Here is a 60948-nt window from a genome sequence, read left to right on the forward strand (position 1 = left end):
CCTTACCAGGAGCGTTTTCTTTGGGAAACACTTATGACAATCGTCAAGATTGCGTGATGCTTTGGTGACATAGAGGCTGGTCTTGGGGATGGAGATCTAAGATCCTGCAAGCTGGGGCACTGGGTGCTCTTCATAGTGAACTTGCTGAAGGAGTGAAGTCGGCTGGACAGCGTCCCCCCACATCATGTCCACCCAGAATGTGGTATGGGAGGCAGGGACCCTGTAGGTCTAATGGAGGATGTGCTGGATTAGGGTGGCCCTAAGTCCAAGGCTGGTGTCCTACAAAGGAGAGGGCATCCACTGGGGGACAGCCACACACGACAGGCAGAATGGAGTGCTGCAGCCTTGGATGGCCAGCGAGCTCCAAGCCCCTAGAGGGGGAAGGCCCTCCCCAGACACCGTGAGCTTGGGCTTCCGGTCTCCACGTTGTGAGAGAATGCACTCCGGTGGTCCTAGCCAGTCGAGGTTACAGCAGCCCGAGAAGCAAACACAGGAGCAGTGGAGACAGTGAGCTCCTAGGCCAGCAGCCTCCTCCGCAGCCCCGCCTGCTGCCAGCCCCGCCCTGCTGGGTCTTGCTTTCTAAGCAGCAGATGCTACCCCCGTCCCCAACACCAAGCCCTTGCTCTGTCCCTGTGCTCTGACAGCTCCCTGCCTTCCAAGAAGACCCCCCCGTCACCCTGAGAGGCCAGCCCTGCCTGCCCTGCTGGACCCTGCCCCGTCCTCTGGTCCTCTGGTCCCTGGCACTACGGTCACGGTCACACCACTTGTATGATGGTGTCAAAGAGGCCATCATCAGTGTCTGTGTCTGCCCCTCCTGCTGGTCCAGCTCCTGGAGGAGCCCAGGGCCAGGGCTGAGTCCACCCTGAGGGAGTTGCCATGCAGGACCTTTCAGCAGAGCCAGGCTCCATGAGCACGGAAAGGAGAGCCGGGCTTTGTTGGCAGGAATGTGAGAAGCGACGGTTCAGGCCTCAGGTCCTGCCAGAACTTCTCTACACCCTTACTGCCGGGGTGGGTTGTCTCTCCCTCCCCAGCCCAGCCAGTGGGGAGATGATATGGCCCTGCTTGATGGCCCAGTGTGTCAGTAGGTGGTCCTGCCAGAGGGTTGGGACAGCCCCCTAGTGTCACCCCCAGCTTTGGCCACACCCCTGCCCTCTCAGACCACATCCAGCCTACACCAGAGGGATGAGAAGGCCCTAGCGGTTTTCCTCTCTGGGGTGCCGGGGATCCAGCTCACTCTGCTGACGAGACAGCTGCTGCACACCTGCTCATGCCGACACTTTCTAAAATTCTGACATAAAACTCGATTTACCCAAACTTGAGTGATTGTATACTTCTGAAGCAACGCTGCCCAGCTGTTGAACAAGATGGCAACACTGCACTTAAAGTCTGTCGCACTGCTCCCTCTTCCCAGAGGTCCTGAGTGGCTCCTGCGTGGGCAGCATCAGGGCTGGCAGTCCTGGGAGCCTGGGCAGACATGGGGTGCAGAGCTGAGCAGGCAGGACAGGACCAGAGCTGGGAGACTCCCGAAGGTGTGGGGTGAGCAGGCCTTGTTCCCAGGGCTCACTACCCACACCTGATGTGGCTCATCCCTCTGCCTCCTCCAAACCCAGCCCAGCCAGTGGCCCCTCCTGCGGGGGGTGCCAGCTATGGGGGCAGGCTTCCTCAGGGCCCCTCCTCCGGGGGTGCCAGCTATGGGGGCAGGCTTCCTCAGGGCCCCTCCTCCGGGGGTGCCAGCTATGGGGACAGGCTTCCTCAGGCCCCTCCAACCTTAGAGTGTTTCCTTCACCCTCTCTGGCTGCCTCTGCCTCTGCCCATCTCCTGCAAAGTCCTGAAGTGATCTTACCCCAGATCCACCTAGGTCTCCTGATGAGGTCAGCAGGTGTTTGTGAAGAACAGAGGTAAGAGGTGGCTGGAGGCGCCCCTTCTCTCACATCCATCACGTGACATTACAGAATGTCTTCTAAAATATTCCGACAATGCCAATCGGAGACAACATGTCAGATCAGGCTCCTGACACCCCCTTCACGCCTGTTAACAGGGCCGTTCAACACAATCCACAGGACTCATGAGGGCACTGTGCTCACCTCTCCTGCTGGACAAGGCCACAAGGTCTCTAGCCCGTCTTTCTCCAGGGCCTGGACACACTGGATGGGCCTTGGGCAAATGGCCTCCTGGAAGCCCAGTTCCATCCTCTGTAAATAAAACCGTCACCCCTGCCTCATGGGTGCAGGAGGGCCAGAGACAGGGAGGGAGACCCCCAGGGCTGTCAGGCACAGTTCCCTTGTTCCAGCTGAGTGCAAGGTGAGTCTCTCTGCAGGCTTTGTGCAAGTCTGTGGCCAAATCACACCAAGATTCATGCCAGCCGAGAGTGCCAGCAAGCCTTCTAGAGGGGTCTCGCCCTCGCTCCAAGTCCTAGGTCGGAGCTTGACCCCCAGTGTGGGGCTAATGGGTCCATAGGGTGGGCCCTGATCCAATAGGTGTCCTTATAGAACGAGGAAGAGGCACAGGGACGCGTGTGCACAGAGGAAAGGAGGAGAGGTGGGGGTGGCCATCTGGGCCAGGAGGAGTCCTCTCTAGCAACCAGCCCGGCCAGCACCTGTGTCTCAGACTCCCAGGCCCCTGCATGGCGAGGCCAGGAGAGGCTGTCATCTAGGCCGCACAGCCGTGGCATTTGTTAGGTCAACTTGAGCAGGACTAGTACAGCCAGCCTCCGGGGCCTGTTCATTTGTCCTGGAAACTCTATGTGTTGACTGTTTCGTTGATGGGGCCCTGCCATTTCCCAAGATGGACGTGAACATTTTAAAATCTGTGTTTGCAGTTAAATGACCGTTGGCAGGCAGCACGTGAGCGCTATAGTACACGTGGTGTCTGTCGGTGTCGTCAGCCCTCACCTGCCTGAACCACACAAGACAGAGGGCTCTAGTCTCCAGGCTCTTCAAATCCTCCCTCCAGAACTTGGGACAATCCACGTGCCCCTCCAGAGTGTTCTCTGCCAGGGATTTCAAGGGATATTCACGGAGAGTAATTTTTTTCTCTCTCTTTGAAATGTGTTTGGGAATGGCTGTGCTGGTGGGGCTGGGGATTGCAAGTGCTCCCAGTTACCCGGATGTTCTCCCTGATCTGAAATGTCTCTCCTCCAGCCCCTATTTGCACTCTATGCAAACGATCCCAGTGCTCAGCTTTGGACGAGAGCTCCAGCTCTGGCTGGTGCGGGGAGAGGAAGAGCAGGTGATTTGGGCAACACATTGAGGTGATGGAAGCCTCTCTGTGCACATCGGCACACATGAAGGAGCAGGGCCTGGGCGAGCAGCGGCACAGGGCTATTTGCTCGTGGGCTGCAGCGAGAAACAGGTCTGATGGTCGGCTGGATGATCCATGGGCCAGGGCTGACCTGCACCAGCAAGTGACCCCATGAGCCAAGACTGGGCCAGCCCCTGGCCCAAAAAACCTCCCACAAAAGTGGGAGGCTTCCTGTGTCTGGGGCTCCTTGCCATAAAGAAGGACCACCAGCTAGGGACAAGTGCCCGGGGCAGGACCCTGTGCCCAGCTGCCATGGGAGTCCCACCTCCTGTGTGGAGGCAGGGGACTGATGTAGTGAGACACCTGTTGACCGCCTGGGCCACAGGTGTTGCCCCAGCAAGGCAAGGGCTCCCTGCCCAGAGGAGGACCGAGCGAGGGCACTGCCACCACGCCAACAGGCCGCAGGCTGCTCTGGGTGAGGAGAGGCGCCCACCTCTCTGCTCGCTACACACCTGTTTGCACCGGGTTGGACAGGCTCCTGGCTGGAGAGACGCACCAGTGCCCTGCAGCCTGCAGCCTGCCGCCCGGGCCTGCCCTGGCGGCTCAAGTCCTCACATTTCCTTTCCCCTGTCCCACTTCTGTCTGCAGACAGCCCACATTTGTGGGCCTGACATGGGGCAGAGGAACCCTCCCCCCACACCATGTGCCTGCCCACTCCCCACCCCCACCCCTGTGTCGCACTCTAGGGCTGAGGCCTGGCCAGTGGGGGGACAGGGCCAACCCTCTGCTGCTGAGGCCGCTGGGACACGGAAGGAATGCTACATTCCCACCCGTGGGCCTGTTCCTTTCAGGATAAAGGTAGAGGGTTAGAGCCAGAGTTAGCGGTGGGGTTAAAGTTGGTGATGGCTAGAGCTGAGTCTCTAGTAGGTTCCATTTCAGGTCTGGATGATGCTGCTCTAGACGCATCCTGAGTCCCTCATGCCCTCCCCCAGTCCTGGACAGAGCTGCCCCCTGACCTGTGGTTTGTATTTGTAGCTATTTGGAGTAACCAGAACATCCCTCAAAGGCCTAGAGGATACTCTGGGTTCCTCAGGGCATTTCCCACACCCTGGGTGTCCTGTGGATGTCACACACAGATTAACCTGCATTTCCCTCCCCAGACTCATCTTGGCAGAAGGCCCTGGCAAGGGTGTTGCTGGACACAGGGTTCCAGGACCTCTCTCCAGCTGCCTGTCCTGTTGAAGGGATGGCCCCCAGGGAGGCCTGAGTCCTGGACCACGGTGTCTTCACGGTAAGGGCCTCTGCCTCCTGAGGCCTTGTGTAGGCCTGGCTCCACTCCAGTGTGTTGTCCCCAGAAACCGCCGACCAGGACTTCCCCTTCAGTCCTGCGCTTCACTTTGCCTCCCGGGCAACAGTGCCAGGACCCGCCTTCCTGGGTGAGCCTGGCCAGCAGGGTGCACACTAGCACCTTCCACCCTCCCAGGCGTACCCGGTCAGGACGAGAGGGGGCTTCTGGGCCTCCCCACTAGTGGGCCAACCAGAGCAGGGGTCTCCTTAGGCAATAATGTACAGTGAATGTGCAGCTCTCTCTGGCCTGGCAGGGAACCAAAGAGAAAGGGCAGACACTGCCTGTGGATGGCAGACCCAGGGCACAGGCCCAGAGTTCATGTCCCCCTGTCCGCGGACCCAGGTGACTTGGAGGTATAAGATCTGATGTGGCCCTGATCATGATGGCATTCATTCTCACAGGTAAGTTGCTCTAGCTCCTGGTTCTTGGGGCTACCAGCACGCAGGGAGAGAATGGGGCTGGAGGCTGGGCCAGCTCCTGGGCTGAGGATGGAGCGAATCCAGAGAAGCACAAGGAGGAAGCAGGTGTGAGTCCAGGACCCGGCTTCTGCCAGCTGGCTCTGGCTCAGCTTTCCCTGGAATCCTTGGGCACCTGCTTCTGGCTGTAATAATTCAAGCCCAACACTCTGGGCATATCAGTTTCCTGTGACTTAACACCCTGTGAATGTATTCCTTCACAGTTCTGGAGACCTGATGTCTAAAATCAAGGGGTCACAGGGCTGGTTCTTTGGGAGCCTCTGGGGAAGCATCCATCTCACAGCTCTCTCCCAGTTTCTGGTGCTACCGGCCATCCCTATATGTTCCCTGGCATGTGGCCATGACACTCCAATCCACATTCATCGTCACATTCCCTCTCTGTGTCTCATGACACACTCTCATTGGATTTAGAGTCCACCCTAGTCCATTATGGTCTCATCTAGATCCTTGGATTGCATCTGCAAATCCACATAAAGTCCTGTCCTGAGGTTGAGTGGACATGAAGTTTTGGATAGACCCTCCACAACCCATGGCACTGGGTTTCAGGGCTGCTTGTCCAGCTAATTGTGAAAAGTGAAGATTGCTGTCCAAGGCCCATCCAGGGTCAGCGTGGGATGCACGGCAGGAAACAAGGCTCTCTCCTGCCAGTCGGACACACCGTCAGTTGCCTGTCTCCTCAAGTTTTATTTTTAGATTAGTCTAATTGTTGAAACAACCCCAGTGAACTGAAACTGGGGGTTGCTTAAATTCTCTATTGATGCTGTAATAAATTACACAATGTTTTAAAGCAACCCCAAATTTATTATTTTGCAGTTCTGTTACATTAGAGGTCTGAGCCGGGTCTCCCTGGTAGCTCTGGGGGAGATCCTACTCATTGCCCTCTCCGGCTGCTGGAAGCGGCTGTGCTCCTTGGCTTGTGGCCCCTTCCCAGTCCCCAAGGTCAGAGCTGGCCCCTGGAGAACTTTTCAACCACAGCTCTCAGCCTCCTCTCTTCCCTTGGCCTCATCACCACTCCTCCCCCTGATAATCCAAGATAATATTCCATCTTACAGTCAGCTGATTAGCAGCTTTAATTCTATCCACAATCTTTATTCCCCTTTGCCATATCAGGCAACATATTCACAGGTTCCGGGGATTAGGATATGGATCTCTTGGTGGGGGGGGCCTCATTCTGTCTACCACAGGGGTTTTCCTGGATACCTTATTGTTATTGATTGCGAAGTTAATTCCGTTTTTATTAGAGTACACTTTCTGCATTATTTCAATCCTTTACATTCATTACGGCTTGCTGCCTGGCCCAGCACACGGCGGCCTACCTTGCAGAACACACGGTGAGCTCTAGGAGTGGGCACTCTGAAGTTGCAGGGTCAAGGTAACAGATGTTTTCATATCCCCGTGTTTTAACTGAATTTCTCTCCATTGGTTCTATCAATGGCTGAGAAATGGCTGTTAAAACCTCTAAGATTGCAGAACTGTCTATTTCTTTTTTTACTAGATGCACGTATATTTATGATTGTTATGTCTTCCTGATAAATTGACTCCTGTCATTATGAAGTATCTCTCCCTAACACTTTTAATGCCTCTGTCTTAAACTCTATTTTTGATAATATTAATATACCCACTACAGCTTTCTTGTGCAAGGTATATCTGTTTCCAAGTATTTATGTTCAATGTATTGAAAGTAATAGACAAAATAATTATAACAGCTACATCTTGCTTTTTTAAAAAATTAATTGTGGCAGAATACACAAAACATAAAACTTACCATCTCAGACATTTTAAATGCACAGTTCAGCAGTTTCAGCTGAATTTACATGATTGTGCAACCAATCTCTAGAAGTTTTTCATCTTGAAAAACTGAAATTCTCCCCCAATTAGAATGCCCCCTTTCTCTTTTCCCTCCCTGACAACCACCAACTGTCTCCGTGAGTGTGGCTGCTCCTGTGACTGAAGTCTTGCGTTGGTCTCTGTGACTGGCTTACTTCACTCATGCAGTGTCCTCAGGGTTACCAACCTGGAGCATGTGTCGTGACCTCCTTCCTCACTGAGGCTGATTATTCCACTGCACACACACCGCGCTGGATTCACCCTCTTGTCCGTCACTGGACACATGTGTTGCTTCTGCCTTTGGTGATGGCGAATAATGCTGTTATTACCATGGGTACAACTATCTTTGTGACCCGGCTTCAAGGTCGTGGGATACTCGCCCAGGAGCAGAACTTCTGGATCATACATTCTATTTCCCATAGTGATTGCACCATTCTACATTTCCACCAACCGTGTGCAAAGGCTTCCAAGTTCTCCGCATCCTCCCTGAGCCTGTTACTTAACTCCCTGTTTTCCTCTCTCCCTTTTTCTTCCCTTCCCTTCTTCCTTCCAAGAGTAGCCATCCTAATGACTGTGAAGTGTAGGTCTTTTTAAAAAATAGATAAAGACAAACTGCCTTTTGGTTACCGTGACCTGACCACTAACATTTAACATAATTATTGATATGGCTGAAGTTACTAATTGCTATGGTATGAAGTTACTAATTTATTATTTGTTTTGTTTCTTCCATGCTTTGTGCTCCTTACTTTCTGCCCTTTAAAAAATTCCATTCTATTTAGTTGTTTTAGTCAGCTTTCTCACTGCTGTGACTAATAGGACGCAACCAGAGCAACTGTATAGGAGGAAAAGTTTATGTGAAGGCTCGCAGTTTCAGAGGTCTTAGTCCACAGAAGGCCCGCTCCACTCCTTGGGGTTCCAGGTGAGGCTGAACATCATGGTGGGAGAGTGTGGTGGAGGGAAGCAGCTCACATCACCATCAGGAAGCAAAAAGAGACTCCACTCAGCCAGATATATACCCCAAAGCCACACCCACAGGGACCCTCCTCCTCCAGCCACACCCTACCTGCCTTCAGTTACCACCGGATGATTGATTCACTGATTGGGTTGAGCTCTCCTAACCCAATCATTTCTTCTCTGAACTTTTTGAATTCTTACACGTGAGCTTTTGGGGGACACCACATCTAAACCATAACATTAGTCCACTGTGTTTTAAAATATTTCTTTATACTATGCTATCATAGTATTAAAATATACATAGTATATATCCTTAACTTTTCAGCTTAATGAACCACTTTATATAGAGCACAGAAACCTGAGAATGTCTTTTGCCCGTCTATTCCTTGTCATAGTTGTCATTATGTATTCTATCCGTGTACATAATAAACCCCACAAGGCAACATGGTGAGGTGTTTTCTCTTTCTTTCTTTCTTTTCCTTTAAAGAGTTTTGGTATTTCAAGAAATTAAGATATTAAAAGTCTTCTATAACTGCCCACATCCTCCCAGTTTAGACACTATCCATTACTTCCTTAAATTTGGATTCCAACTGGTATCTTTCCCCCCCGCAAACACCTCTTTCAGCATGTCTCATAAATAGTGACAAATTCTCTAAGCTTGCTCTCATCTGAATCCCACCTTCACTCTGGAAGGATACTTTCCCTGGTTACAGAATGTAGTCAGCAGCTTCTTTAAGAACCTTGATTGTTGAGAGCCACAGCCGAAGGGGCCCCAGCAAACTTTCAGACTGCCAGCTGATGAGCTGAAGGGGCCCCAGCAAACTTTCAGACTGCCAGCTGATGATTGGCTCACAGTGGCCCCAGCAACATCTAGCTGATTGGCTCCTCTGCGGTGATGCTCATTGGGCTGTTTCCCTGCCCTTTCAGGCCACGGAGCTGCTCATTGGGGGACTTTTTTGGTTCCGCCCATGCGACCCAGCCAATCGGCCTCAAGAGCAGGAGGATTGGGGAGGAAGAGGTTGTTGGGGTGTGTGGCTTGTGGGAAGCCGATGGTGGCAGTTGGGCTCTGAGGGTTTTTTCCTGAGGAGCTGTTTTGTTTATCTTGTGTGGTTCTAAAAATAAAGTTAGTTTCTTTTGACAAGTGGCTCCTGAATTGTGCCCAGCCAGACTGCAGCACTTGATAAACAGTTCCATGGCCTCTGGCCTCCATAGTTTCAATAAGAAGTCTGCAGTCACTCAGTCAGATTCCTCCATGGATAGCAAAAAGGTCTAGTTTTTTTTTTCCTTTCAATGTGCTTAAGGACATCCTCCTTATTTTTTAGTAGTTTGATTAAGATGCTTAGGCATCTAATTTGTCTCATTTGGGATTTGCTGAACTTTTTGAATCTCAAATTTATATGTTTCACCAAATTTGGGGAAATTTTTGGCTACTATGTCTTCAACTACCTTTTCTGCTCATTTTGTTTCCTCTACACCTGGAATTCAAATTGCATATATGCTATACTCTTTGATGTTGTCCTCCAGGATCCAAAGCCTCTCTTATTTTCCAGCTGTTTTTCCTTCTCTGCCTCAGAATGGACATTTATTTGTATTCAAATTCACTGACTCTTCCATCCATTGAAATGGAGATTCTGCCAGTAAACCAATCCAAAGAGCCTTTAGTTTTACATGTTTTTCAGTTCTAGTATTGCTATAGCTTCTGTTTGGTTCTTTATTTTTAGTTTCTATTACTTGGCTGAAGTTTTAAAATCTTTTTTCATATCATGTTTATTATAATAATATTATATATAATTATATGTATTATAACGTATTTTCTAAAATCCTTGTCTTCTCATTCCAATCTCTTTGTATCTCAGAATAATCCTTGAAACCAGGGTACATGTCCCTGGTTCTTCATCTGGCAGGTAGTTTTAGATTCTACTCTGAATATTGGACATGTTATGAAGACACATCGGTTGGGATATATTGCATTATGCTGCAGAGAATCTGTTCTAATTCTCCAGAGCATATTAAATTTTTCATTTTCTACAGATAGTTAACATGTTGGACATAACTACAAGTTTTATTTCTTAATTATTAACTTGAATCACAGTTCAGGTTTCTCATGCTTAGCTAAACTGCTCAAAGCATGTGTGGTTCAATGGTCAGCCAGAGCCATAAGTAGAGCTTATTTTTCTGTTTTTTGTCCAGAATTTATAGTTTTTATTTGCAAGAGGGGCAGGTCCAGTAAGAGTTACTTGGCCATGCCTATATGTATTTTGTTACCTGACACAAAGGTGGAGACCTGTGAGAAGGTGATTTAGTGATGGAGAAGGGCGCTTTCAGAGAAGGTGAAGGAAAATAGAGGCAGCTTTAGACTGAGGGCAGAGGCAGCTATGGGCAAACCAGCCTGTGCAAGTTTGCTGAGGCTGCCGTAACAAAGTGCTGCAGACTGTGGGGATTAACCAAGAGTCACTTATTTTCTCCCAGTTATGGAGGTTGAGAGTCCAAGATCAGGGTGCCAGCATGACTAGATTTTGGTGAGAACTCCCCTCCCTGGCTTGCAGACACCATCTTCTCATTGTGTTCTCACCTGATGGAGAGAGAGGGTGAGTGAGCACTCTGGTGTTTCTTCTTATAAGAATATTAGCACAGGCTGGGGATGTGGCTCAAGCAGTAGTGCGCTCGCCTGGCATGTGCAGGGTGCTGGGTTCGATCCTCAGCACCACATAAAAATAAAATAAAGATGTTGTGTCCACTGAAAACTAAAAAAAATAAATATTAAAAAAATTCTCTCTCTCTTTAAAAAAAATATTAACACTATCATATCGGGGTCCCACCCTATGGCTTCATCCAACTCTAATTATCTCCTTGCAGGCTCTTCCCCATGTGTGGTCCCACTAGGGATTAAGGCTTCATCACATAAATTTGGGAGACACAATTCCATTTATAGCAGCTCCCATGTCTCTGCTGAGTTGAAGGCATAGAACCATTGACTGGCACAGCTGGGTACCCCTTTCCCACCCCAACCATTTTGCCAGGGATTTTGAGCTCTGTCTTCTAAGCTGGCCAAGGACTCCAGGATCTCCTGAAGTCAAGGTCCACATATCATAGGACTATAATAAGGGAAGTCTCCATGATGGCTGGTCAGAGGGGCAGACAGTTCTCTGGTTCATCTGAGGCTCAGCATCAACTCCTATAGCTCCAGAAGCCCAACCTGGAGGCAGGCAGCTCTGCCCAGATCCCAGGCACCAGGGCCCTGTGACACTTTACAGTCCCTAACAGGGACAGTCCTACCCCCACTCACTGCTGCTTGGCTGCCTGGCTCCAGAGCACCCAGGACCTGCAGGTCTGTGCTCAACAACCAGAGGGAGAGGCCCGTGTGGCCCCATGGTAGCTGTGATCCTTGTACAACAAGCCAGGTGCATAGCCCACCTGTACACACACAGCCCACCACTCCCAGGGACTCTTAAGTGGTCTTATCAGGGTCTTCAGAGTGTGGTCTGACTCACCCTGGGGCTCTAGTGTCCCACTGGGGCCACACTGGAAATGAAAGCCTATGCAGAGTTATGGCCCATGTGGAGTGGGGCTGGTGCTTCTGGGATACACATGGACATAGCAGCAGATGGAATGAAAAGAATTGGACTGTTTGGGAAAGTTTGGCCTTAGTGTCACAGCAGAGTGTAGGTGAAATGGAAGAATGTTCTTGATCCACCAAAAAGCCTGGGTGGAGACTGGGGCCAGGCAATGCCCTCTGCACATGGAGGGAGTGGGTGGGCAGAAAGCCTTCTTGAAGTTAAAGTTCCCCAGCACCCAGCTGCTGGGCTGTAGCGTGTACATGGACTGTAGCGTGTAACTTGGCACTGCCACTTTCCCCTGTTGAATCCAGCCACTATTTGACCCGGTCACACTAGATAACAGCTCATAACCCATTAACTTCCTGAAGAAGTATTTGATAAGCAGACAAATTTAGAGAAGGATCACTCACCACTCTGCACCTCAGCTTCCTGTGTTGTGAGGGGCCCAGGGGCCCAGCTAGAGGGACAGGTGGTTGGCTGTCCTTGGTCCTGCCATCCCACAAAGGGAGATGCAAGCTGTGCATACCCTGGGAAAAAATGAGGGTGGGTGTACCTCTTGACATCGGGTAACTATAGCTCACACGCAGCCAAGGGTAAAGTCGCAACAGCAAGATGTGCAATTACAGGGACAAAAATACCCCAAGGAAATCAACACGGGACTTATTAATATTGGACCCATAGGTGACAACTGTCAGACAATCGGTCAACAAGGGGCCTTGTGTCTGTGTGATCCCGCTAACCCGTTATGATCTTTATGAAGTGTCCTTCTGGGGGGTCCAGATCTTCAAATGCGAGGGGAGACCCTTCCCTTTTATTAGCAGCTAAGCTCTTCATACTTTTACTATATTGCGGCAGGTTAGAAGTCTAAGCTTTATTGTCTTATGTTATTGAAAATCCAGATTCCGGCAGGCTTCTCCCTCAGGTCAAGCTTTGTCTGAGAATACATTCTCATTTTCCATGTACAGAGACCGTCTGGAGAGGGGCAGAAAAGATTATGACTGTAATATACTTAAATCCAATTTATTTGCCTGGCCAGAAACTTCCACCCTCCACAATTGCTTCCTACCCAAGATGTTGTCTTTAATTCTTTGATGACAGGGAGAACATGCATCCCTGGGCTTCCAGCTGATACAGGCTCAGAGAGAGACCTGGGTCCCATAGTAGCTGGGCCAGCGGTGACAGGTGGGCCAAGAGAGGGGTCCAGCCACTGGCCCAAGTTTCTGGTTCAGAACTTCCCATTTGTTTACGAGGAATGGATCTTCAGCCACACGCTGCTGCCTGGAAACACTGGAGTGTTGCAGGTCACTGGCCAGGAAACCATCCCCAGCCTGGGGTCACTGCTGGGCCTGTGTGGGTGGCCTGCTCAGTCCTCCCTCTGCCTGGGTCAGGGCTGTCCCGCCTCAAGCTGCAGTCTTTATCAGCCTGTGGACGTTTCCCTCCAGTCCTGGTCTCAGAGGGAGGTTGTTTGGGTCTGTTTTCTTAATTATTCCTGGTCCATTTGAAAGATGGGATACAAAGGCACCACCAGGACAGATGGAGGAGTGTAGGTAGGGCTTCCAGGAGGGTGCCCTCTTGCTGCCAAGCTCTCTCCTGACCTCCACCCTGACCAGGTGGAGGGATGCCTGGTGCTGGCCTTGGCCTCGGCCTGCCCAGCTTATGAACTGGGGACTGTGGTGCCCTCTTGATAATTATCTGTGGGCCCTGCCAACAGCCGCCTCAGTGGGTCACAGGGCCCACCATTCAGCCCTGACTGTGTGTGCTCCTTCCTGCTGGGCTGGAGAGGCGGAGGCTGAGACACCTGGGGCTCCTGCCTGGGTGTGCCCCCAGCCTACCTCTTGGCTTGGGCATGCACCAGGATTGGGGCTGGAAGAAGCGAGCAGAGGCTGACTGCACTCCAGAGAGACTCCCTGTGGCTGGCCTGAGTGGACCCACGGGGGCATCTGGAGAAGAGTGTGGGTGGGCTGGGCCTCAGGCCCACACGGCAGACCTGGCCATCTTGGTAATGGGAGTCCTAGAAATTCTATTTTTCAGTGGGTTATGGCCGGCATTTGGGAAGAGTTTTAGAATTGACATGTTTGTATCTAACCAACTGCCTTCTAGTTAGTTTTAATATTTTAACAATTAATTATCTTAGATTTCCTAAGGATACCGAAGTTTTTAAATGTTGATAATCTATTTTAAATTTGTAAACTCCTTAATTTCCTCATTTTTAAAAGTGTCACTGTTGGCAGGTGCTTTAAAACCTTCCGTTTGTACGTTTGCTCTGCGCTCACAAGCAGAGACCAGGAGGTGAGCCCTGTCTGCTGCACCAGCCACCACGCCGCTCTCCCGGCCTAGGAGCCCCTTCCTGCGTGCAGGAGAACCCACGCATTGCTTCAGTTCATCCTGAGGGGTGTCAGCCTGCGTCCTTAACAGGTACGGAGGTCGCAGCTGCCCTACGCGTCAGCACACCCACCAAGACTGGCAGCCGCTCCTGGTGTGAGACACACCAGTTGGCACCCACTCTCCTCCAGGTGCTGTGGTCGCCCTCTTTCCTGAAGCTTCCTTCCCTGCTCCTGGTCTGTTTCCTGCCTTCCTGCATTGCTGCACCCGGCATTGGGAAGTTTTGGTTGGAATGCCGGAACAGTGTGGCCTTGAGCAGCTACGGGCCTGAGCACCACAAACAGTGAGAACAGGTCTGCGACGTCCTCAGCCCTCGGCACAGCAGAGGATGATGTTGAGGGACCACGGAGGGCCGCAATGTGGATCCTCCCATTGAAGGGGCTGGGCTTGGGGGCCTGGGGCCCAGAGGGCCAAGGCTCCAGCTCAGACACATGGGCCCCTAATTGTCTTAATTGTTTCTTTCTGCTAGAACACAGGGGGTGTAATCAGTTTCTTCCGAAAAAGTGAGCCAAAGGAACTTATTTATCCATCTACAAACTCTTCTAAGAATGTTAACATAATCGAATTAGCAGAGCTTTTATTTTCTAATATTTTTCCTTGGGTAATTTAGCTTCTTCCAAACTGTTCTAAAGTGGCTAATGTTTGCAAAACGATCTAGATCTTCCGTCTGCATGGCAACTCAAGTGCTGGCCCAGCTCTGAGATCCAGGAAGCCACAGCCTCTCTCACAGGGGCTGGTACAGTGAGAGAATTCCCACTTCATGCCACCACCTAGCACAGGGGTGTGTATGTGTGAGTGTGTGTGAACACGAGTTAAAGTGCATGTATGTATAGATGTGTGTGCACATGGGTGTATATGGGTATGTTTCTGAGTGTATGATTATGTGGCATGTGTATGTACACGTTTAAGTGTGTGCACAAGCACACGTGTATGTATGTGTGCATATACCCTATTAAAATTATAAAATTATAAAATTTATAAAATTATAAACTAAAGCTGGGCACAGTGGTGCATGCCTACAATCCCAGTGTTCTGGGAGGCTGAGGCAGAAGGATCACAGGTTCAAAGCCAGCCTCAGCAACTTAGCAAGCCCCCAAGCAGCTTAGCGAGACCCTCTCTCAAAATAAAATATTTTTTAAAAAGCTCTGTTATTAACTGCCCCTGGGTTCAATCCCTGGTACCAAAAAAAAAAAATTATAAACTAAGTTTTGCAAATTAGTACCACCAAAAAAAAAAAAAAAAAAGTCAAAACAGAGCCAAGAAGGTGTTAGGCATCCGCTACAAGGCCAGTCATGACCACACTATTGGCCAGGAGGCCACAGCTCAGAAGTCACATCATGTCCAGTGCAAGTGGTGAGAAACGGCCAGTGTGAATGCTGGCACCTCTTCAACCATCAATTGCTCTCTCCCAGTTGAGACCCTGCCAACCGTGGTTGGCCCTAGATGAGATTCTGGAAAGCACATTGCCTAGGAAATCCACTGCACCTGCTCTGGTTTCTGGGCTGGAAAGTTACCTGCTGGGTGCTGGGAAGTGGCACTCGTTCCTCCCTTGGGCTGGGGCACGCTCGTGTTCCTGCTGGTCAGGCAGTCCACCCATCTCGCCACTCACCCTGAGGTCACCTCCCTTGGGACGTGCCTGGGAGGTGCCAGCTGCATATGGCACATGGAAGGCAGTCACTTGGTGGATCTCACCGCGATTCATTTTAATTATGTGTGACATAAAAAGACCACCTACAGATGAGACAATGCTGCCATCAGAGTCTCAAGGTGACTTGGGGAATACTTCATAACGGAAGTGTGTTTTCCCAAAGGAATTGTACACCATTTGATTTAATTTTTAATTTTTACATTTTAATCAAAAATAGATCAAATGGTGGTGGTCTCTCTGGGGAAACATACCTCAGATAGGAAGCCGGCCATGCTCCTTTTAAATATGTAAAGCAGCTATCTCCCTGAGTCACCATAGGCTGCCTACGCCCCCACCTCCCCTGGTGTGCGGTTCCAAGGGGCTCAGGCCCATGCAGCTGTACCTGCTTCACACAGTGCACTGGGACCCCATCTACCCGGAGACACTTTACACCACCCCCCACCAGAGTGTCCCTGACCCCTGGAGCTAGGGCGGGAGGTGGGCAGCACGGATCCCGCAGGCATGTGTGTACACCTGGGCACACTCACTCTTCAACGCTATGTTCTAATCAGTAGGTAACACACGTTAAGTGGCATGTAAAGGCGCATGTCTGCCCAGAAGAGATGTCTCTCCCGTTCTCAGGGCTCACCTGGCTGTCACTGCAGCTCTGGTTTGGCTCAGATGCCTGCTGATGGCCAGTGGGCCCTGAGAGCAGCCATCCACACCACTGTGCAACCTTGAGGGCTTCATGTTCTCATCCTGAAGTGGGGACCAGACTGGCAGGCCCCGCGGCAGAATGGTGAGATGAGACATCACTCCATCAGAGTGCAGTGCCACATAGCTGGCTGCAGGCGGGACATGCTCAGCAGGTGCTCCGGGTTCCGGACCTTGCTGTTGCCAGGGAGTACTGGCAGTCTGCACCCTGCTCTCACCCTGGGCGTCAGGTGCAAGTCATGGAAAGGACGGGAAGCTCCATGGGGGACAGTCAGAGCATGTGCAGGCCTGGGCCTCGAGATGCCCCACCAAGGCTGCCTTCATGCCCTGACAGTGTCAACCTACAGCTTCCTCCTTGGGTACCTAGATCTCCTTCACCAAGTAACCCAGGACCCCACACTCCAAGTTTCCCCCAAATCTGACTACAGAGCTAGGCAGCAAAGCTGGTGGAACTGAATGGGGTGGGCAGGAGACAGAGAGGAAGGTCAGCCATACCCTGGCCTCTTCAGCCTGGACCCGAGACATGCTTCCAGATAGGTACATGCTACTTGTGGTCTTGGCCTCGGGCCATAGGAGAACCCAGGCCAAGGATGATACCCTTTGCTGGTCAGCTTTTCCTTACTATGCTAAGTGCCTGAAACAACTCAGAGAAGGAAAGGTTTATTTTGGCTCAAGGTTTCAGAGGTCAGCTGGCTCTACAGCTTGGAGCCTGAGGTGAGGGACAAGAAATACACTTTCAGAGGGAGGGGGCATAGGGTTAGAAATGATGGTTGAATGTGATGGACATTATCATCCAAAGTACATGTGTGAAGACATGAATTGGTGTGAATATACTTTGTATACAACCAGAAAAAAAGTGTATTGTTATCCCGAAGCTTTAATAATAATTAAATAAATAAAAAATGTATCATTCAAAAAAAAAAAAAGAGATACCCTTCCAGGGCACACCGCTACTTCCTCCAATTGGACCCCACCTCATAAAATTTCCACCATCTCCCATAATGTCATCAAATTATTAAATCCATCAGCTGATGAGTCCACTAAGGAGGTCACGATGCAGTCACCCCCTAAAGCTGTACCTCGGGACACTGCTCAATCTGGGACTAAGCCTGCAGCACACGAGACTGGGGAACACTTCAGACTTACAAGAGAACATCCCCAGCTCTCACCAGCGTCCAGATCTGGTGGAAGATCTGACGAAGCACCAGGAAGAGCCGGGTTCTCTCCAAGAGCAGCTGTGCTCCCTTCTGCAGGTCACTCATCCGCACACTGGGCTGTGAGTTTATGTCTTAGAAGCCCAAAGACAAACGGAATGCCTAGCCTGTGGCCTGGGTTTTGGCTCACTTGTCTTCCCTTCAGTACAGTTTAGTGCCTCGTGCCTCTACCTCTGTGGTCATCAATGGTCATTTGAAGTTGGCTGGCCCCCACTCCTGGAGCTTTAAGACAGGAGCAGTTAAGGCTGGCTGGGCTATGCCCTCCTGGCCCCTCCTGCCAGGGCCCAGGGTAGAGTCTGTGTCTGGGCACCCCACTCACTAGCCAGATGGGCGCAGGTTGCTAGGAAGCAGGTACCTCCTTCCCTGGCTCAGCATCCCCACCTCCACCTGCACCATTACCTTGGCCAGACACATTAAGTCCCCAGTGCTCCTTAGCAGAGACATAGGTCCCTCCATGTGCCCTGGCTGGGGCTCTGGGACAGCTGCACCAGTCCTCAACTCCAGATGCAATCACAGACTCACAGGGGTCCAAAGAAGTGAAGACTGCCAGGACCTGTCTCTCTCTTGCTCCAAGGGCCACCCACTAGCCCCATGTTTACACAAGTCCCAGAAGCCCTTTTAAAGCTCATAAGAGAAAGGGACAGCTGGGAAGACATTTTCTTAGTAAACTTCATTCCTGATTTGGAGGCCCTGGAATGTGCTAGTCAGAGACTCCTGTCCCAGATGTGTCTTGAAGGTTGGGGGCAGGGGTGGATACCATCCTGGCTTGTGCTGCAGCCAACCACTGCCTGGGCATCACTTGGCAACGTCAGGTGCAGGTGCTGGGGCTCACTCAGTGCCCCTCACGTGTTTGATCTCAGCCCCAGGAAGTCATCCAGGAGGTCGGGGGAGCAGGCATCTCGCAGCGAGCAGGGCTGAGGCAACGCTTGCCATGGGGTGGAGAGAGAGCAGGTGGTGGGTCTGGCACAAGAGCTCTCTTTCCACCGTCGTGGCTAGTTCATCCATTTGAGGACCAGAACGCCAAACATGGCTTCCCAGGTAGAGCCCTGTACCTCCAGGGCAAGACAGGCTGTACAGCTCCTAGGAGGCTCGGCTCTCCTCTACCGGGAGGGCCCTTGTCGCACCAGCTCCTGGAAGGTGCTCAAGTACCCTTTTAGTTCAGGGCAGGACCTCGGGCACGGGGTGCTCAGCGGGGCATCCCAGGCTGGGCAGCTTTCAGGCTCATGCTAGGGCCAACGTGAGGCAATGGGCATCGCAGTCACTTTTTTATTTGGCTGCCACAGTTACAACTCTTTCACAATAACATGTAGTGAGGGCCACCTCCAGTCCCAGTAGAAGAGCATTCCACTGGCAGGGTCAAGTGCTGGGCTTTGGGGATTTGAGCATTTAGAGAGTTTTAAAAGTCACAGGACGTGCTGAAAGGGTGAACTGAAAAAATTCGCTATGTGAAATTGTGCATGTGATACTGCTCAGGAGTCAGAGGAAGGCAGAGCAACGTTCCCCAGGTAGCCACCCCACTGGTGGCACGGAGGCTCTAGATCTCACCTCTGCGGCGTCCCTGTTCCCAGGGCTTCTACAGGAGAGAACCTTTACCCGTGGGAGGGAAACTGAGCTGGGGCAGGACTTGGAAACAGGAAGCAGTGATGGGACCTGCCTGGGGAGCACCTTCAGGGAAGCTCAGGCACAGGGCCAAGAGGCAGAAAGGAGACCCAGGCGCCCCTCCTCTGGACGGCCAGCACCTCTCACCCACGCTCCAGCCGGCCCTGTCAAGTGCACCGTGTGCCTGCTGAGCATGCCGTGGCTCCCCAGGCACTGGAGCTCTGTAAAAGTAAGTTCTAACCGACCTGCAAGTAGGCGTGGGACTCTCCTGCTGGGGTCACCGCCTGGTGAGGCCCTGTCCTTGCCTCCCATTGAAATCCAGTGCCCCAGGTCTGCAAACCTATGGAGCTCTGAGTTCAGTTTCACCGTCCGTATTTTCCTCATCCCCCAAACCAATGGCTGCTCTAGAGGCCCCAAGGCCCCACTGCTCTGCAGAGGCTGAGCTCTAGAGGCAGGGGGTCTGCAGTTGGCACAGGTCCCACTGTGTGACTTCAAATGCAACGGGCAACCTCCAGAGGAGGTCGCATGGGAGTTGACTCTCAGAAGTGCCCGTCATATTGACTGTCCCGGATGATGCACCCAGGACAGTGGGATGTGCTGTGGGGCCTGATGCCCCACTGGCTGCCCAGCGTGTGCAGCCCACAGCAGCAGCTCCTGGACTCCACTTGGCGGGATCTTCACACCCCTCACCATCTGAGTTTCACTACGCCTGTCTACTTACACATCCTAATTGCTATTCCAAAGTTAGGAGCTATTTTAATAGAAATACAGGAGGAATGTTACCAGGATGCCAACAGAGTAGACCAGTGGCCAACGCATCTTCCATGCTTTCTGGTGAGCTTCAACAGCCTTGTGGATAAATAAAATTATTGATAGAGCATGTCAAGATTCTTGTATTAACTTTAAGGGAAAATTCATGTTCTAAGAGTGTTTTCAAGGTGTTGCTCACTATTGTTAAATATTGGTGGAGATCATTTGCATAACTCACCTTTGAAATCAAACACACATGCCACACCTGGGATACAGTCTCACACGCTTACCTGACGTGTGCAGAGAGGAACTGCATGGCGGCGGCACACAAGGAAGCAAGGAACACCTGAGCTTCAGGACATTTCACCTGACAGGACCTGCTACCATAAGGCCAGGGCCCCGGTCAGACTCCTGGCTCTCACCTGTGTCCATGGCTATGGCGCTGCTTCACAGAGTGAGGCCCAGTACAGAGGGGCCTCTAAGGAGATGGTCACTTGTGCAGAAGTTGCTGCTGAGCAGAGAACTGAGGGGACAAATGGCTCATTGAGGGACTCTACGCAGGCTGGAAGGAGCCCGCAGCCAGCAAGGCCTTCTCTAAGCCTTGGCTTTGGGACAGAGGATCTCAAGTGCATCTATCAGTCACTCCAGAGCCAGTGGGGCCATCTGGAGAGACAAGCAGCTCTGCAAGGACTCTCCCACTACAGCACAGCACTGCTCGGTGCCTTCCAGGAAGAACTGGTGGCCTGTGGGGCCAGAAGGCCTTCCCAGCAGCCACCAAGAAAGGGGTCTTCCCGGCAGTGGCAGAACTGAACCCTGGAAAGAACTAAGGGCCAGTGAGGCCTTTCCCTCCCAGCGCCACTGGGGGCTACTTTATTTTAATCTTGTGCTAAGGAGACTAGCCATGAGCCAGGTGCAGTGGCATATGGCTGTCATCTCAGCTACTCAGGAGGCTAGATGGCAAGTTTGGGGTCAGCCTGGGCAACTTAGTGAAACCCTGTCTCAAAAAATAAAAAGGCTGAGGGTGCAGCTCAGTGGTAGAGCACCCCTGGGTTCAATCCCCAGTACCATGGAAAACAAAGCAAAACAAAAAACCCAAACCCTAACCATGGATCCTCCTCACACATTTTTTTTTAATATTTATTTTTTAGTTGCAGTTGGACACAATACCTTTATTTTATTTATTTTTATGTGGTTGCTGAGGATCAAACCCGAGGCCTCACACGTGCTAGGCGAGCACTCTGCCACTGAGCTACAGCCCCAGCCCCGCTCACACACTCTGAAGTGTACAACATGTTAATGTTACCTACAGACAGGACAGCGGACCTCCCGATGTCTTTGTCCTGCAGAACTGCAATGTAACCACTGACCCACAACCCCAGGCTACCCTCTGCCTCGCCCCAGTCAGCCTTTTGTGCTCTGTGGCCTGTTCTGGGAGCTTGCAGCACCCCATGCTCCATGGGCTGCAGGGGAGTAGGGTCTGGAGGAGACAGAAACGGGAGGCCCAGAGGCCAGGCATGGACTCAGTGGTCTGACTGTGACAAGTGGCTCAGCCTCTCTGTCCTTATTAGTTCAGAGAAGGAAATTCTCTCCAGAGTTTTCTGAGGGTGAGACATGATGAACTGTGTAGAGCACGCAGCACAGTCACTCTGGGTGCTGCTCAGTTAAGATGGGCTGCCTAATCTTTGCAGGAGGGCCAAGGTGCTCCTAAGTTTTAAACAGCAGTTTTGGGAAATGGCCTGGTGTTCATCTTCGGTTACAAACAGAAGGTGTCATGGAAAAAGGTTACCTGAGATCAAGCTTAAAGTATAGGACACGTGGTAAGGAAATAAAGAAAAAATTGATCATTGTAGCCAAATGCGCCCTATCTGGGTAGTGCTGTTATGTAAAGCTACCTGTGTCCTGCAATCAATCAATAAAGGCAGCACCAACCCAATCTTTACTGTGGCTTTCGTTTTCGAAATTTGACAAAACAGGCCTGAAGTTGACCTGGAAGAACCGACACATGAGAAGAGCGGAACATGATGACCAAGAAACTAATGAGGGAGATGGAAGTAGCCTCACCACCCACGCACGCTCACTAGACCTGGAATTCACCTTCCACTTTGTGCATGCGTGCTGTGCTTTGATAAAAAGGCCACACACATATATGTGCAATTGTGTGTGTGCACATTACAGCCATTGAATGAGAAGTTCAAAGAACAGAAAAGGAAGTGTAGAAACTGTCCCACATAGGGAAACACAGATCTCATAGTCAGTGGAGTGGGTAGGCTAACTGGTAAATATCTAGAGATGAAGTTAGATCCATTGACCTTTCCCCTAGGAGAGTGTTGTGTTATTCGGAATCATGCAAAATGGAAACATTTAATTCACATTAATACAATGTACATGACCTTGGGGAAAGGAAGGCCTTTCTTAAAATGATTATAAGGCTAGAAACCAGCAAAAAGTCTACACAGAAGAGTAAAAAATTATCTGTGGCAAAGGACAGGAATATCACTGCACACAGAAAGTGAAAAATGACAAACTGGGAGAAATATTTGCAACATATGAGGAAAAAAATCAGTCTTGATAGCCTTAATATATAAAGAACTTTTCAAAGTAAATAGCGAAAACACATCCCCAATGGAAAACTGAGCAAAGATGAGAAGTTCACAGAAGACACACATGGCCCATCTGAATATCATAAATGTCATGCATGGCATGCAAATTAAAACAGCAAGTCAGTAGCAAAGGTCATCCTGGAAAGAGTCAAAAAAGAAGTGTCCCCCCATAATGAATCTTTTCAAGCTTCTGGATCAGGTACCAATGTACAGGAAATACAGAGGTCAGAGCAGCACACAGAACATGAGAGAAATACCATTAACAAAATCTTAAACTAAAGTTACCAACTAGTTTTGAAAAATAAACTGTTAGGGGAAAAGATGCAGGGAAACCCCCCACCAGGAGACTTGGGAGCATATCCACTGGCCACAAGGTGTGCACCGTGCCTGGGTCCAGATGCAAAAGCTGTAAAAAGCAACGCACAACAATCTTTTGTAAAATTGACAAAGCGTGTAAAATCTGCTCAAGGACTAGACATTTCACGACAAAAGGAATTATTGCAAATTTATGTGAAGAATGACGATCATACTGTGGTTATGCTTCCTAAATGTCTTGTGGGACACACATTAAAGTGATCATAGATGAAATAATATCACATCTGGTATTTACTTTCAGAGTAGAGGGGAGATGTAGGTGCAGAGTGGCTGAGCAGGACTAGTCATGAGCTGACTGGCCGCTGCGGGAGGTGGATGAGTTCAAACTACTTAGACTTATTAGAAAGATTCCCAGTTAAAACAAACAAACAAAAAAAACCCCAACAACAACAAAAAACTCTGCCCAGTGCTAGAGAAGGGACACGGGAAGAGACATGGGTTCTTGGTATCCCCTTTCCAGAGGGCAGAAACCGGAATATACCTTCTAGCAATTCTACTTCTGAAATGCTTTTATGAATAGGATTATAAAACTTACAAAATGTGTGTAAGAAGGTTTATAAAGCAGTTTTTGAACTAATAGGTCAACGGATACATCATACAACCTAAAGAGGCCTGGGTAAATAAACCATACATTTCCATTCAATGGAATACTATGTAACCACTTTAAATAATATTTATTGACATAAACTATGTTCATGACCCTAACAGTAAAGTGTGTTTGTGGGAATATACGTTAGATGAAAAATTTGTGAGGATGCACCTTAAGATGTTAACTGTTATGGTTCAGATGGGAGGTGTCCCACAAAAGCTCATGTGAGACAATTCAGGAATTTTCAGAGATGAAATGATGATGAGCTGTGACCTAGTCAGCAGACAGATCCACTGATGTGGATTAACTGGGGGTGACCGCGGCAGGCGGGGTGGGGGAGAAGGAGGTCGCTGGGGCGTGCCTTTGGAGTTCACACTCTGTCCTTGAGAGCGCTAACTCCACCTCCCGGCTGTTAGGCCTTCCGCTGTGATATTCTGCCCCACTTTGGGCCCAGAACCATGGGGTTAGTGGATCTGGTCTGCACCCCTGAAGACAGGAGCCCTCTCCTCCCTTACATTGCTCTTCTCGTGACTTTTGGTCACTGTGTCATGAAAGCTGACTAAAACAGTAATGTTAGTTATTTTTCGTAATGAGGTACAGGAGACTTATTTTTCCTTTTCACTTATCTATAACTTAAACTTTTTCTTTAATAAGTATGGATTTCGGGTACAATGTTTAATGTTTATAAACAAATATGGAAATAAACTTTTAAAAGGAGGCGAGATATTTCAAATGATGTTAATAGGTCTGTCTTTATTAACTTGGCAGGCATTCAAATTTTCTGAAATGATTTTTGTTTTATAATTTGTTGGTTTAGAAGCAGCTATAAACATATTCTGTGGAATTATTAAAAGTATACTTTGGTATTTTCAGCCCCTCCACAAACAAAACAATAGTGACAGATTAGAAAGAACAAACTGAAAATTGATCTAATGGAATACAAACAAAAATGCCTATCTGTTTCCTCAGGGTGTGAGAAAAGGTCTTTTTCTTTTCTCGTCTTTTTAACAAGAAAACAGAGAGGAAGTGCTTTAAAGGGATAATCAGATTTCATGCTTGTCATGGGCAGCGTCAAAGCCTAATTTAGCAAAACCCATGCAAGTTCTGCCTGTGAGCCAACCTGCTTTGGTACCTGGGGTGTTGCCAAGTCAGTGTGGCCAGGAGAACGGTCCAGGGTGAGGACCTGCCCTGCCACAGGGCTGACCAGGCCACCCCTGCAGGGTGCAGCCTCGTCACCCAGCACCCAGCCTACTGCAACTGGGCAGCCATGCGCTGCCAGGGAGAGACGGCCAGGTGACAGCCTACTCAAAGGTGGGACTTTCCTACTCAAAGGTGACACCTTCTGCCACTTTGAAGATGACTTTTGCATATGGTGGTGTGGGAAGGGTTCGGTACATAGCAGCACTTAAGGACCAAAACAGAAGTCCATGTTGGGAGGGCCTGTGCCAGGAGGCCCGTGGTGGCCATCGGGGAACAGTTTGCTGCTTTCCTTTCTGTATTCTCTGTTTGTCCACAAGGGCAGGGGTTATTTGCATGAGGGTGAGAAGGCACTTGAACAGGAATCCACCCAGGCCTCACACCTTTTTGGCTGCGGGGCCTTAAAGAGAGAAGCCGATCAGGGAGCAGACACTGAGCTTGTGGCTGGGTGACTCTGGAACTGGTGAGGTGGGTCAGAGGCCAGGGGCATCGGTGACAACCAAGCAGGTAGAGGTGGGCTGGGGGTCATGCTGCCAGACTGTCAAGCTGCCAGCTTGGGGCCAGCATGGCCAACCGGGATCCTGCTGCGAGACAGGCCAGAGTCGGAGGGTTCTGAGGGGCACCAGTGAAGGGAAGATGGGTGGCAAGACTGGGGTTTCAGAGCATTCTACGTGTGACCTGACCTGCACTGAAAACGCAGACGAAATACAGACGTCGCACCCTTCGCTGCCTGTCACAGCTCCTCTCTTCAGGGCTCTTTCTACCACCTGAGACATGGCAGGCCCCCACTTCTGGCTGGCCTCCTTGCCCGCTCTGGTCATTTCCATGCTGCCGTACCTTGCAGGACCTTGGGCCATGTCAGAGGGAAGGCTGCTTTGCATCTGGAGGGCTGTGCAGCAGGGAGCAGCCACACCCTTCGACTGTGCGCTCATCTTCAAGGCCCAGGACAAATCCTGCGGCTTCCACCCGCACCACACAGATTGGAGAAATCACACAAGGCCCAGGTGTGACCCTGGTCTGCAGATTCTGGCATGGGGGTATCTTCTATGGGGCAGGATGATGCCCAGGGGCTGTTTCATTCATTCATATCAACAGCCAAGGTGATTTCTGTGAGGCTGCATTTGCCAAAATACACAGCCATGGATACAGGGGCATCTCTGTAAGTCTGAGGGAAAAGGAAGAGTTTACACACAAAAATAATGGGTTTTCCACCCCCCATAAACACCAAGGTATGGATCTCATTTTGAAAAGATAACAAACTACAACTCTTTGAAAACATTTTGCTTAAAGCACAAATCCCAACACCTTTTCCTGCTCTGGCAAGGAGCCATGGTTGTTTGGGCATGGGCTGGTGTTCTCCAAGCTGTTCTCGGCCCTGGCACCTTACTCAGGGTTAATGGCACTGTGTCCTGTGATTCTGGATAATCCAACTGCAAGTGACACTGCCCTAGTGACCCTCCACTGCTGTATCTTCCCCTGGTCCATCTTGGCACCACTGAACTCCCCCCAGGACTGCACAGCACGTCATTTATGGACTGGGCTCTTCCAAATGTCAGTGCTGAGGACGTCCCTGGCAGGGAGCATGGCCTGTGGAATAAAGTGATAGAAACATGGAGTGTACCAGGGACTCGGGCTCTCCTCCCGCTTTAGAAGGTTTATAAGAACTTGAGATCGATTCTCTAATCCAGTGATTTCTTTAGGAACTTGTCTATCATGCGAACAGGCCATCTTGGGAAGCTTTTAAACCCGGAGAAAATAACACTAGTCTCCACAGTTCGATGATACATCGAAAACCCAAGAGAAAATAAGCAATTTCCATTTTAATATGGAGTGGGTCCTGTCCCTGTTAACTTCAATTGTAGAATTACATAGAACAGATTGGATACTAGTATTTAATAAAATCCACTTCAAGATTATAGAGCATTTTAAATATAAAAAATAAGTCTTTTAATTAAAAAGAGTATGTGAGTAGCCCTGGATACATCTACAAAACAATCCCAAAGTATAAAAGCAAGGCAACATCTGGATATGATTCCCTGAGCCACAGGGCTCCCAAACCTCACAGGGGGGTGGACACAGAACTTTTTTAACTTTTAAATAATGCAACTGATTTCCCTCTCCAGCAAGACACGTTTGAAAGGCAGCTATAGTGAGTCATAACGACTTAGGGGCTCTCTAGAAGTAACGCAGGCTCTGTAGGCTCTTGTGCAGAGGACGCAGGGATTACCTGAACGAGAGGGCAAACAATCCCCCAGCAGAGAGCGCCAGGCTGCTGTTTGAACAGGTGGGCGCCCAAACCCATCTGCAAGGGATTTACATTTGCTGTCACACAGAGGATTCAGAGCCAAAATTGGAATCTTCCCTTTTCCAGTTTGCATCTTCTAACGGTTCTCAGTGTGGTTAAAATGCCCCTGCAAAGATAAAAGAGCACATTGTGCAAATTAAGTGACCTTGGCCAGATCCACACACTTTGGCTCTATGTTCACTGACACAATGCACTAACCCTGGTAAACAATGCCTTAACTTCTGTGGTGACTGTATATTTATAGATGTATTAATAGATATACCTCGCAATTAAGATATTTAGAGCACTTCCAATAATGCCTGTTCTCAATAAATATCACACCCCAGTTCTCCTACAGAGTGAAAATGAAAAATCATTTATCTAATCATAAAATAAATTTTAAAAAATGATGTTGCCTTAAATGCTGGATCAGGATTCAAGACCAGAGAAGCAGAGCATGCTCCTTACCAGGGACATCTGGAAGGGGCCCGAGTGCACAGCCACCCTGTCAGGCCCTGCTCTCTCCCTCTGCAGCAGGCCTCCCACCTCTGCACCTTCTCCCACAGGAAGGGAAACCAGATGGCTGGGACGAGCTGGCCAGAGGCTGACCGGCTGCACAGGGAGAGGACTCGCCAGCAGCCAGCGATCCCTGTTGCACTTGGCTGATACGTCAGCACACAGCAGTGTGGCTCCTGGCCCACAGGCAGAGGCAGGCTGGGCATCCCGCCTGCAAGGACTGCCCCAGAATGGTAATGAGCTCCCTGGGCTGGCTGAGGCCCAGGAAGGCTGGGACAGGTCAGGTGGTGAGAGGCAAATCAGGCCAGTCCACAATGGCACCCATTTCCCAGAAGGCAGGTGTTGCCCTGAGCCCCAGGGGCCTGACAGGAGACTTAGGCCTTGCCTGGGAGACTCACAGGTGGCAGCATACCACTGCACACTGAGGGCTCATTTGGGCAACCAGAACAAAGAGCCAGGGAAGGAAGCTCAGGAGTCCACCCGACTGGGGTGAGGAGGGCTTCACACAGGAGAGGTGTCTCGGATGGGCCTTGACAGAGCACGAGGATCTTACACGGCCAGAGGGCCTCCCAGGCAGCAAGAACAGCATGAGGTCAGAACATTCCAGAACTGGAGAAGCCCCCACAGTGACAAGGGCCAGCAGTGCTAGCACATGACGGGGACAGGACCCGTCATGATGTGCTGAGGCCATGGTGCACGCATCCCGAGAAGCATGGGTGCTGCACCAACGCCAGGCCAACTCCCACGCCACTCTCACTTCACCAAGGACCTTCGAAGACAAGCTTCTTCCTTGCAGTTCTCGAGTCATTCGCAGACCTGTGGCATCGTCCCCCGAGTGGGCAGAGAACACACACTTCCTGGACTTCTCCACCAGAGGCTCCTCAGCCACAAGGCCCTCAGGGCTGTGAGGATGGGGAGAGGAGGCTGGGAAGTCACACGCAGGTGCACAAGAGGGGAGTGGCAGGAGCCCAGTGCTCTCCTACAGAAGAGCGGGGTCAGGGCCGGGGACGAGGGACGATGCTTTTCACTTAATTTCATCCCCATCACTACCAGGGCTCAAAAAAACATTTTAAAAGGTATTCATTGAGATCTGTCACTCTGGCCCCCGCCCCTGCCTCTTCCTGTCCAAGGAGGAGGACATTTGGAAGACATGCTGGAGGCAGAATGGATGAGACTTGGGGACCAAGACAGCCGCATCCACGTGAGGCCTGATACCTACAAAACCTTTAGAAATCGTTCATCTAATCTCCCCTGTCTCTGTGGCCTCTTCCCTCTGCTTCACACATGCAGTGTGCTGTTGTCTCTCCAGCATGGGGCCCACAGGGACACCTCCAAGCAGCCTGATGTCCCTGATGGATGTGGGTGCCCCCATGTGGTCTGCAGTCCTGGGGTGCTGGGGCTCCCAGGAGACACACACCAGTCACCAGAGGCGCATCTGATGATGCCTGTTTGAGCACAGGGTCCAGAGAAGTGCAGGCTCGCTCTGCCTTGAGTGGACATTCACTCCGGAGCACAGCACCTTGCCCTGGCTGGCTGGCCTTCCACAGGGATCTGACAGCAGCAGCAGGAATCATGGCTTTTGGTAAAATGCGATTCCAGTGTTCCATTACCGAGCGGGAGAGAAGGCGCTTTGGGAAGGAGCTTTCATCTGCTTCTGATGTGGGAATGAAGGCTCAGGTCCGGCTGCTACCAGCCATGTTCCCTGCACAGCCCACCCTCTCTGCTTCCTCAGGGCAAACTGTGCAGCCTCAAGGTCCCCTTCCTGCTCTGTGGCAATCTCACGGGGTGCTCACCACAATTAACACCCCTTTCAAAAGTTCCCACTTTGTGTTCTAGAGACTTGCCTTCGTGGGCTCCCCACCCCAGGGGCCTGCAGAGCAAGCAGGGCCAAGAGGAGCTCGCCTTACGCCAGATGGCACTGTGCCATGAGATACCCATCCCGAGACCCCATCCAAGGTAAGTCCAGTTACACTGTGACCTGTGCACACTGGGAAGAGAGGCTTTGCCACATACCATTTTGCCTGTTTGCTAAGGCCATTTTTCACTAATATGCAGAGGGTTTGGGGTTTTGGGGTTTCCACCTATCCCCAAGTAACTATCAATGTGATAAAACAGCAGCATTTATTTGTGAGTTAAAACTGTCCATGATTCCTGCCATTGCCTGAGGAATCATTTCTTTCTTTAATAGCAGATTTGTCTTTACTGCCACAAAACAGGTCTTTCCTCAAAGGCTTGGACGACTTCAAAGGCTACAAAGAAATCTTGGACTTCTAAGATGACCATTCTTATTTTGCTGGCATGAGCCTTTGTATAATGAAGTATCTTTATCATACCTATGTCTGTCCATGCTACGTCAGCACGCATTATGCACCTGTCCCATCTTCCTCCCTTCCTTCTTGGAGGGAGTCGCTGCTCTAAGACAGCATGCATGCACCCTTCTGCCTAAGGAAGTAGATGTATGTGAGAGAAGAATCACCGCAAAGGGATTAGCCACAAAGCTGTAGAAGAAGCCACAAGAGACCATGTAGGCCTAGATCAAGGGAGAGGAGGAGCAAGCAGTCACCAGATCTGGAAGGAGAATGTGTTATGGATTGCTGGCCCCTTGAAAGAAACAGTGACATTGGCCAAGGCACACATCAAGTACCCTGCCCTCCCTCTCCAATCTTCTGCTGCCTTCCCCTAGAGTCCCCAGTGGCTGAAATCACAGACAAGTCAGAGAGCCCAGATATCCCACTGATATGGACCAAACAGCCTGGCTCTGAGTAGAAGGCAGAGAACAATGGAAAATGGATCTGGAGAGGAAAACAAAATAGAAATCTCAGTCGCTGAACATACAGGACAGATTTTAAATCGGCTACTTTAAGTATGTTCAAAGAACTAAAGGAAAGCACAATTAAGAATTAAAGGAAAGCAGAACAACAATGTCTCACAAAATAGAGAAGTATCAATAAAGAGACAGAGTCTCTCTCTCTCTCTCTCTCTCTCTCTCTCTCTCTCTCTCTCTCTCTCTCACACACACACACACACACACACACACACACACACGGACACACCAGAAATTCTAGAGTTGAGATATATAATAACCGGGATAAAAAACTTACCAAAGAGAACTTAAGCAGGCAGAAGACAGAGCCAGTAAACTTGAAGTCAAATAAAATTATCTAGCTGGAGAAACATGAAGAAAAAAGAGGGGCCTGGGGTTGTGGCTCAGTGGTAGAGTGCTTGCCTGGCACGTGTGAGGCCCTCTGGGTCACTCCTCAGCACCACATAAAAATAAATACAATAAAGGTATTGGGTCTACCTTATTTTATTTAAAAATAAGCTTTATTAAAAATAAATAAACTTTATTTAAAAACTAAAAAAATTAAAAAACAAAAAAAAAGAAGAGAGCCTCAGAGCGGTGGAGTGCCATAAAGTGTGCCAACACGTACACAGACAGGGGTCTCGGAGGGAAGAGAGGGGACAGTGCAAAATGATATTTGAATAATGGCTCCAAATTTACCAACTTCGTTGAAATGTTTATTTATATATCCATGTCAATGAATTGTAACTGACTTGGGCTGAGATTATGGCTCAGCAGTAGAGCGCTTGCCTAGCACAGGCGGGACCTGGGTTCAATCCTCAGCACCACATGAAAATAGACATTGTGTCCATCTACACTTAAAAATAAATATTAAACAATAAAATAAAAATAAATAAGATAAAAACTGATGTGTGTTTTAAAAAAATGAATTGTAACTAGAATAAACCAAAAGGCATTCATAATTAGCACATCATAATAAAATTATCAAAAATCAAAGAATCTTGAAAGCAGAAAGAGAGAAATAACATATCACGTACAAGTGATCCTCAATAACATTAACAGCCAATTTCTCACCAGAAATCATGGAAGCCAGAGGCAATAAGATGACATAGTTCTGAAGCACTGAAAACCTGTCAGCCAAGAATTCTATACCCAAAAAAACTATCCTTTAAAAATGAAACAGAATTAAGACATTCTTAGGCAAACAAAACCAGAAAACATACTACTAGTAAAATTGTAGAAATACTTAAGGGAGTCCATAAAAGGACATTAGGTAGTAACTCATGTCCACTTGAAGAAATAATATGAACGAGATTTTTCTACTTGATTATCACCAGAGAATACGTTTTTGCATGTGCATCTTCTATTCAACAACCCTGCTGAATATATTAGTTCTAGTAATTCATCTGTACATTTTCTTGGATATTTTATGTAGATAATTATATCATCTGGAAATAACAATTTAGATTTTTCCCCTTATTTCTTTTTTCTTGTCTTATTGTGTTAGCTAGGAACCTTGGTATATAGAGCAGAAGTAATGACAACAAGCATCTTCTCTTTTTCTCTCCCAACAATGGCAATATTGCAATAAGTACCTTGTTCCTCAACCTTTACCAGGATAAACTCTTCTACTTATGGTTTGCTAAGTTGTTGTGTTGTAGCTGCCATTCTGACTGGAGTGAGATGAAATCTTTGAGTATTTTTATTTGCATTTCTCTAATTGCTAGAGATGTTGAATTTTCTTTTATATTTGTTTATTGATTGTATATCTTCTTCTGAGAAGTATCTGCTCAGTTCCTTGACCCATTTGTTGATTGGGTTATTTGGGTTTTTTTTTTTTTTTTGGTTGTAAGATTTTGAGTTCTTTATATATCCTAGAGATTAGTGCTCAATCTGATGTGCGTTTGGTAAAAATTTGTTGCCAAATTGTAGGCTCTATATTTAATTCATGGATCGTTTCTTTTGCTAAGAAGCTTTTTAGCTTAAATCCATCCCATTTATTGATTCTTGATATTAATTCTTGCACTATAGGAATCTTATTAAGGAAGTTGGGGCCTAATCCCACATGATGGAGGTTAGGGCCTACTTTTTCTTCTAATAGATACAGTATCTCTGGTTTAACTCCTAGGTCCTTGATCCACTTTGAGTTGAGTTTTGTGCATGGTGAGAGATAGGGGTTTAATTTAATCTTGTTGCATATGGATTTCCAGTTTTCCCAGCACCACTTGTTAAAGAGGCTATCTTTTATCCAGTGCACGTTTTTAGCATCTTTGTCTAATATAAGATAACTGTAATTATGTGGGTTAGTCTCTGTGTCCTCTGTCCTGTACCATTGGTCTATGCATCTATTTTGGTGCCAATACCATGCTGTTTTTGTTATTATGGCTCCATAGTGTAGTTTAAGGTCTGGTATAGTGATGCCTCCTGCTTCACTCTTCTTGCTAAGGATTGCTTTAGGTATTCTGGGTGTCTTATTTTTCTAGGTGAATTTCATGACTGCTTTTTCTATTTCTACGAGGAATGTCATTAGGATTTTGATTGGAATTGCATTGAATCTGTATAGTTTCTTTTGGTAGTATGGTCATTTTGAAAATATTAATTCTGCCTATCCAAGAACAAGGTAGATCTTTCCATTTTCTAAGGTCTTCTTTAATTTCTTTCTTTAGTGTTCTGTAGTTTTCGTTGTAGAGATCTTTCATCAAGTTGATTCCCAAGTATTTTATTTTATTTGTGGCTATTGTAAATAGGGTAGTTTTCCTCACTTCCCTCTCGGAGGATTTGTCATTGATATACAGAAATGCCTTTGATTTATGGGTGTTGATTTTATATCCTGCTACTTTGCTGAATTTACTTAATAGTTCTAGAATTTTTCTTATGAAATTTTTGAGTCTTCTAGGTATAGAATCACATCATCAGTAAATAGTATTAATTGAATTCTTCTTTACCTATCCATATCCCTTTAATTTCTTTCCTCTGTCTAATTGCTCTGGCTAGTGTTTCAAGAACTATGTTAAATAGAAGTGGTAAAAGAAGGCATCTTTTGTTCCAATTTTTAGAGGGAATGCTTTCAATTTTTCTCCATTTAGAATGATGTTGGTCTGGGGCTTAGCATAGATAGCTTTTATGACATTTGAGGTATGTTCCTATAATCCCTGGTTTTTCTAGTGTTTTGAACATGAGGAGTGCTATAATAATACAGCTAATTTTTAAGTAGTTTTAGGATACCCAAAGTCCAGAGAAAATATCTAATGCCAGATCCTGTCAGAAGCAAGATCTAAAGATTTATCAGTGGTCTCTTCAAACTCGCATAGCTTGGCCTCATTTTTGCAGAGTGACACAGCTGAACTCCTCCGTGGCCAGCTTTCTCTCTTAGTTTAAACAAATCAGCCTGGGTCTTCACCAAAGGCCTCTCATTTGCCTGGGAAGGAAGTCTGCTAAAATTCATGATGTGGCTGCTACTACTCTCAGTGATATGAGGTGGGCTGCAGGACTGCCAGTACGGGCAAGTGACGCTGGCATGCTGGCTTGTGCAACCAGCAGCCAAGAGAGCCCAGCCCTGGCTGTCCTGTGGACCATGGGCTTGCCAGGCTACCACTTAGCCCCAAGGACCACATCCTTCTTATCTAACTGGCAGGTTAGACTGATGAACTCGTGGCACATGGCACAATTTGGTTCTTGCGCAATGATCAAGTGAAAGTCCTGCTGATCCCTCCATGACTGCTTTCTGTTCTAGGGACATACGAATAAAGGACTGCCAAGAATGAGTTATCGCTGAAATAGACCCGAAGAGCAAACCACTGTGCATTGATCCTCCTCATCTATGTCAGAATGCTACAGCTCATCCCTGGCCTGATCCTAGACCTGATGCTCAGCCTGCTGCAGGAGGCACAGGCAGCGTTTCTGTGTGAGGAAGGGCAGTATCCAGAGGCTGGAGAGTTCCTGTTTGAGGGTGGTGTGCCGCAGTCTGGCTGGGCACAAAATAACCGAGCTGCCACACAGCCTTGTAGGTTCAAAACAGGAACTCCTTTATTCTCTGCACTCCCAGAACGCCAGGCATGCGGCCTTCCCCCGGGCCACACCACATACCAACCGGAAATCCTTCCTCCGGAAAATCCCTTCTCTGGCACTTCCCCAACCAATGGGAACTCTCCGGGAATCCCCTCGAGAACTCCAAAGTAGCAGGCTGAGGCGGACAGCAGGGGTCTAATATGCAATTGAATACACAGCTTAACATATCTATTATCACCTCAATGGCTTGCTGGCATCACCCTCTCAACCACTCTGTTCTGGCAAAAATGCCATGTGTCATTCCGACTCAGCTATGGCTCTCAGCAGTGGTGATTGTAGATGATATAGATGTAGGAAGCCATCACCAGTAATTTACAGATATGTAAATGAAATAAACCCAAATATCTGAAGGTCACACACTTGGAGGTACAAAGAAAGAAAGTGGCCATTCAGAATTAGAATGATCATCCTTTGGCACCTCCTGCTGACCCTACAGCAGAAAACTGAACCAACAATGGATTTGTCCCAACACCTCCCTTCCTTTCCCTCTAGTAGTCCTTCTATAGTGCCCTCCTTTCTGCACACAGGCACTCCACAAACACACACCACACACACACGCATGTGCATGCCTCACCCCCCCCCACAAGCAGGTACACACACACACACGCACACACACACACACACACAGTTGTCAGCAGTGGATTTCAGTGTCAGATACTGAAAGTTAAAAGTACAGAGCCCTTAGTATTTGCACTTAAATGAGAAGGAAAAAGGAAAAAGCTCGCTAACATTAATGAATAGGCTGGGCAGAGGCAGGGAGGTCCAGGATGCCTGGAAGCATCAGGCTTCGCGTGCTGGCTTTTATATGGCAATTCACGCCAGTATTATACCCTAACCCAGATACAAGACAGTGAAGGAACCCAGGCAGAGCACAGGGTGGCCTGCTATAGCCTTGTCTACACGGCACGTAACTGGGCTAGGCTCTACGTGCACCTGCCCAATGCTGAGCTGCTGCACCAAGGACCTGAGCCCCGAGGAGGGATAACAAGGCCCACAGGCCCACAGCTCTTCTTTACCCCAGGAGAATCTGCCAGTTCATTAGTGACTAGCCCAGGCCAGTACGGTTCAGTCTGAAAAGAGGAGCCCACTTAGATATTTCCAACAGAAGGAACTTAGCCCAGAACTAGATCCCACAAGTACTGGAGCTGATGAGAAGCCACATGGGGAGGCGAGCCAACCCATGCTTCGCCACAAGAGGAGGGTCCCACGTCCTGGTGGTGGGGAGGAGAAGGGAGGAGGCAGTGGGACCACAGGGCCCTGTGACCAGGCACCAGTAAGAGGGGACCACTGCAGTACTCCCTACAGGAGTCAGGGTCCTGGAGGGAGGGCTGAGGGGACTAGGGAGAGGGAGAGGGAGAACTGCCCGGCTTCCCTGTCCTTCCCCAGGCACCAGTGTCCTGCCAGGGCCTCACAGGTCTGAATCAACCCAGAATTCAGAGGCTAGATGGTCCCCACAATACAGAATTGGGCAGGGAGGAGGGGGAAGGACAATAAAATGGAGAACACAGCTGAGAAAAAATAGCAGCTGACTAATAAAGTCTGAGGGTGCACCCCAAAGGAGGCCAGCCCTGAGGCACTGTGGAGCACCAGAGACCAGAGGCCCCCTGGAAACACGGTGCTGAGCGAGCATCACCCCCCTCTCCACTGTCCCATCTCTTTCTCCTGGCCTTCTTCCTCGAAGGCCCCTCCCTCTCCTCCTCTTGGCTCGTCTGATTATTCTGGAAGGCTTTGGCAGTTTGGTTGGGTTTTGTTTAATTGGTCTGAATTTGCAGAGAACTGCCTGATTTCCAGAGCCAGGCTGATCCCAGAGAGGAGGCCTGGTGCCTGGCAACCACCTGCTCTGGGGCCATTTGTGAAGGAAGGTCAGGCCTCACTTACACCCTCTGCATGTGCAGCCAAGGCAGCGCAGCCTGTGAGAGCAGGCAGCCAGGCACCGGGCAGGGCACCCGCCATCACTCTGGTCATCAGAACATGAGCAGGGTGCTGCCGGGCTGAGAGGAGATGCTCCTAAATATTGCTTACCCTGAGTTGAACCTTGATAGCAATTAGTGCAAGACAGCAAAACTGAAATAAAACAGTGTGACAGTGAGCTAGACTGGAAACAGAAGAGAGGGAAATGCAAAGTTAGAAAATGAGTTTGTAAGGTCTCCAGAAAAAGTCCTTTCATGTGAGAAATAACTCAATGACAAGAAATAAAGAACAGAAGGGCCACAGGAGCTCAGGCACCAAGGCAAGACAGTGATATGGAGAATCTGAGCAAACCGATCAGATCACTGATGTCCCAGTAAGGTCAGGAAGACACCAGAGAGTCAGGGTGCCAAGGCACGGTCAGGGAAGCCTCCCCAGATAAGCTGAGACTCACAGGCCACTGTCCTGATAGGAATTCCTCCGACTACCGCTGGCGAAACCTTGGCTGCTCTTTGATCCACAGTAGCTGCTCTGAGCCACCTCGGGAACTAAGGCCAGGAAGGGGACAAGCCCACAGCAAGTGGGCAAGTGACTATGCTGGGAACCTGAGGTTGATGAAGTCTTCTGAAATTTGGAATTGCTGCCCATTGGTGACTTATTGTTAAGTACTGCTCCCTGGGATCTTGCATTTCTAAAAATACTATTTGCTTTTTATTTAACACTGAACCTTTGATGTTTTAGAATATAAAAATAGTGTCTTATTATTTTAAAAGCTTAGGAGAGAAACTAGCCGTATTATTAGAAAAAGAAGATATACGCAGCTATAGTCTGTTCAAATATCAAGAGGTGTGACTTTTCAAACCCACATTTCAATCTTTATTTACATAAGACTTTTAGAAATAGTGGGTGTAAATATTAAAACGCCTGAGCCTGGGTGAAATTTTATTGAGAATAACTACAAATAAAAGGAAACTGATTTTTTAAAGTCAGTTTCTGAAATTTAGATGAAAAGAATATTCAGCATTAACCAAAAATGATATTTACATATCAATGTAGTTTTTCTGCTCATAGACTCATTTCCTATGAAACTAACAGAGAGGCAAGCTCGGGGAATTACAAAGGAAGGAAAAACCCTAATCAAACAGGTACTGTTGTTCAACAGGATATTAGCCAAAATGATCCAATCACTTGCCTGAGCTAAATTTTTTTCTTTGAGCCATTCATGCCAGAATACAACCTCTGAGAGCATTAGGAATCCACACTGCATTCCAAGTGTTCGTCTCTAACAGATGGGGGGATTTGAAAGATACAGTCCATGGAAATGGGGCAACAAGGAAGGGTACCAGTCAGTCACTAGCACACAGGTAATTGAGCTATAATGGGGTCCTGCTTTGTATTTATTTGTATTCCAGGGTATACTTGGCAGCTATATGAATCAACCTAAATGCTAAATTCAAATTGCTAGATGTTCAATTTCACCACAATTCAGAATTATGCAACATAACATGAAAATTTTCCCAAAAAGCACAAAAAGAAACAAAAGTACACCTTGAAGGAAGGAGTTCTACATCAAACTTTGTTTTGGTATTTGTCTAATGACTTAGCATAATCAGAGGTTCACATGAATGACAGCTGTCATGGTGTTAGGTCTTCATTTAAATAGCATCAATGTGTCTGCCTCTGTAAAACAGCCTGCAACATGTCAACTAAATCTCCATAACTCACAGTCTTATTCTCTCACACACCAAAAACAGAGTAATGCTGGGGTAAAAATGGGAGCTCATATCCCACTTGAATCAAAGTGTGAAATATGATATATCAAGAACTATGTAATGTTTTGAACAACCTACAATAAAAATTAATTAAAAAAAAAAAAAAAAAACAGAGTAATGCACTTCTCTGAAGATCTGTAGGGGGCAATCTCAGAAACACACACACACACACACAAATTCCTGATTTCTGTGTGGAATTTAAATACGATTCTATTTTATTACAATATTAAGATTTCAGACTTAAAATAAAAAAAACCCAAGAATTATAGAGGTTATCAAAAACATATTAACTTGTTCTTAGCGTAAGTTCAAAATTAATAACAAAGGTATTATTATGCTAATATATACTTTATGATATTCTGCCCCATAGAGGAGACTGAGAATTGAATCTGGCAATTTTTGACCTCCCTTTACTTTAAATTTATGGTGTGAACACTGTGTTTCCTTCTGAAATATATGATTTATGTAAAGTTTATAGAAACACGCAAGGAAAACTTAAAAAGAAAAGAAAAAGAATAATGTTGATTCCTAATTTGGGCAGTAAATAGTATGGTCAGGCATGTTCTTGAAGATGTCATTATAGAACTCTTTATTTCAGCCAATTAGAGTAGCTCTTCCCTTCCTATAAACTGCTATTTAGAAAGAATTTTAAGTGAATTTGTAATTTCTACCTCTGAGCTGAAGCTAGAAACAAATTAGTTTGTTCCCCAATAGAATGCTAAGAAAAGCTCAAATCCACCATTACCTTTATTTACCTCCCTCATTCCTCAGACCTGCGGCTGCAGGTTTTACTTTGTTTTATGGATCTAATATTTAAGAAGTCTATCTCTTATGTCACAGGAGGTTAGTGAACTTACAGATTCCCCCGCGATACATCTTGGGCAAGGCTGGGCTGAGCTTCTTCCACCATTTTGAGAAATCTATTTAACAAATCACAGGCACAAATGGATCAGAACAATGATTATTTACAATTTTTATTAAAATATTTAAATGGGTTCAAAACTGGTTTGGTCATGGGAACATACCACGGAGCGTGGTCTGCCCTGGGCACCTTCTGGCCACTGTGCAGAGGGGCAACTTCTTGATTGAGACCCCTGTTCCTCTGTGCTCCAGGACGCCAGGGTGCATGTGCTCTCCTGGTGGCAGCCAGGCTCCTGCCCGCTGGCTTCTGACCTCCGGCATGCCCGTTTCTGAAACAAACAGAACTTCACTCAAGATGGCCTCATAAAGCACACAGCACTAATTGAATTTGCTTTCAGAAAACTTCAGCTCCAAATAAAGACCCCTGTGGAGCCGGAAAACTTTATAGGACATTTGAGGAGATGACTTTAAACTTTATCTGCTCAGGAATAACAACTATCAATTACATTTAACCTTATTATTTCTAGCATTGTCTGATGGTTACTTAGCCTCATAGATTTAACATAGTCATTTTAAACAATTTTGGCCAAAACTCTTGTAATAAACTATTGTTACTGGTTTATTGAAAATGTGCAAAACCTATAAATTTTGTTCAAGAAACTAGTTATATGCTTCAACACATTTTGTTTAGTATCAAGTTACGTACTTCTTAACACAATATGAATAATTCACATGTGAATAACTCTCTGTCTTACTGGCACTGAAGAGCAAATTAATTTTATTGATTTCAAAATCTGCACACACAGTCCATAATGGGTAACCTCGGGGAAAGACAGTCTTTGGTTTTTGCTTCCACATAAACTGAAGAAAGTAATTACAAAAGTAATCTTCCAATGCTAATGAAAACAGTATTCCACCCCAGTGTCCCAGACTTGATGTATTTCCAGGGTCACGAAGTTTTGATGGACATAGCATTCCAGAGGGGGGAGGACCTCTGTAAACAGTTACCAGTCCCCTCATGGTCCAGTGCCAATGTCCCCCTAGAGAGCAGTGGTGGTTACCCTGGGGGTCTGATGCTGGACACTTCTCAGGTGCAGTCTGCTGGTGTCACCCCGATATCTAATTGCTTGCAAACCATGGTCTTTGCCAAATTTGGTTTTCACCAATGTTGTTTAATATCTATAGCATTATTTATTTTATACAAATATATTACTTAACATGAATAATTACTTGTTGCATTTAATGGATTTATTCAACAGAGAAACCATATATCATGGGTTTAAAGTGCTAGTTTTACCATTTTCTAATATGCTCTTAAGGAAATACTTAAGGATTGAAATTAAAAATGCTGAACTCTGAACCACCTACATTAAATCCTTGGCATAGGTAGACCCTGCCTCCCAGGAGGTGGGGAGGACATGGGCAGCTGCCCAGCTTGCTGACCTCCCCACAGTCCTTACAAAAAGGACATGAAAAAAGACAGGGGGAAGTGAGTTCGGCACCCAGGCCTACCCTTGGCCAAGTTGGATGACAAGGAGTGCTGAAACCTGACAGGACTCTGGCGCCAAGAGAAACACCACCAAACCCCAGTGTGCATGTTCCCTCGCGCTGTCGGCCCACACCCTGCTCAGGCCTTGGGGTCAGCTGGCAGAGGCAGAAGCACGGACCTAAGCTGACCCCAGAAGGTCTACCCATAAGGATGAAAAATAGAGAGGTTACTCCAGACAGGCTTAAATACAAATAATCACTAGAAAATACACCCAAAATTTTTAATTTTCAATGAAAGAGTAAAGAATATGCATCTCATAGAGAAAGAAACAGAAAATGTAGCAAAGTATATATGATTATAAAATATAGGGTTGCAAGTACACATGCCAGTCATATCAATAAATATGAACAGCCTTGGGGCTGGAATGTAGTCAGTACGCGAGTGCTTGCCTGGCATGCCTAAGCCCTTGTTCAATCCCCAGTACTGAATCAAAAAATTTTTAAAAATATGTGTGTGTGCGTCTAATATGTGTGTACATAGGTGTGTGTATCCACACATATCAATACTGAAGTGCATGTGTGTGTATGTACGTGTGTGTGTGAAATAGGCTTGACTCACCTGTGACATGAAAGGGCTTTTCCTTGGGCTCACAGAGTGGACCCAACACATGCTGCCCCCAAGGAGCACACTCAGATACAGTGGTGCTGACAGGCCGAAGATGAAAAGATGGACAAGGTCTCCAGCGGGCCCTTTTTAATACCAGAAGCCACTATTCATGTGACAGTCTGACACTCACGGATGTCTACAAACCGAGTAACCAACCACCACCTTAGGAAGCAAAGAGTACAGGAGATGAAGCAGACAGAAACACACCCAAGGAGGCTCAGCACAATAGGCCATCCTCACCAGACCATCAGTGTGCAAAGAGCAGTCAGGACTCGGGGAGTGGCACACAGGCAGAGCACCTGCCTGGCATGCAGGCGGCCCTGGGTCCCATCCCTGGTGCCACAGAGAGACAAGAAAACAAACTAACCCAAACCACCATCACCAACAACAAATAAGTGGGAGACACAATGTTCCAAGGTCACACTCCACCAAGGCTGATCCTGAGGATCTAGGTGGAATGCCACATCCTGATGAGGGCACACATTCTCCTCAGGGTAAGGCAGCATCACAGCAGCCCTCAGCAGCAGAGGGACAGCACAGCCTTCTGAGGGCAAGCACTCACACAGCACCTCTGGTGACAGTAGGGACAGCAGAGCCTTCTGAGGGCAGCACTCACACAGCACCTCTGGTCACAGTGAATGGACTGATTTCAACAAAACATCAGGAAGATTTAAAGTCCTACAATTAAGTTATGTGAAAGAGGAAATGTAAACTAAAAAGTACAGAATTAAAGAATGTTACAAGAAAACACTATATGGCAGAATCTATAAGATACATTTAAAGCAATAATCAGAGAAAAAAGTCACTGCACTAAAATTTTTATCAGGAAAAATGAAAAAAATGAGTTAAGCATTCCCAAATCACAAAAAATAAAAGAAGAACAAGAAAGTAGACCAAAGGCAAACACAAGGAAGGAAATAATGAAGAGAGAAGTTAAATTAACGAGGTAGAGAATAAAAAAACAATATATCCAATGAATAAAATCTAAATCCTGGTGTGGGAAGTAAATAAAATAGACAAACCAACCACTAGCTAATCTGATCGAGAAGAAGGGGGAGAGCACAAATACTTAAAACAAGAAATGCCAAAAAATATCCAAAGAAACAGAAGAGGTTTAAAAGCATAAGAGAGAACTTTGTAGACCTCTATGCAAATACACTTGAAAATGCAGATGAAGCGTATGACTTCTGGAGGAGATCCAAATGATCCAAAGGGACCCCATTAGAGTCAGAAGCTGAAGCAGATCACTCCCAGGTTCACTTCCATGGAAGAAACAAAAATTGGTAAGCAACCACAGAGGAATCAGGGCCAGGGCAGCTCTCTGTACAAATGCCTCCAGGGCTCTGAGAAGGAAGGGAAATACCCTACCCCTGGCTGGGACTGAGGCAAGGAAGACATATCCCCAGCCCTTAAGATGTTTCTTTTCTTTTCTTCTTCTTTTTTTTTTTGATTTTGAGATAGGGTCTTGCTAAGCTTCTAATGAGGGCGCTAAGTTGCTGAGGCTGGCTTTGAACTTGCGATCCTCCTGCCTCAGCCTCCTGAACCACTGGGATTACAGGTGGGCACCATCACACCTGGCTCCAGGGCTTTTCTCTTAACCATGATAAAAACCACATACCTTGATCCTAAATCAGTATTCCTACTAAGGCTGAGGGGAAGGGAAAGCGGTCCCTGTCCCCATGTCTTTTCACACTGTACTAGAGTCCGACCTGATATGAGAGGAGAGAAATCAGAGGCAGAAGGAATAAGTACTAAAACTATTGCTGTTCACAAATGACATCAGAATAGACATCTGGATATCCCAGGAAATCAATGATAAAACTAACGCAGACCACACGAGAACTCGCCAATATAAAACTAGTATACTAAAATCAATAGCTTTTGCCAAGCATGGAGATGCGTGCCTGTAATCCCAGTGACTTGGGAGGCTGAGGGAAGAGGATATCAAGTTTGAGGTCAGCTTCAGCAACTTGGTGAGATTCTGTAATCAAAAACTAAAAAGGACTGGAGATGTAGTTCAGTGGTAAATCCCCTGGGTTCTATCCCTAGTATCAAAAAGAAAAATTAATTAAAAATCAGTAGCTTTCAAATACAAAAAAAAAAAAAAAAAAGCCATGAGAGAAAATCCAGTTTAAAATGATTGCAATGGACTAAATATTTTAAAATTAAATCATTTAACAAGTATTGCATGAAATGTATATAGGTGAACTTAAGGCATTCTTGAAATACACAAAAAAATATCTATGTGGGCAAATGAAAAGACATTCCTTGGGCTGGGGATGTAGCTCAGTGGTAGAGAACTTGCCTAGCATGTGTGAGGCACTGGGTTCGATCCTCGGTACCACATAAAAATAAATACATAAAAATAAAGGTATTATGTCCATCTACAACTAAAAAGAATATAAAAAAAATAAAAATCGTATTCTTGGATAGGATGACTTGGCATTACCAAAATGACAGTTCTCCATAAGTTAATTTGTAAATTTAATGTAATACCAGTAAAACATCAGTAAACTATTTCATAATTATACAAATTGATACTAAGGTCCCATGGAAGAGCCAGCATGCAAGTACAGCCAGAGGAACCTGGAAAAACCGCTACTGGACAGGAAGAGTGCCAGGAAGACGACAATACACAGGGTGGTGGCAGGTCGGCTCACACGTGAACACACAGTCCGGCGGACAGCATGAGGAGTCCAGAAGGGAACCCGGTAAGGGGGAACTTGGGCATTTCAAACCACGGGGCTGAATGTGGGCTTTTTAACAAACGAATGGCGCCATGAAAACTAGGCAGCCATTTGGAAAAAGAAAAAAATTAGACCCGTGTCTCACACCGTACATGAAAAATAAACCAGATGGACCAGAGACCTCAGTGTAGAAGAACTGAGCATACAGAACTCTGTAGGCACTAGAAGAAAACATGCAGGAACCCCTCTCTAAATCTGTGCAGGAAAATATTTTCTATTTATGACTTAAAACCCAGAGGCAACAAAACAAAGATTGATAAATTTGACTACATAAAAACAAAAACTTCTACAGGGCAAAACAAAACAAAACAAAAAAACCCTAAACAAAGTTAAAAGGTACCTGAAAAATAAGAAAATAATTGGAACTTATAACTAACACACACACACACACACACACACAAACACACACACAACTAACATAAAAATCGGGAGAAAGTTGAGAGCAAAAATCCCTAAATAATAATGAGGAAAAGGTACAGTTCACAAAAAAGTTATTAAAGTGGTTCTCACACATATGAAAACGTGTTCAAACTCACCCATATTTAGAGACATGCAGATCAAGACATTAGGACAGGGGCTGGGGTTGTGGCTCAGTGGTAAAGTGCTTGCCTACCATGTGGGAGGCACTGGGTTCAATCCTCAGTACCACATTAAAAAAATTTAATGAAAAACAGAGGTATTACAACCATATACAACTAAGACACCATCTGGTGGTGCCATTCCAAGTTGAGGAATCTCCATACTGCTTCCCACAGTGATTGCACTAATTTGCAGTCCCACCAGCAACATATGAGCATACCTTTCCCCCATCTCCTCACCAACATTTATCGTTGCTTGTATTCTTGATGATTGCCATTCTGACTAGAGTGAGATGGAATCTCAATGTTTGATTTGCATTTCTCTAATTGCTATAGATGTTGAACATTTTTTCATATATTTGTTAATTGACTCTATTTCTTCTGTGAAGTGGCTGTTCAGTTCCTTTGCCCATTTATTGATTGGGTTATTTGTTCTTTTTTTTTTTTTTTTTTGGCGTTAAGTTTTTTGAGTTCTTTATATATCCTGGAGATTAATGTTCTATCTGAGGTGTGTGTAGTAGATATTTTCTTCCCATCCTGTAGGTTCTCTCTTCATGTTATTGGTTGTTTCCTTTGCTGTGAAGAAGCTTTTAGTTTGATTCCATTCCATTTATTGATTTTTTTTCTTAGTTTGTTCTAATTAGGTATCTATGACAGCAGAATGCATTTCAATTCATTGTACACAGATGAAGCATAACTTTTCATTTCTCTGGTTGTACATGATGTGGAGTCACACCATATGTGACTATGTACCTAGGGCACATACGTGTACCTAGGGTAATGTACTCCCCTTCCCTACTTCCCCTTTGCCCAATCAAAGTCCATTTATTGATTCTTGATTTTTGCTTCTTGTATTTTTGGACTCTTGTTAAGGAAGTCAGATCCTAAGCTGACATGGTGGAGATTTGGGCCTACTTTTTCTTCTCTTAGGCACAGGGTCTCTGTTCTAGTGCCTAAGGTCTTTGATCCATAAGACAACTTGGAAGGAATCACCATTTGACTCAGTCAACTTACTCCTAGGTTTATACCCAAAGGACTTAAAATCGGCATACTACAGAAATGCAGCCACATCAATGTTTATAGCAGCTCAATTCACAACAGCAAAACTATGGAACCAACCTAGGTGTCCTTCAACAGATGAATGGATAAAGAAACTGTGGTATATATACACATTGGAATATTGCTTAGCCTTAAAGAAGAATGAAATTATGGCATTTGCTGGTAAACGGATGGAACTGGAGAATAATTATGCTAAGTGAAATAAGCCAATCCCAAAGAACCAAAAGCTGAATGTTTTCTCTGATACTTGGATGCTAATTCAAAATAAGGGTGGAGGGGAGAATAGAGGTATTTTGAACTAGACAGAGGGGAGTGAAGGGAGGGGAGAGGCATGGATAGGAATGATTGTAGAATGAATCGGACATTATTACCCTTTGTGCATATAAGATTACATGACCTGTGTAATTCTATATCATGTAATGCCAGACAAATGAGAAGTTATACTCCATTTATTTTATGATGTGTCAAAATGCATTCTACTGTCATGTATAACTAATGAGAACAAATAAAAATATATATTAAAAAAAGACATCATCTGTCATCCATTAGAACTGACAATTTTAAACATGACCAGTTCCCTCTTGGCAAGGTTCTGTCCAGCTGGTGGGATTGCAAACATGGTGGGGAAATCTGGCAACACCCAACAAAACTTGGCACACTCTACCCCAGGCACTCACCTCCAAGTACCTACCCTCAATCCACCTCCAGCAACATTATTATTTAAAAATAGAGGAAACTGGAAGAGCTCAGTTATACAACTGTACAAGGGTTGATTCTAAGGCTTGCGATCATACTCTAGCTTGCTTATTAGGTGGAGGTGCATTTGAACTCTGTACATATGAACTCTGTAAAAAAAAAAATAGAGGAAGTCAGGGTGTGTATCCTAGTGGAAAGGGGCCGCACTGCTGAGTTGCAATGTAGTGGGAGAGGTACGTGCCCTGTGCAAGAGAGGGGACAAAGTCTGAACACACAGCAACACGGCCCTTCACTGCTATAAAAAGGGGGAAATTTCTATGGACCAGTCTGCATGATTTCTAGAAGTGCAAAAGAGAATCTATAATATGCTATCCTTCATATAAAGAAGAGATATAGGGGCTGGGGTTGTGGCTCAGTGGTAGAGCACTTGCCTCTCAAGCATGAGGCACTGGGTTCGATCCTCAGCACCACACAAAAATAAATATATTGTGTCCATCTTCAACTAAAAAAAAATTTTTAAAAAGAAAGAGATAGAAGAAGGATACATGAGAAATTAGAGATGGCTTTCCTACAGGAGGTGGATGGGAGAGGGGAGGTGGGAAGAGGCATCAAGAGGAAGTCAGAGTGTGTATCCTAGCAAATAAGTAATGTTTCAGAGCCAAGTAAGTAAAAATTCAACTCAATCAGGACGTCAGGAGAAGGGGACCCCAGATGGATTGCAAACAATAATAAATGAACCTAACTACTCAGAAATGAAAACTACACCACCATGAAGAAAAGAACCACCCTAAGTAGTTTTATAAAGTACTGTTTTGACTAGAAATGCAAAGGCCAAAACCAAAATCAACTATTATACAAAAAATGTGCCCTGGTTGGTAAGTCTGTTTCTCACGAGGTCAGCAATTTTGAAACTACATTATACTCGCACTGAATAAATAAGCAAGTATACTATAAAAGACCAAAGCAAGTTTCTTACTGTTGAAGAAATAAACTACAAGGAAAGGGAGAATGCTACAGTGAATCTGTCTGTTGGATTGGAACTGGAGGTGTCTGTCAGACATACTGATGCAGATTCAGAAATAACACATGTACAGATGAGTGTGCTTACACGTGTATGTGCACACACACAGCTGCAGAGAACACCGCAGCCCAGCAGCACCTAGGTGCTGACTGCTAAACGCTATCCTCCCATGAAAGGCATCCAGGCTCCCCGGGAACAGCTGACCCAGGGACAGAATGGAGAAAATACAATGAGCCTGAAGTACTTGGTGGAACCAAGAGCCTTAGGAAGACCTTGTAAAGGACAAGGGTGTCTAAAGGACATGGGTGCCAACCCAGAGCGATTCCTAATGGCCAAATCCAAAATAATTGTAGCAATACAGTAAACACCAGCATTGGATTCTACGTAAGCCACAGAAGAAAGGCCCATGACACCCACAACAAAAACAACAATCAATAAATGGGGGAGAAACGACAAGAGTTCTTTACAGGCAAATTTTAATAAATAAATGTTAAAAAAAGAGGACATTACAAAATTTTGATTAAGTAAAATACAATGAAAATCATCTCAGATAAGATGTATCCATAGATGCTAAAAATGGTAGGCAGAAATTTAAGAAGCGAAAGGGATATTTGCAGTCTGTAAGTTATCTTCCCAAGATTTATATAAATCATAAAGAGAAAATAATAATGTTAAGTGGATAAAACACCTTTACCAAGTGACAAGGCTGACGTACCAGTAGAGACACACTGACATCATATGCCACAAGCATGCTGCACCAAAGAGGCACACCTTGGGCTGGGGTAAGTGGGTTGTGTTTGCCTAGCTCATGGAAGGCCTCGGTTCTACCCCCAGCAGCACACACTAACAAACAAGGAAAGCACAGCACCAGTGCTACAGTGCTAATGCCCCAGACATGTGACCTTTGTCAACTCATGAGGAAACACCAGGCAACCAAGTACCTGACCCACACTCATTAAATGTGTGAAGGTCCTAAAAGACTGATGCAGGGTCACAAGTTGTAAGAGACAAGGAAACAACTAAAAGCAACATCAGATCTTGGATTTGAGCCTGCAGCTGAAGAAGGGCATCACTGGAACCTGGAAGAGCTCAGTTATAATTCTGTACAAGGGTTGGTTCTAAGGCTTGCAATCTTACTCTAGCTTGCTTATTAGGTGAAGGTGCATTTGAACTCTGTACACTGTTCTTTGCAACCTTTCTGACAGTCTAAAACTATTTCAATATAAAAAGTTTTTATTGTTGTTTTGGTACTGGGGATTGAACCCAGGGGTGCTTAACATCCCCAGCCCTGTTTATTTTTATTTTGAGACAGGGTCTCACTAAGTTGTTTAGGGCCTAAGTTGCTGATGCTGGGATTGAATTTGCAATCCTCCTGCCTCTTGAGTCACTGGAAATACAGGCGGCCACTACCACACCTGGCAAAAAGTTTTGTAATAAACAAAACCAAACCCCCATACTCCCAGTGGTTTGTATATCACACTCGAGAAATACTGATTTAAACCAAATTCCTTTCTCACAACTCCACTCATGATTCTTATTTTTCCCTCTTGAGCAACATAAAGTAAACAGCTGTTCCTGTTGGACATAACATCCTCTCGTGTTTGAAGACAGAGCTCAGGCACTTTCCGTGGCTGGTCCCCCTCACCATCCATTTCAGAGGTGCTTCAGACCCTTGCCATCCTGTGTGCTCTTCTCAGTATTTCTAAACTGTTTACCTCCCACTTAAAATGAACCACCTACAATGCCCCAATGCCACACAACTACTGTAGAGCAGACCCAAATCCCCTAGCCACAATTTGGCACCTGTGTTTCCAGAGAAACCTGTATCGCTTAGCTGCCCTCACAGCCGCACCACATACCGGGTCCGCTTCCTCCACAGCACCAACTCTCCCGCTCCCAGGTTCTGTGGTCACTGTGGTCTTCTCCCCCGTTGATGAAACTGCAGGTTTCCACACACTCTCACTGCACTGGAGTTCCATGTCACGTTCTAGTGTATCAAAGTACGCCCACCAACGTCTTGGAGACTTTTGCAAATCAAGCAGCCCTCCACTGCCTTCACCTAAGTTAGAGGATCAAGACCAGGCCTTTGATCTCCAGTTATCCAGAACGTGCTCCACCTTCACACTGCAAAAGAAGCATGTCATGCTAAAACTAGTGTGCTGCCAACTCTCAAAAATGTGGGCTAAAGGGGAAGAATAGAAATACTGAATATTCTCCACACCATTTAATACATGAGTTTTAACGTCTAAATCGGCAGCCTCAGAGTAGTGACTTCCCTCAACAACCTCACACTTACTAAAAAGAGAAGCAGAGACAAACAAATGGAAACTGGAGCCTACACTTTCTGATGAAATCGAAGACACTTCTGTAACTGTGTCCTAAACATCTGTGTGGCTAAATGACATGTGGTACCTAAAGTTGGGAGACCTGTCATCATCCAAGGTGACAAACCAGTGTTCTTCAGTGGCCGAGGGGCTGGGGAACTCACACCCTAGGGTGGGGGAAGCAGAAGCCATGCTGAGGTCCAGGCCAGCAGGGGTGCCCCTCTGGGGAGTGGGAGATTATGGCCTGGCAGCCCTCAGCCAGTAGAGTGGATTAGATCATTCACATTTTCTGCTATTTACTACGGATTATTGAGAACTGACAACATATGACATTTTACCAGTTTTTTATTAATTTATTATGGATATACGGAATTTATTTTGACATAACTAAAGGAGCATGGAAGATGGTCTGCTCCACTTCTTTCCTCAGTACAACCCCTCTGCTTCCTCTCCTGCCCCGCCCACCCCTTCCCTCCGGCCTACCTGTAGATCTTTCTTCTGTTTGTGTAAACTTGTTTTCAACTGGTGCATAAGGACATACATAAAGGTGGAGCTCACTGTGGTACACTCACACGTGTACACAGGAAAGTCTGATCGCACTCACTCCCTCTCCCTCCCTTTCCCCATTCCCTTCCCTCCCCCCAACCCCCTTCCTCTGCTCCACTGGGAGGATGGGACTTCCATGCCACCTCTAGAAGTCCACCTCTCTGCTCCATGCCTCCAAGGAATGGAGAGACTAAAGTGTGTGCAACCCTGGGAACTGTCACAGAAATGCACTGGGGACACGCTTCAATTAGCAGAGCAAAAAAATGACACATTCTTCATATCAAACACCCCTGATTAAGCACATATCCTTAGTATGTGAGTTAAGTATATATACTATATATTAGAATATCAATGTAAGTCATTAGATTTCAGTAATGCAAATGACAGGAAGTCCATGAGAAAATATATTTTATACAAAAATAAACAAAATAAAAATAATCGAAACCTTCATCTTGAAAGTACTTTGAGAATTTTTTTGACTAATGGCCTTTTCCTGAAGATCATTTGTATTATAAATGTCTGAGACTGGTTGAGTCCTAGTTACAGGAAATAGTTTGCTGAGTTTGGTTTTCTTGAGTTTAGTTTTATTTTAATTCTACCGTAATAAAGAAGTTTACTTTTGCTGGAGTTGCTGATATGGATGACCATTGGTCTGCATATAGAACAGGAACACTGGATGGACCAAGATTGATAAGGCCCCACAGACTACCATTTAGAAAGAATGCGTGGTTTCCATCAAGTAAAGATTCCTTCCAATGACATTTTCATTTGGAAAATGACCTTGCATTCTTGGAAGGTGTACTTTCTACGGCACATTGAGATCTGGCACAATGTCAAGCAGAGAGAGGACCAGAGTTAGGATTCTCACACTCAGCTCCCACATTGCTAGGGCAAACTGGGTTGTGACCAAAGGGTCCTGAACACCTTGATGCTGTCTCATTTAGCCATGGCCATTTTTTTAAAGACTCCTTAAATCAGTTTGCAAGATCATTCCACCTACTCTCTTAACCAAGTCTAGCTTGGCAAAGAGTAGGCAAGCTGTGAGATGAGCGAGTCATGGGTCAGAGTAAGAGACCAGTTAGCTAATGCTAGGAGGGCTAGCTATGCTGAGGAGATACTGCACACGAGCAAAGAAAAACTGTCACTCTGACTAAAGAAAATAAAGACAGAGCCCTTTCTTTCCTCAGCTGCCACGAGGGTGCTCGGCCCTTCTGAGGAAGCTAAGGATGTGTGGGTGTGGCCCTCACCTCACACTTGGGTATTGCCATATCTGGTCACAGTTTAATTAGTTAGCTGTGAAAAGAACATGCTACTGAGATAAACTTCATCATGGGTGAAATTCAAAAACATGATCAGTAAAAGAAACCAGATATAAAAGACCACATATTTTTTAAAAAAAGACGATATATTGTGATATTCCACTTCCATGAAATTTGCAGAAGAGGCAAATCTAGATAAGGGACACAGCAGTGGAGTGACCGTCCCTGAGGTGATGAGGAAGTCTCAAAGCCCGTGGTGACGGTGGTGATGGCAGCACTTAAAGAGACAACACTGTTTTGATGACTACAAGAGAGCACCTAAGACGACCTGAGTGACAGTCTCAGGGAAGGGTAATCATGTGGCCACTGGTGGGGCTTTCCCCAACTGAAGAGTTTTCCTTAAATAAATGTCTTGAACATGCCAACAATTCTCACATTCACATAACCCTCCCTTCGTTTCTTCTCAGTTACAAACATCCGCATCCGCCCAAGTCATCACCAGCCATGCTTCCTGAATGCCTGCTGCGCACCTTGCTTGGCTCTGGTAGTTGCAGAAGCAGGCAAGTCACTCCCAGAGCAGCTGCAGACACAACAGACTCTAAAGAGGTGCTCCAATGAGGAGACCGCCTTCCTGCTGGCCTCGCCACATCCCGACTCAGTTCACTTACAAAGAAATCTGCCAGAAACCAGAAATGACTGAGGCTAGTGTGGCTGACAGAGTGAACATCTGCATTAGGGCTGTAACTAGAAATGAATTATTACCGATTTCCTTTCTAGAATAAAACTAACTTGTTTCCTGAGGAGTGGGTCACAATTACTTCAATGGTAAGAGTGACCCCTGGAAGACAATGGGGCTTTGCTGGGGGTCTGCTTCATCAAGAGGGATTCCCAATGTTTCACCAGGGAGCTCAGCAGGTGAGCTAAAAAAAAAAAAAAATCTGAGTGAAGCTAGCAAAGTTGACTCCCAACATTCTTGCTTTCTAGGTTGGACTGCTTAGGGTCACTGAATGGAGTTAAAGTCATCGATATGTCTAAGTGGTTTTGCTGACAAAGGACTACAAGCTTTACTGATAATTTCCCAAGAGTAGCAAAGGTAGGTCCAGAAGTAATCCACAGAGCAGAGTGGACCTAAAATATCCTCTGCCTCTGTTTTTTCACCAATTCATAATACCAAGGACTCATGGAAACATCACATAGCACTTTACAGTTTACTCATATCAAAGTTTGCATAGTTGCATCAGAAGCATTCCAGTGGAGACAAGGAATTACCTGTCCTCTTCACAGCCTCAAGCTTGCTCATCCTGGCCCGGAGGCATGAACCGTGTGGGTGTCACTGGAAAAGCATGTCCGCTGATGGACTGAGCCCAGACTGCTGCCCACCAACAGAAGAGTCTAGAGGGGTGATGATGTTCCCAGATAAACAGACTCATTAAACAGCAGATGAGCTAAACTCAATAGAAAATAGTCACACTGCTAGTTGTTTTCATGAAGCTGCTGCTGCATGTACAACTTACAAGAGCTTTTGTCTTTTAAAGATAAACTTTTAAACATTCTAAATCAAAACAGGGTTGAAAAATTTAGAATTAATTTTCCTGAACATCTTAATCCTTCAAAGTTCAAACTTTTAGTGCATGTGCTTTTCCTTTTTTAAAACCTTTAATCAATCTGTATTATTCAACTTTTTTTGGTCAAATTGGAGCAATAGAATTTACTCTCCTTCATGAAATAACCAAACATGGACAAAGTAAATTAAATAACAGACTTTGGGACTCTAACCAACCAGAAACAGGGTGCTGACCCCTGAGATATGGGATGCAAATGAGGTTAGCCCTATGACTGCCCGTCCACGTTGCCTTGACCACTTCCAGGCTGTGGCACAGGAGGTGGAACCCAGGTGGAGCCTGGTGAACTCCCTGAGATTAGGACACACTGATGAGAGGTTAAGGAGGCCAAGGTTGCTGGATCTCACAGAGCAGACTACTGCAGAAGACAGTGGCTTGGAGAGAGAAAGATGCATTCAGCTGAATATTGACCAACATTGATAAGGGATGAAATTACCTAAGGCCATGGAAAGAACCACCTGGAAGGATTAGAAATGACAATTTTCGATGCTCAAACAAGGATGGGAATATTGCCTGACTCTACCAGTAAAACCAAAAATCCTTGTGATCTTAAACACAAGACTCAAAGGGCTCAAGTACTTCCAAGTAGCTTATTTGTGTTCCAAAAAGCAAGTTCAATCATATTCATAGGAATCCAAAAATATCCAGTACCCAAAATATAAAACTGACAATGTCTGACATCCAAACAAAAATTACTAAGTCAGCAAAGAAGTGGAAAAATGTGATTTGTAATGAGAATAATCCATTACAGCTGGCCTAGAAATCACACAAGTGCTAGAATCGGCAGAGAAGAACATTAAAAGGTCATTATAACTGCATATGTTCAGAATGTTAAACAGAGACAGGGATCCAGATCTGAGATGGAACATGGACTGGATATAATTAATGGCAGATTAGACACTGAAGAAGATAAGGTTAATGAACCTGAAACAGCAATAAAGAGTATAGAATCTGAACACAGAGAAGGCTTTAAGTAGGCATCACAAGACAACTTCAGGAACAGACGAATAACTGAAGTTTCAGAAAGAGAGGAAGTAAGGGAAACAAGAAAAATATCTGAAAATACAATAGATAAAAATGTTGCAGATTTGGGCCAGGGATGTAGCTCAGTTGGTAGAGTGCTTGCCTCGCATGCAAAAGGTCTTGGTTCAATCCCAAGCACCACCAGATAAAAGAAAAAAGAAGGAAAATGTCAAAAAATCTGATGAAAACTATAAACTCACAAGTTCAAGAATTACAATAGCACTAAGCACAAAATCATGAGGATTTACTACCACAAAGCACATGATAAACAAATTGCTCAAAGCTACTGATAAAGAAAGGTTTTTAAGTAGCCAGAGAAACATGTACATGGAGAAACAAAGATAGAGTGACTGGAGATTTCACCTTGGAAGCAATCCTACAAATCAGGAAGCAACATCTTTTTATAATACTGAAAGAAAAAAAAAACCTTTCTATTTAGAATTCTGTGACATTGGAAATATCTTTCCAATATGAAGGTGAAATAAAGACTTTCTCAGACAGATAAAAGTTGAAAAAAAATTACCACAAGTCGACCTGTCCTATAAGAAATGTTGAAGGGGGCTGCAGGTGTAGCTAGGAGGTAGAGCACATGCCTGGTATGCACAAAGCCCTGGGCCCAATCCTCAGCACCAAAAAGGGAGAAAAAAAATGAAGGAATTCCTTTAGGCAGGGGAGGAAATGAATGTCAGAAGGAAATAGAGACCAACATAAAAGAAAAAATTGTAGTGGAAATGGAAACTGTGTATAAATATATGTTTTTTTCTTGTTATTGAACTTTCTTCAAAATATGATTGACTGTTAAAAACAGAAATAGTATCAATACAAAATAAAGTTTATAGCATATGTCAAAGTAATATATAGGTGTATAAGGCACAATGTTGAGAGGAAGGAAGAGAGAGGGGCTCAAGGGTGAGGTGGCACACCTTCACCTGACGATGCTGCAGAGGAACACTCTACATCATAAAGCAAAGAGCAAAGCTACAGCTGATAAGATAGTGAAGGAAATAACATGCAATCATAAAAAGAGTCCCTTAAGCCAAACGAACGGAGAAAAGTAGAAAAAGCACAGGGAGCGCACAGGACCACAAGGGCACACCAGCAGAGGTCTTTTGGAAAACAGCCCTAACAGAGGTGGAAGGCCGAGTGACACAGAGCTTCAGGTGTGAAGCAGGCACCATCACTCTAAAAAGTGTGTGCTGAGCAGGGGAACTGATGTGAGTAGGCGCGGGTACTACGTAAGAAATCTCGCCAGGAGTTCCAAAGGTCTCCACACTTCTTGCCAAGCCTCACACCTCCTCTGCCCACCCAGGACCCAGGTCACAACAGGGGCTGAAAAGATGTCTGCAGGTGGAAATGATCCAATGCTGCCAACACGCAGTTGCCAGTCACCACACTAGCTGACTGCTCAGCTAGGAAACTGCGACCAGGACCAGGATGCACCTGACAGGCTCTGCCCAGGCATCACACACCAGGCAATTTTCTGGACTCTGCTCATAGCTATATGTACTCAGTATAGAGCCACTGGGCTGCCAACAGGAGGAAAATAGTTGGAGTTCCTCAGAAATCAAATGCTGGAGAATTGTGTGTGTGTGTGTGTGTGTGAGAGAGAGAGAGAGAGAGAGAGAGAGAGAGAGAGAGAGAGAGAGAGAAGAAAACTTGGAGAGAACAGAAAACTTGATACAAGCACTCAGATACTTTATTGAACTCAATCTGGATTATTAGATCAAAGACTAGGACACAGTACAATATAAACAAGAACTTTATCAAATTAAGAAGCAGTACACACCATGGCTCTAAGATACCCAAATCGTTATTCTTTGGTAACAGTCAGGAAGCACTGCGGTTGCAACCTTGGCACTCAATTTCAGCAATTCCAATCTGATAGATCATTCAAGGTTTCTTCCATTAAGTCTCCTCCGTTCTTTCTGATCAATAATGACCTCTGGCTCCCCGTCCCTGACAGCCCTCAGCATCACACTTCTCATCATTTTATGATGGCCAATTTAGGACAACACTGTGAAACCCTCATGTTTCAGCTCCAAGATCCCCACACAGAAAGCTGTGTAGCCCAGCGGTTAGCTCTACAGACAGATCCTAGTTCCAACTCTGGCTTGCTGTGGGCCTGGAGGACAGCTAATGAAGCTCTCCGCACCTCGGTTTTCTCATTTATAGTATGGGAACAATAAAACGTTGTTGTGAAATCCAGATGATCCACATGGTGACTGCTCAATGACTAGCAGTATTTGCCATATCACCACTAAATGTCCCAGAGTCACAGAGAACCCAGCCTGCCCTAACAGGAACTCCATTTTCTCCCAGTACCACACCAGCTTTCTCTCAGAACAGGAACCACTGCCCTCCCAGGTGCTCAAGACCACCCTGAGAGGGGACTCCACCCTTCCCACTGCCCTCCCATCACTGTCAGCAAGACTACAGCAGGCTGCTCTCCCCACCCAGCTGTCTGATGCACCGGGCAGAGAGCCCTCACTCTGATCCCACCCTACATTTCCCACAGGGCAGTGGCAGTAAGCTCTTGAAGTGTCCTATAATCCTGAGACTCCACCACTTGCTTCCCTACTGTCTGGAGTGTGAATACTGCAGTGATGAGCTAGCTGACAGTGACAGTGACACGCAGGGGATGGTGTTAGAGGAGGACTCGAGGTACCTGGATGTCCTTGGATCTGGGTACCATCTGCCTTACACCTAAATTCAGGGAACCTGGTTTTCACCACCGTGGACTGGCTCATCTCCACGCTGTTACGTGCAGAAGAACCGAACTCCATGTTGTCTTCACCCACAATAGAGGCTCGCAGCCTGATATATCCTGGGAATACAATACCTGGCACCTGGAGGTGGGGTGCTGCTGACAGAAACATAAGTGGCACTGGTTCCACATCAGGTAGTGAGTGGCTAGTGAGGGAACAGATGCTGCAGGTAGAAAGCCAGTCACTGAACCCAAGGGCTTGTACATATTAAGCACTCCCTTTACCACTCCAGCGCCCCTAGTCACTCATGTGAAGGGGGCCTGGGAAGTGAGCCCGGGGCTAGGGAGCTACACCCCAAACGCCATACTCAATTCCGATAATCTACAAAAACGTCTGAAAAAAATGTTGCCTGCATTATCTGAAAAAACAGACCTGGCACTTATCAAGTCTGTAGCTCTCAAAGAAATAACTAAGGAAAAGAGCAAATGTTGGGTATCTTGGCTGCTCTTGCTGCTCTTAGCAAGGGACCACAAAATAAGTGAGGTCAAAAAATAACGCCCCCCTTTGCCAGCAGATGGGAAGACGCAGCTCTGCCACGAGGCTCCATCCCTCCGGGATCCTTCACGACCCGCTGCAGAGCCGGGCTCTCCGGCCCTCCTCGGGCTGCGGCCGGCCGCACCCTGCAGTCCGGCACTCTCACACCCAAGCCCGCGCTCTCCCCGGCTGAAGCCGCGCACCACTGGCACGTGGACCTGTCCAGAGTGCGGGAAGCGGGAGGCCGTCTGATCTAGACACCGAACACCCGGGGTCGTGGGAGGGGTCCCCAGTGCATATTTCAGGGAGCGGGCGTGGGGTCCTGGAGCTGGCGGGTCTGCGGCGGCCGGGCTCTCGGAGTCCGCGCAGGCGCGGGGGGAGGCGGAGCGAGGCCGCGGTTTCGCGCGTGGCCACGCCCCCAGACACGCCCCGGTGAGGCGCAGGCCGCAGGGCCAGTCTGCCTTACAGGTGGTGCTAGGCCCGCAGCCGAGGGTGGTGGGGCCAGCCCGAGGGCATGCGCCTTTCCATTCCTAACACCCAGGCCCCGGGGCTCACCGCGTCCCCCGGAACCGGCAGCTCCTCCGGCTTCCGCCGTCGCCACTGACCCAGCGCCAGGCTGTCCATACGGCCTCCCAGGCCCACCCGGAGGCCGCGCCCCAGGCTCGCCACGCCCAGGTTCCTTCGCAAATGTTCCGGGGGAGCCTATGAGGAGGCTGAAGGGGCGTGGCCCGCGAGGAGCGCGAAGTCCCTACACAGCAAGGGCCGCGGGCGGGAGTAGCGGAGGCCGCAGTCTTTCCGGAGACAGGTGCTCGAGGGGCTTTGCCTGTCCGCCCTAATGCAGCTGTTTCGTAGGGGAGGGGTGGCTTGACCTTCCCGGGTCATAGAATCAGCTGTGGGGCCCCGAAGGCCCATGGGTTTAGTGTCCGCCATACTCGAACCACAGCCTAAGGATCGGCAGGTGGGCCGCCCGCCTCCTCTCTCCCGCGATTGGTCGTGGGGCACCGTCGGCAGTTCTTCCTGCTGTTGGTCGACTGATAGATGGCGCAGCCGGCCAATCCGCATGGGAGATTTCTGGCGGTTTCTGGGGGTTGAGGTCCGGTGGACGCGCCTCGGCTCCCAGAGTTGGACTCTGGCCTGGACTCTGGCCTGCACCCTGGGCGCCACCGAGGTCGTGGCCGGGTGCTACGCTGGGCGCGGTTGCGGCTTTTGGTGGCACCTGGTGGATAAGTTTGGGAGCGCCCCACACCTCTACAGACCGGAGGGCGCAGGCGCCGGGACCCTGGGGCTGTGCACTCGAAAGCCGAGGCCCAGAGGCGGGGCCGCTCTGCTTCGGCGCCCCGGTCCTCCCGCCTGAGGCTCTAGACCCCTGCTGTAACCAGCTGCCCCGACTCCGGCCCGCCGCTTCCTCCTGCTCCGCCGCCGAGCTCGCGGCGGTTCCGCACCGTGGGGACCAGAGCCAGGGCCCTGTCGATGAATTAAAGTGGGGCATTCCTTCGCCAGCCACTGGCGGGGGACCTGTGACCTGGTTTTGGCCCATGAGAAGTAGGAGGTCAGTCGAGCGGACAGTCACAGGACTGCCCTTCCTGTGAAAGAGGAGGTGGGTGTGTGGATCTGCCTTCTCTGCTGTTGCCCAGTGTAACTTCCGTAGCTGCTGCATCCTGGCCGCACCACGGGAGCCGCTGGGGCAACCCCACTGGAAAGTGGGAAAGCACCCAGGGCCTTGCGAACCACCTGGCTGCCCGTCTCCAAATTGGCATGTCTGGGTCACAGTGAGCTTCCCGTTCTGCTCAGTGGAAGGCATCATTTGTCACAAAGCCCTGTTTTGATGAAATGCACGAAGCCGTACTCAGGCTACTTGCTACATGATCTTCAGCAAATTAAGGAGCTAACCTAACTCAGTTCCCTCCCTTGAAAGGGATGATGATGATGACTGGTAGGGAGTGGTGAGGACTAGGGGAGACGTTTACATACAAATGTAAGAAAGTATTTGTAAATTATGTATCTCATGATGGGTTAATGTGCAGAACTTAAAGAACACCTACAAATTACCAGTAACAAAAAATAAAGAATTAGAATAGCTTTTCCCCTAGGAGAAGCATGTCTGACACAAGTGCTCCATTAAACAGTACTGCCACTGCTGGCTCACAATCCAGTATCAAAAACCCTTGGGGCCAGATGTGTTTTTAGAATTCAAAAATGTTTGAATTTTTTAAAGGGGGAGGTATATATGCTGCGTTTTATAAAAACTTTCAACGGGATCTGGGCTAGGGCCCTACAACCAAGCATTTCTACAGCAAAAATGTGTGACTGTTCAAAATATTTATCCTGACTGTGATATATAAAGATTATAGTCTCATCGGTTCACCAGGCTTGCTCCAAACATGGGAGGGAAAAAAACCTCATGATTTTCAGAACATTTTCATTTCAGAGTTGATTTAATGCATTGTTGTGGACTTATACTACTTCCTTCTACTTTCAAAACATGTTTTGTTTTGCTCTTTAGGTTGGATGACTTGCTTTGTTATCCAGTTTCAATATCACCAGCCTTTGTCCTTATGGCTACTTTACAGATGTGTGAAAGAACAAAATTTCAACAAGTTTTAGTTCCAAAGATATAATTCGTTCTTACTAGGAAGTCATGAACTAGGCAGCATCTAGTCTGCAAAATAGAAAGGGGTGCCAATGAGATAGAGTGGATGAGTTTTACAGGTCAACAAAAGGGGAGGAAATCAGGCACCATAAATAGCAGATTGGTTCATTTCAAGATTCCTTATAGGGGTGCAAATGAAATCTTGTTGGATTAATAGGATTTGGCTTTTTCTCCTCCGATCTCTTAGGTCAGATTTTACAGTAAACAACTTAGGTTTCTGTGGTAGCATGGAATATTCGAATGAGCCACTCCATTGGAACACCCTTTCTTCTCTAGCAGGTGTTTGAATCATCCTCAGAGCTATTTCCCAGGCAATGAGAGGAAGAAACTCAAGTCTATGAGCCAATAAAGCAGTGGGTATGTTTAGAAGGATGCATCTTAGTCTGGGGATGTAGCTCAATGAGGGAGCACTTGCCTTACTGTTCAGAGACCCAATTTGATCCCCAGCACTAAAAAATAAGAAATGCAGTTTAGCTTAGCACACAGTTTACCAACATCACTCATTTGGGAGCTCACTGCAAAGGGTATGTATGTTAAACCTCTCTTTGTTGTTTGTTATATATTAATTTAAATTCTCAACATTTAAATTTTTGAAAATTTAAAAAATAGTGCATAGCATTTATAAAATGATGGTTTAAATGCTCATTATTTAAATGTTAAAGTGAATATATAATCTATTTGAAGAAAATGTAGGAAAAGCTTCATGACATTGGATTCTTGCATATGATGCCAGAACAACAGTGAACAAAAGAAAAAATAGATAAATAAGACTACATCAGAATTTAAAACATTTGATTAAAAAAAATTTTAAGGGCTGGAGTCATGGTTTATTGATATTATTGGTAGAGTGCTTACCTGGCATGTATGAGGCCCTGGGTTCAATCCTCAGCACCACATATAAATAAATAAAACAAAAGATTCATTGACAACTAAAAAAAATAAATAATTTAAAAATGTTTGAATATCAAATGATATTTGCTGAAAAGGTAACCCATGAAATGAAGAAAATATTTGTAAATTATGTATCTCATGATGGGTTAATGTGCAGAACTTAAAGAACACCTACAAATTACCAGTAACAAAAAATAAAGAATTAGAATAGCTTTTCCCTAAAGAAGATATATAAATGGCCAGTAAGCACTGAAAAGATGATCAACATCATCAGTTATTAGGGAAGTGCATATCAAAACCATCTTGACATACCACTTCATGTCCATTAGGATGGCTATCAAAAGAAAATGAAAATAACAAAGTATTGGATCAGATATGAATAGGAATGCTTGTGTGTTGAAAGGAATATGAAGTGCTACAGCTGCTACTGAAATTGTTTCCTCAAATGTAAAATCACCATATAAGCCATATGTACAT

At 46.6% G+C, this 60948-nt stretch overlaps 1 protein-coding gene and 1 non-coding gene across 4 annotated transcripts; one reads left to right on the plus strand and one right to left on the minus strand.

The window, feature by feature from the left end:
- Positions 1–26248: 26248 nt before the first annotated feature.
- On the minus strand, positions 26249–57586 carry C15H10orf143 (chromosome 15 C10orf143 homolog). 3 transcript variants are annotated; one of them, XM_077105335.1, is made up of 4 exons: positions 56531–57076; positions 38826–38990; positions 38658–38720; positions 26249–26860 (listed from the first exon to the last, which is right to left on the minus strand). In XM_077105335.1, exons 1-4 carry the CDS (start codon positions 56660–56662, stop codon positions 26831–26833), a joined length of 390 nt encoding a protein of 129 aa, XP_076961450.1. In that variant the 5' UTR covers positions 56663–57076; the 3' UTR covers positions 26249–26830. The 3 variants fall into 3 exon arrangements, with proteins under 3 accessions (XP_076961450.1, XP_076961451.1, XP_076961452.1); XM_077105336.1 differs by lacking the exon at positions 56531–57076 and adding an exon at positions 48777–49034; XM_077105337.1 differs by lacking the exon at positions 56531–57076 and adding an exon at positions 57486–57586 and having other exon boundaries at positions 26373–26860.
- Trnaa-cgc (transfer RNA alanine (anticodon CGC)) lies at positions 53765–53835 on the plus strand. Its single transcript has one exon. It is a non-coding gene; the product is annotated as a tRNA-Ala (tRNA).
- Positions 57587–60948: the final 3362 nt, after the last annotated feature.

The sequence above is a fragment of the Callospermophilus lateralis genome, chromosome 15 (assembly GCF_048772815.1).
Source record: "Callospermophilus lateralis isolate mCalLat2 chromosome 15, mCalLat2.hap1, whole genome shotgun sequence".
Lineage (NCBI taxonomy): Eukaryota > Metazoa > Chordata > Mammalia > Rodentia > Sciuridae > Callospermophilus > Callospermophilus lateralis.

Bases quoted from the DNA above. Each gene is read 5' to 3' on its own strand.
- C15H10orf143 (XM_077105335.1), bottom strand. From the start codon at position 56,662: ATGTACAAGCCCTTGGGTTCAGTGACTGGCTTTCTACCTGCAGCATCT. The intron at 38,991-56,530 runs GTATTGTATTCC...TGTTTGTTTCAG, and splicing joins ACCCCACCTCCAGGTGCCAG to AAACGGGCATGCCGGAGGTC. The intron at 38,721-38,825 runs GTATGTTCCCAT...TTTGTTAAATAG, and splicing joins AGGGCAGACCACGCTCCGTG to ATTTCTCAAAATGGTGGAAG.